The 69,683-nt window shown below is 42.4% G+C and overlaps 3 protein-coding genes across 5 annotated transcripts in view; 2 read left to right on the top strand and 1 right to left on the bottom strand.

Annotated features, from left to right (window-relative positions):
- Positions 1 to 18,709: 18,709 nt before the first annotated feature.
- On the top strand, positions 18,710 to 53,601 carry LOC308092727 (caspase recruitment domain-containing protein 8-like). Of its 2 annotated transcripts, XM_080438828.1 has the most exons (14): positions 18,710 to 18,846; positions 23,845 to 23,921; positions 24,020 to 24,373; positions 24,729 to 25,040; positions 30,348 to 30,440; positions 40,338 to 40,383; positions 41,245 to 41,281; positions 43,360 to 43,409; positions 44,934 to 45,148; positions 48,038 to 48,285; positions 48,656 to 48,766; positions 49,909 to 50,059; positions 51,462 to 51,509; positions 52,062 to 53,601. In XM_080438828.1, the coding sequence occupies exons 2-14, from the start codon at positions 23,855 to 23,857 to the stop codon at positions 52,301 to 52,303; spliced, it is 1,974 nt and encodes a 657-aa protein (XP_080294954.1). In that variant the 5' UTR covers positions 18,710 to 18,846; positions 23,845 to 23,854; the 3' UTR covers positions 52,304 to 53,601. The 2 variants fall into 2 exon arrangements, with proteins under 2 accessions (XP_080294954.1, XP_080294955.1); XM_080438829.1 differs by lacking the exon at positions 24,729 to 25,040.
- Positions 53,602 to 63,237: 9,636 nt separating this feature from the next.
- LOC308091639 (CBY1-interacting BAR domain-containing protein 1-like) lies at positions 63,238 to 64,206 on the top strand (the record flags this gene model as incomplete). Its single annotated transcript, XM_080437301.1, has 1 exon — positions 63,238 to 64,206. One exon carries the CDS (start codon positions 63,238 to 63,240, stop codon positions 64,204 to 64,206), a length of 969 nt encoding a protein of 322 aa, XP_080293427.1.
- Positions 64,207 to 68,793: 4,587 nt separating this feature from the next.
- LOC308092413 (pleckstrin homology domain-containing family A member 5-like) overlaps positions 68,794 to 69,683 on the bottom strand; it is a 150,709-nt gene continuing 149,819 nt past the window's right edge. For both annotated transcript variants that reach the window (XM_080438287.1, XM_080438288.1), the window contains one exon: positions 68,794 to 69,683. This exon is cut by the window's right edge and continues 2,456 nt beyond it. The gene's annotated coding sequence lies outside the window, so the exon portion shown is untranslated.

Below are 69,683 nucleotides of genomic sequence, written 5' to 3'. Positions count from 1 at the left end.
ACGCGCCCCCGACAGGACGCATGGACCGAAGATATTTAATCATCCTTTTTCTTCTCCTGTCGGGTGATATCCACGTTAATCCAGGCCCAGTTACCACAAGGCAATCTGCTCGGATTACGGCTGAAGCTAACAGGCTAGCGGCCAACGTTGCCATTAGCAACGGGGAAAAACAAAACCAGGCTGTAACAAAGAACTTCCAGATCACCGGAGCTAGCCCAGCCAGCGTTGCTACCGAAGCTAGCTACGTCGACAAAATCAATGGCTCCCCGTCAACTCAACTAGGCGAATCAACCCAAATGATCAACTGAAACACCCACGTTGTTTCCACCGCAGCCGTCGACGAGGACGCTTGCACCGACGTGCCACGGCGATCAACCGGGAGATTCAGCGTAGCCGAGGACACGGAACCAAGGAGTCACCTAGCTGTTTTCACCGGAGCAGAGGCCCTGATGCACCGTTTTCAACCAACGGTTCGTTCCACGGCCAGGGTCCTAGCAGAGGCCGTGCTGGGGCCCCCGCGACCCATCCCCCCCAACCCCCAACCCCCACAGCTGGTTGCTTACCTCCAAGAACCAGACGATGCCCCCACCCCCCCCCAACCCCCACAGCTGGCTGCTTACGACGGAACAAAGGCTTTGATGGACGCTTACGCCACAACACCCCCCTCCCCCCCGATACTGCTCCTCAACATGGTCACTCAGTGGACAAACATCTCTCCATTGAACAAATGATCAAATCTTTTGGTGTAGGCTTACGCATAATTCACCTCAATGTGAATTCCCTTGTAGGAGACAAGCTAACACAAATCAAGCAGATGTTTTATGATGGTAAGGTTGACATTTTAACTTTCTCTGAAACTAAACTTGATCATACGATAAAGGACTCTGAGATTGAGATTGAAAACTACAAACTCTTCAGAAATGATAGGAGCATTAATGGGAGAAATGGGGGTGGTGTATGCATGTATGTACATAATGACAATGTCTGCATCCTTCGCGAAGACCTGAAAGATGCAGACATTGAAGCTGTGTGGGTCGAGATCATTTTTAAACATGCTAAACCTGTGCTAGTCGGTACCATATACAGACCTCCTAACCAGACTGATTTCTATGATAGACTAGAGGAGTGTTTAGCTGAGGTGGACCATGCGGAGACGATACTTCTTGGTGACTTTAACACAGACATGCTCCGTAAGGAAGCGTCAGTGTATAAGTAATTCAAGGGGTTTTGTCATCGGCACTCACTCCACCAGCTGATCACTCAGCCCACAAGGCTGTGTGTTTCCACTCAAACTACCATAGATCTCATTCTAACAACGGACCAGGACAAAATCCTCAATAGTGGTGTTTCTACCTGTGGCATATCTGATCATAACATGATCTTCTGCACCAGAAAGAAACGTAAACCTAAGACCGGTTACTACAAATCAGTCACGATCAAAGACCTCAAAAATTACAAGAGTGAGGACTTAGATCGCAGACTAGAGGAACAGGATTGGTCCGACGTTCTAAACAGCACACAGGTAGACGAATCTTGGCTTGGTTTCAAAACCAAATTCATTCAAATTTTGGACAGTGTGGCTCCCATGAAAACCATCAGGGTCAAAACCCGCTCGGTTCCATGGATGAATTCGGACATCCTTACTGCCATAAAAGTCAGAAACAAAAAGTGTTCTGAGTTTCATAAAGGTAGGATCAAACTCGCCAAATGCTTTAACAAAGGTCTCGAATCCCACGTAAATAAACTCGAAAAAGAGAAAAACATGCTAAGAAACAAGGTAAATGGCATGCTCCTGTTAGCAGAAAAAAGCTACCTCGATGACAAAATTGAGGAAAATCAAAGCAAACCACGAGAGCTTTGGAAGCTACTCAACAACCAACTAGGCTGCAGCAAGAAATTGAAAACCAGGTTTGCAAACATAAGCCTCAAGGTGAATGACACTCTCACTACAACCAAACGGGAAGTGAGTAAAATCCTCAACATATTCTTTACGACCGTGGCCTCAGAACTGGTTGAAAAACTACCCCCTCGCTCTGGGAGACATGGTAAAGAGTATGTTGACTCATTTTACGAAAAACAAGGTGTACGCAAAGATGATTTTAAACTCTCCCCTGTGACAACAGATGAGGTGTTTAAAAAATTGAGTGCACTTCAACAATACAGAGCCACAGGACTCGACAACATCCCCGCCAAATTTCTAAAAGACTCAGCCGCCTCCATTGCTCCAATCATTACTCACATAATAAACCTCTCCATCATACAGGGACGGGTCCCTAACGACTTAAAAAAAGCAAGGGTGACCCCTCTGTACAAAAAAGGAAACCAATTAGACCCTGGCAACTACCGCCCTATTTCTATTCTTAGCTCCATCTCGAAAGTCATGGAAAAAATAGTCTATGAACAGGTCGATAAGTACCTTGCCGAGAACAATCTAATTTACAAATTCCAATCTGGTTTCAGAACAAACCACTCCACTGACACATGCCTTCTCTATTTGAACGACTCTATCAAACAAGATGTCGACAAGGGCAAATATTGCGGCATGGTCATGCTGGACCTCCAGAAGGCCTTTGACACCGTTAATCACCCAATTATGATCAATAAACTCAAAGCAATAGGTTTTGATGATTCGTCTGTGAGCTGGATGAGATCCTACCTGGAAGGGAGGGAGCAAGTGGTGGAAGTAAACGGCACCCAGTCCCCTCCCCTCCCAGTGACTTGTGGTGTTCCTCAAGGAAGTATACTAGGACATTTACTGTTCCTGATATATGTGAATGATATGTCTTCAGCTTGCGACTGCAGACTGTTCCTGTTCGCAGATGACTCGGCTCTGCTGGTCTCGGACAGGGACAGGCTGCAGGTTGAGAAAACTCTCAGCACTGAACTCAACAAGCTCTGCATCTGGCTCTCCGACAACAAACTTTCATTACACCTGGGTAAAACTGAATCCATCCTCTTTGGGTCCAGTCCTAACCTTAGGAAGGCTGAGAGTTTCACGATCAAAGTGGGTGATGATGTTATCACAAGAAAGGAGGAAATTACCTACCTGGGTTCCATCTTGGAGGCAAACCTCTCCGGTAACAAAAACGCCGAAAGAGTGATCAAAACGGTCAACCAAACAACACGCTATTTGTGGAGGATTGATCGTCTAGTCAGTAAGATACAGGGGCCCTCATACAAGGTCATTATGATTATGCATGCACTTCATGGTATCACAACACCTCCAAGGCCTTAAAAACAAGGCTCCAAACATCCCAAAACAAACTTGTAAGGCTACTTCTTGGCCTCAATCACAAAACCCATCTAACCCCTGCTCATTTTACTAGGATTGGATGGCTTAGGGTTCAGGACAGAGTACAGCAACTTGCTATGGGCCTGGTCTTCAAGATACACCACAACATTGGGATCCCCCTGTATTTGTCAAAATACTTCCAAAATGTTAATGAAGTCCATGATCATAACACCAGAGGCAGCTCCACAAATCATGTTCAACCCAGATTTGGCTCAACAAAGGGAATGAACTCGTTCTCATGCTATTCATCAAAAATGTGGAATGCCCTACCAAAAGGAGTAAAGGAGTGTAAAACCCTACTCACTTTCAAAACTGCCCTAAAGATACACCTTCAGGAGGCTGCAATTCAAAAATGGCCCCTGTCCAAGTCCTAACCTACCCCATGTCCTAACCTAACCTACCTACCCCCCTACCCCCCCCCCCCCCCCCTCTCTCTTTCTTCTTTTGTACATATATGTCATCATGATTTGTGTGCATGGGGTTCTCATCTTAAATAAGCTCAGTGCTTAATGAGATTTCCAGTTTAGTAGACCTTGTATTGTGAATTTGTACTTCCATGTACTGTTATGTACTGTCATGTACTGTTCTCATGTCTTACTAAATAAAGTACATCAATCAATCAATCAATCAATCAATCACTATAACCCTGTCTATGGTTTGTGGCAGCGGTGGCCTAGTGGTTAGAGGGGCGGCCTTGATACCGGAAGGTCCCTAGTTCGATTCCCCAATTCATCACATCAATCATGAATCACCGCTGAATAGCCCTTGAGCAAGGCTTCCATGCAGGGTCTGGCTGTAAATAAGTTTCGCACTTAGTCCAACACCCTGGGTAAACAACAAACTTTGCTTTGCTTTGCTTTGTTTGGTTTGGTCCAAATATGTGAGACTATAACCCTGTCTATGGTTTGGTTTGGTCCAAACATGTGAGACTATACCGCTGTCTATGGTTTGGTTTGGTCCAAACATGTGAGACTATTACCACTGTCTATGGTTTGGTTTGTTGGGGTCATTCAGAGAGTTTGCAGCGCAGACGGAGAGATGACAACACACCGCAGTGGTCTTAAACATTTCAGATTGTGATCCCCAAAATAATCCTATTTGAACTGGGGACCCCCCACCCTGACAAGCACTTGGAATTTTAGGAGCTGAGGCATTACATTTTGTTTGACTCGGTTCCACAGATACATGTTGTGAAAATAGCCGATCTATAAGCTCCCGTTGCAAGGTGTTGTGAGCATGCAGATCAGCCATTTTAAATTGTTTGCCTTTTTCATAGGTAATATTTGACAATTTGGCCAATGTTTGAAAATGTGTTAAGTATCTTGTTCATTACATTTGACACAGTAATGGTCTTATTATTGTATACAATGCGTATCATTCGCAACGTGTTGTGAGCTTGTAGATCTGCTATTTTAAAAAAAGTTAAATATTTGGAATATATTTGAAAAGAAGAAATCTGATGGGGGTCTGCAGAGAAATACACTCAATCGCTTATAATAAGCAGACATGGCCGTGTAATAGGTTAAGTGGGATAATCAAAGGTGAGCCATGGTCACCGACCGAGCAATCAGATTGGTTGAAATAGGCTCTCTACCCACGCTCAAACAAGCCTGACAAATGAAACTAATCAAAAGAGCAGAGCCGGCTAAGTGGCTGGGCTAGCAGTTTGCAAGGGACGTTTTTCTATCGAATATCTTAATTACAATGACATCGAGCTAACAGTTAAGTTTGATGTATACTTGTCAAACATAAGCGTGGTATTTGAATATAAGTAAGGATATAAGACAGCAGAACTTGCTTGAAGTAAAGACACACTAATGAATTTAAATGTTGTGTGGGGGTTTTCTCCATTTGTTCATGAAGGCTGAGGCTGAGATGCGATCAATTTGCATTCCCTAAAGTTCTGGCCATTGTGCTAGAAGCCCAGGTGAGGTGAGAAATGGAATACATAAGTGGGGGTCCGTGAAAGTACAGAGACAACACCCCTTGATTTGATTAACCAAAGAAACTTGTGTTTACATCTACAAGGGAAATCTATTGTCCTATTGTATACAGAATGTTTGAAGCTTGCTGGAGTCCAACAGAGCCATTCTTTTGTTTTGGTTTGAGCTGATTACAGTACTATTGTCTTTATGCAAGGGAGAGGGCTAAGGTGAATGCAGCTGTTCTTTCTCTCTCTCTCCAAGAAATCTCTGTTTCTAGAAAGTCATGCAGACTCAGATTGAAGTCTTGTAATTATTCTGATTTCACACTGAATGCTTATTTTGTAGTAAATACACAAGAATGAACCGTGGTGAAAAGTGGTTGGAGGAGAAACCAGCTAATTGTACGTAACTTTTCTTCTTGAATCTAAGGAATTATGTCAGGCTATTTAATCATCTCTTTCTGTCTAAATCACTCATACAAGGTGGAATAAATATATGTGTGGTCTTATATCAAAGCTAACCAGAGGTTGAACAATGATTTCATAATATGAGTTTGTGCAAAAGTAAAGTTTGATAAATAGATACAAGACAAATTTGTACACTGTAAAGACATGTAAATCAGAGTGTGGGCGGGGGGTTCGGCCACGACTCCTCAAGTATTCCTGTATTTGATGTGATAGGCCCACTGGGATTAGGGGCTGGGTTTAGCTACCTGACCCCTCCCCTTGTGAGCAGTAGGTAGACAGAGGATAAAATGACATGCTTGTATGTGATGACTGCGCGCTGCTATTCAGACCTTAAACCTGGCAGTCTGCCTGTTGGGTGGAAATAAAATGATACCTAACTGAAAACCTTGGACTGGAGCTTCCCTTCTTGAACCTTTCTCCAGGAGACTGATTACAGCCACTCTTGCGACCAGAAATATACATCACTTTCTCCATGTGTTCAGTTTGGGAAAAGTTGTCTGGTGCACAGCCATCTCAATGTTGGGTCTGGACTGGATTTCTTTTCCCAGATTGTGTTTTTGGTGAAAACGAGCTATATTCAACTGCCGTTAACTCGGTGGAAAGACGAGAGACTCAGATTTTTTTATTAATTAATTAATTAATACCTAGCAATGAATGTGTTAAAAGTCCTTAAATTGTCACTTTAGAAATGTGCAGATACCCACACTTATACTGTAGGCCTATGTTGGTTTGTTTACTGTTGAGTGAGAAAACAAAGTTGCACATTATCATCATTTGTCCAGTGACAAACATCACCCTTCCCCGCCCGGCTTCCGTCCCTTAAACACGGGCTAATTGTGTTCGTACAGAAGCTCGACAAAGCTGGACACACAGCGATGGATCCCCCAGACGCCGCGCTAGTGGGCAGGTAGGCTACTTTACCACTGCGTCACCCAAGCGTTTTTTATACCATTTTAAACGATCATGATAAACAATACGGGAAAAAAACTACGCAATTAAGTGACGCCTCCATCTGTACAGATTTTATTTGTGCTGAATAATCTACCTCGTTTCCAAAAATAAACATGTTGTATCATCGCCTCGTTATAATGGTGCTCAGTGTGCATATACTCATAACACAAGCAGTTGTTTTAATTAATATAAATAGGCTCGATGCACAGCAGCCACTCCAGAACTGGATCAGAAAACCGAAAATGCTATTGATCCCAGGCTAGTCAAACAGAGTCAGGGTGCTGATATTGTGCATGTTGGCTCAATGGAAACACTGTTTCACACCAGTGGGTCTCAAAGTGTGGTCCAGGGACCCTCATGGTTCCTTGAGGGGGTTCCAAATGGCAACTTACGGGTGTGTAACTCTGAGAGTGTACAAATGGAACCAAATGGACCTGTAAGGGTCCTTGAAATTACAATGTTCAACCACTGTGCAACACTAAATGGAACAGAGCCTTCATTAGTATCATTGGTAAGTAACAACTGTGAAGGAAGCAAGGAAGCGGCCCAACTTCTTTCCAATATGGCTGCTTTGAATTGAACCTATATTAACCACACACAAAAACAATGTCGGTGTGGAGACAGTAAATAACTGATGACTCATCGTCATGACACGTGTTTTTTAAATCCGGGCGCCCGTATCGAGGGCTCGCTTATTTTGGGGTTCCAAAATCGTGGGATAAAATTTTCCCCCAAAAAAGTTACAAAAAAAGAAATATATATAAGCATGGGGGACCCCCTGGGGGTCCGCGGACCCCCTGGGAGTCTTGGGACCCCCGCGAAACGTCGCGGACCGCTTCGACTGTTTTTTTTTTTTCTTTCATGAAGGTGGTTGCTTGTTTCTGGCGCACATCTGGCAACACTGACCTGTCTGCTTGTCCGCCCCCCCCAACGTGGCAACCCAGATGCCGACTCGGTGTTGTTGTTTCCTCCGAGGTGGAAAGACTGGTGATGAGAGGCTAGTGGTGTTGTTAGCGGCTGCGTTGAGACACTGGCGTGTTTTAATGTTTTGTGTGGGATGTACATGACATATTAGCGTGAGTGTGGTGTGATAGAGAGACATGAGCAACGGTGGGGGGTTGAAGCGAAGTGGTCGCGTCCCGTGTGTTGTTGTTGTGGGGAGATTACAAAAGCGGCTGCGTGGTGTTGGTTTAGGTTTCGCTACGTCCACGCATGCGCAGTGCGCAGTTTTTGACAAACATTTCACGTCCGCGCATGGGCAAATCTGCGGATTGTATTATAGGATACATCTTATATACGCACGCACACACACACACACACACACACACACACACACACACACACACACACACACACGTGGATTATCTTTTCTCATGAAGCTCTGAGAAAGTTCCCCTTTCATGACTTTTCCTAACTATTTGTTTCAAATCATCTCAGTTATTTTTTTTTCTGAAACGCATTATAAATATGAAATTAACATCATATAGGCCTACCATCCCAGCCGTTATATTTCGGCTAATTTGACCGCTCTCACCCTCTCTCCCCCAGGCAAGAGCAGTTGTCACCTCGAGACCCCCCGCAGAGCGGGGGGTCTCGAGGTGCGAGTCGAGGTGCGAGTCGAGGTGCGAGTCTGCTTATTATAAGCGACTTTGGGCTTGTTTTTCACGTCTTTCTATTATTATTATTATTGTAATTATATAATTACATTATAATGGTAATAATTTTCTACTCCACTACAGCTCGGAGGCAAATCTTGTACTTTTACTCCGCTACAATTATTTGAAAACTAGTTACTAGTTACTTTGCAGATATAAATATATTTTCATACTTGTTTAGATTAGAGCTTCATGCATGTCCTTTTGTAAATGATTTTTTATTAGGTAAATATTTATATAGAAAGGTCTAACCAGGGACTGGGGTTGCAAATTAGCCTCGGCTATAAACCCCATTCATGCCTCGCTGTTTTCTCAGGGCACAACGACGCATGCAGTAACATTTTCATAAACCTGACTGCTTATTTCTCTCGCAAAAAAACCCATTTACTGCAAAGCGGTGGAAAAAGATAGGATCTACAAGCATACAGCTTGTCACGCAGCAACTGTTTTATGCTTGAAGAATTTTTATGATTATTATGAATAATAATAGTATTGGTTTGTCAAGAGATATATGTGTTTTGGACAATGGAGATAGTCATGTAATTAGACAGTGGCTTCAGCGTTCATATAGGCTCCATGTTTCACTGAAGAGTTTAATGTGACGCTACAGATCGCGCTGTTTTATACGCTTTTTTTTATAAAGATTTTACGTACAGAATCTGCAGTTACTATTACAAGTTAGCCTATTTTATAATGTTTCTGCCTGCCTACAACAACATATGTGAGCTCACTGACTGAGCAGAGTGCAATTGAAATGTTAATAGCTATTTAGAAGACAATGGAACCCCCACTGTGTGGGGGAGAAGGTGTGAGCTCGTCTGGAGCACAGAGGGGAGACAGTGACCAATAGAATAGCCTGATTTGGGGATCAAAAAGACCGTTTTTGATCATCAAATCAGGCAGTGTGGGGGTTAATGAAACCCCAATCATGCTAGTGTTAAGGGATTTTATGAATAATCTCTGAAGACATATGTGTCTATGTATGTATGTATGTATGTATGTATGTATGTATGTATGTATGTATGTATGTATGTATGTATGTATGTATGTATGTATGTATGTATGTATGTATGTATGTACTGTATGTATGTATGTATGTATGTATGTATGTACACACACACACACACACACACACACACACACACACACACACACACACACACACACACACACACACACGCGCGCGCGCGCACGCGCACACACGCGCGCACACACACACACACACACACACACACACACACACACACACACACACACACACACACACACACACACACACACACACACACACACACACACACACACACACACACACACACACATATATAAGTCAGAGAGGGAACCTAACATGTTCAGAGGGGATTGTGATATTCAGTTCAGCAGTGGATTGATTATGACTGAAGCCACATTTACACAGGATCAGTATGACGGGAAATTCTCATTCTAATGTCTAAAGTGTGGAATGCCCTGTGTGTGTGCTGTGTGTGCGCGTGCGTGTGTGTGCGTGTGTGTGTGTGTGTGTGTGTGTGTGTGTGTGTGTCTGTGTGAGATAAATAGAGAATGTTAGGATGCAGTTTCCTAACGTCTCCCCTAGAGGGAGCCAGAGGATAACAGTGATGTGAACTGACCCGGCCGCTCTGTCTGTCCAAGTGCGTGCTCCTGATGTGCTGGGCCAGGTAACAGCTGGAGCTGACGCACTGCAGGCACAGGTCCCACAGGCAGGGTACGCAGAGGGTTTGGGACCCCCCAGCTGGAGGACCACAATGGAACATTTTAGATGCCATGTTATTTAGAGACCACTGGTTCTCAACCTTTTTCATGTCAAGGACCCCCAAATTGATATGTAGGTCTATTTGGGCCCAGGGGCGGACTTAAAGGGGAAATCCACCCATTTTCAATATTTAACTATGTCATTAATATAGCATAAAGGAGTTGTGTGGAAATAAGAAAAAATTTAAAAAAAAATTAACATTGCAAAAAAATTTAACATTGCAAAAAAATTAACATTGCAAATTACACCATGATGAGTCATCACAGTGTAATTTGCAATGTTAATTTTTTTGCAATGTTAAATTTTTTTGCAATGTTAGTTTTTTTTTTAATTTTTTCTTATTTCCACACAACTCCTTTATGCTATATTAATGACATAGTTAAATATTGAAAATGGGTGGATTTCCCCTTTAAGGATCTGGAGGCCCCAGGCGAACGGTAGTATGAGACCCCCTCCACAGATATTTTTTTAACAGAATAGATGTAATTTCCAGTATTCTGGTGCATTTTGGGAGTTTGATACTTTTATCAGACTTTACTAACATGGGATCCATTAAAAAGCTAAAAGTAGGGCTACAGAAATGTATTTAATTTTTTTCATGAGGCCCCCTAACTCTTGAGGCCCCAGGCGGTCGCCTAACCTTGCCTACAGTTAAGTCCGCCACTGTTTGGGCCGCGGACCCTTGCCCCCATCTGAAAATGTTTTGTGCCAGGGACCCCCAGAAGGTTACATAGCCTGTTCCACAAATACAAAAGAGGGTCTCAAATGTCAAAAATATAAATGTTTGATCAAATACTGTCAAGTATTTTTCTTATACCCAAACAAACATCTATAAGGTGTTTTATAGTACCTTGAACTTGACTCTGGGATTTATCAATTATGCCATTATGCCACGCCTGCAGGGAAAAAAAACTCATGAATATGCTAAATGCCATGTACCTGGAATCAACATCCAGAACCCCCCCCCAATTGTTTTTGTTATAATAATAATAATAATAATAATAATAATAATAATAATAATAATAATAATAATAATAATAATAATAATATATTAATACATTATTCTTATTATTGATAATAATAAAATAAAATAAAAAACGCATATAAACACATCTCGGTCACACATGGCAAAATGCAAAATTATACTAGTTATGCCCTTATCAGGGCTTAACATTTTGGATATACTTTTTAATGTATGTTTACTTATTAGAATTACAATTTCTAAGTTATAAATTAATTGCAATGTAAATATTTTAACCTAGTTTTGCCATAATGTTACAATGTAGGCAGTGCAAGAATAGTTTGTGATCTGTGCAAACTTTAATAGAATAATAACAGCGTGCGTGTGCGTCGGATGACTATTATGTTGTTCCTTTGGCCATTGACTGAGCCTAGAAGGAAAAGTCAGCTGGGTTTCTACACAATCACAGCCGGCAACTTGCCGTGTTCGCGAGCGAACACACACACACACACACACACACACACGCACACACACACACACACGCGTGAGCGAGCGAACTGCCGGCAAGATTCTTTCACATGCTTCTGTTTACTTCCTAGTACCAAGTCTGCTTCCTACATTTGCTGTCATGTGGGTCTGTTGTCCAATCAGAGGCTGAGTACACTCATGAATTATGTGTAGAGCATTGCAGTTATGTCAGCTGTTTATCAGATGACGCTAACGCAGTACCTGAATTTCATGTCACGTGCCACACAGGTGCTTTCACAGAGAGGGCGGTCTTAAGGCGGGTAAAAATCCATATTCATGCTTGAGGGAAAAGCAGAGTGCCAAAAAACACCAGGATTTTCATAAGCTGATAATCTGAGCTTGTAGCTACTATTTTAAAACACCCAACGTATAATTGGATAAAGTGGTGAAAATGATTGTGATGGATGTATTAACACATTTAGCTGGGGACCCCCTGGAACACCTTAAGGATCCCTGGGTGTCTTGGTTTACCTGGTATCCTATTGTTTCAAACGTACAGCATGCTATTTAGACAGCATGTTGTTTAGATAGATGCTAGGCTCATTGTATGGTTTCAATGTACAGATTATTATTTAGATAGTAGGCCTACTGTATATTATTTTTAGACAGATGCTAGGTTCTTGGTTTATCTGATATCCTATAGTTTCAAATGTACAGAATGTTATTTAGTTAGCATGTTGTTAAGACAGATGCTAGGTTCACTATTTATCTGGTATCCTATAGTTTCAAATATACTGAATATCTCTCCCTATTAAAAGCTCTTATTATTAATGATGTTAAATGTTAACGTCTAAATCGCCAACATGATTATTCAATAAAAAATTTTTTGAAGATTGAAGATTCGCCAAAAAATAGTAGCTTGTATTTCTGCTATTTTTGGCAAATGTTTTGATGAGAGATTTGGTGTAGATTGAAAAAGAACACACCAAGTACAGACCGCAACTCATACTTCATTAAGTATTAAGTATTAAGGCTCTAAGTTGGTTAAATTGAAATGATACATTCCAAATATCAAAGTATTCTGCGGCACCCCTGGACATTATCACAGCATGTTGTGTCCCATTTTGGGCTTCAATGTAATGTTTGTATTAGTATATATGTCACAGTACGTTTGGAGAACCAGTACGATTGAAGACAGAGCGCTCGTTTTTAGGCACGGGGCTTCGGGGCGATGCGGGGCTTTTCGAGACAGGGTTTATTAGCGAGGCTCGCGAGGAGGAGTCCTTCTCCTCCTCCGTGTGTGTGTGTGTGTGTGTGTGTGTGTGTGTGTGTGTGTGTCAGGGAGAAACTAAAACAAAAGCCAGCAGAACACAATAAAAGTATCTTAACAGTCCACCTGATTCGAATGCTATCTGCATTGAATGGGGAAATAGGCGAGTTTATTAGACCTTTGAATGGGCGAAATAGGCGACCTACTTACCTACCCACGATTTATCAGACCATTCATTGGGTGTTATCAAGACATACTAACCTACCAACTGACATGACTTAATAGTTCAGTTTAGGTTTCGCTTTTGGTTTTGGACCCTGACGGAGGCGCGCAGTCACAGGCGAACTGTCACCCCGTGAAGGACCACAGAGGGAGCTAAGGCGACCGAGTTGCCGTCCTGAACGGTGTGACGTTCGCCTGTGCCTACTCAGCGCCGTTTGAGTTATGTACCGATAGGCACAGAATCGTAAATATTGTTGTGCGGACTGCTCCGCCTCCAAGTAGGTCAGTAGCTCCTGAATGAATGGTCTGATAAATCGCGGGTAGGTAGTAGCCTATTTCGCCCATTGAAAGGTCTAATAAACTCGCCTATTTCCCCATTCAATGCATTGATAGCACTCGAAGCCGGTCACACACGCGCGCACGTGTGTGTGTGGTCGCGGCAATATATGCTTGTGCACAAGCCTGGCTTGTGGCTCCCTCTAGTGTTGCTTCTACAGAATTGCTGGGTGGGTGGTAAAAACGAGCGAGCCTTCTTCAATCGTACTGGTTCTCCAATCATACTGTAACATATATGCTATTCACACTGGTAATGTGAATCAACCTACGGCCAAACATTACAGAGGCCAACATGGGAGTTACAACTCTTAGAGTGTCTGGTATTGAAGTCATCAGCTCTGATGCCAGGGGTGGGGACAAAATCAAACGCCTCAAATTAAGAGACACATACTTCCCACAGTTTACAATCACCCAAGGAGAGTTTGAAAACTAATGCATACAAAAAGTTTCAGTTATCGGCTACTGTGTGTGTGTGTGTGTGTGTGTGTGTGTGTGTGTGTGTGTGTGTGTGTGTGTGTGTGTGTGTGTGTGTGTGTGTGTGTGTGTGGCGAAGACTGAACCAGACCAACACTCGGAGACAGTATTTGCGCAGCGAAGGCCTCACAGGGCGTTTTATTCAGTAAATGGAAACCCCTGCTGCCGTGAAGACATTTCAAATAATAATTACAACTTCTAGCCTCTCGGGCTCTGTCATTATTGTCCATATGTTTCCGTACATACACACACACACGCGCGCACGCACGCACGCACGCACGCACGCACGCACGCACGCACGCACGCACGCACGCACGCACGCACGCATAGCCACTTGGAATGGGAAAATCATAACTTTTCTAATCTTCTTAAAGAACAATCTGAATGTCAATGACAGTTTCTAATATTAATATTACACCTGTTATTCTTCTACATTCTCATTTGTTATTTCTAATTATTATTCAAATTAAAGTTACTCATAATAATAATACAAAACACTAATCCTATATTCAAATTGGCTTAAGGGAGGACAGGCGGGCGGTTGGACCACGCCATGCATCACACTCATGTCACCATGACTCAGCCATAACCATATACTAAGGAATTCCCAAAGCAGCTATGTCCAACTATGGAGTGTGTTGTCTAACATCAATGTGTCATCATGGAATCAGGCACAAAAAAAAATCACTCAGCTCAATATATGGCCACAAAGGGGGCTATGTCCATATATGGCCATATACAAATTACATCAGGGATCTCCATATATGCCCATAAAACGGACAAGGAATTACAGATAGAGATCTCCATATATGGCCATATCAGTTGGATCCCTGGTGCAACTGTAGCTGTGAGGTGGATGTGCGATGCCAGGTGGACGCTACGTCACGTTAGATGTGAGGGCCTCGAAGCGGCCCGAACTTCTAGTTATGATAATGACAGGACCACTGGACTAGGCAACACTACGACCAGGCAAGTGTTTCCAATTGGACTGCTTCGAACCCTATCCATCAGATGCAAAGTAAACTGTAATTTTGTTTGCGACCAAAAGATTATTATCTATCTAATATATTAAGTACATAATGAATGTGACCAAAGTTTCTCAGCTGCATTTAAAATAAAATGCCGTTATTGTTTCTGTACCATTTCTCTTAGTCTGAAAACGTATTGAGTAGTTCTCCTCTTTTGTTCATTTGAGATCTGACAGATTTTAAAAACAAATCCTTGTCCTCAAAATTATCTCTAACTTTTACATTTTTCATATTTGTGGTTGTTTACAGGAATCTGCAATTTCCCGAATGTCATACTGTTTTTCCTGTTGTGGCTCAACAGACCTTTGTGAGTCAGTGAAAGGACCAAACAAAGGCTGACTACAATAGTAGCTAGTGAGGCTGGCTGTCTTCAGGACAGCAGTGGTGGAAAAAAGTAATAACATTTTGTACTTAAGTAAAAGTATCAATACTGCAATATAGAAATACTCCATTACAAGTAAAAGTCCGGAATTCAGAATTTACTTGAGTAAAAGTACAAAAGTATAGGCATAGAAATGTACTTAAAGTACCAAAAGTAAAAGTACTCATTATGCAGAATGTTTTCAAAAAACTTTTGAAAATCGGCTATATGAGATCGGCTATATGAGCTTGTAGATCGGCTATTTTCAAATGGCCAAAATGTATATAGGGCTGAAGCGGTTAATGTATGTTTTATGATAATAATCAAACTAATGTAACTAAAGTTGTCAAATAATTATAGTGGAGTAAAAGTACAATATTTGCCTGAGATGTAGTGGAGTAGAAGTAAAAGTACTGAACATTGAAACTACTCCAGTAAAGTAAAAAAAATATACCTCAAAACTGTACTTGAGTACAGTAATTGAGTACATTTACTTAGTTACTTTACACCACTGCATGACAGTCATCCAGCCACTCTTCTTCTATTCCCTCCTCCTCGACTCGACCTCCTTCTCTGTACCTGTACACTCTCCCTGTTCCTCCTGTTGTATGAAAGTATCTAATTTCATTCCTTTGTTTGCCTGATAACCACTATTGCCGTTTCCTTGCTTTCTTTTGAGAGTATTGCCCTCTGCACCTACAGTATATTCTCATCTCAATTTCTCACTGTGTCTTCTGTTGTTTTAACTGTGTCCATCTGATCTGTTTCTGCAGCTTCCTCACTGTTATTCTTCCCTGATTGACATCTGCTGTACTCAGCTGTTCCCAGAGGTGGACAAAGTACTCAACCCCAGTACTTGAGTAAGAGTACAGATACTCCTGGTCAAATTTACTCCACTACAAGTAAAAGTAGCTCAGTCAAAATGTTACTCAAGTAAGAGTAAAAGAGTAATTGCTTTTAAATATACTTAAGTATTCAAAAGTACATGCTTTTAAAAAATACTTAAAGTGGTCCTTTGAAGTCCTCGACTACCTCGAGCACTGTCCCGTCGGCAGTGGCAATGATGTCCTCTGTGTTAAATACAGATACTTTTTTTTCTTGGCATAGAGCTTGAGGAAGATCTTCCTGCACTTTCTACTGCCAGTAGTAGCTCTCTTACATTCTCTGCTGTGTCTGAGACTCGGGCAATGTCATCTGCATAGTCGATGTCAGTAATCATGATGGGAGTTACTAGCTTAGTCTTCCTCGGGACCAGCGTGAACCCCAGTGCCTCAAAAGATTATTATTTTCTCATGAGGAAATAACAGGAGTCACACATGAGTGACACATCGCTGACAAAGCTGCACTCAGATCACATTAATTATATTCCAGTTCTTAATGTACTTTGGTGATAAAGAAAATCTATTTGGTACATATTCTCAGAACCAAGGCCATCAACTGTGACCTTTTTTGTCAAGATACAATAATATTCCGCTTCAAAGATTAGGACATGGAGGTAACTTTAAACTGAGGCCATCTGTTCTAAAAAAAAAATGCATAGAGTGATTACAAATATTTTTTTCACCAGATCATAAGTAACATCTGGTGATATGACACAATACCTGCATGGATGACTATTGTGTGATGCTTTGTAACGTGCACAGGATGCATGATATACCCGCTCTGACACTGTGTGTTATTGTGAACAGATTTCTGTCATTCAAACTCTCTCCCTGTAATCTGCACAGTCCTTATGCCAGTTATGGTTTCATCATCAGCCAATAATCAAATTATATGACTTGAAATGTAGTTTTTAAAAAAAGGTCCTTTTGCACATCTACTGGGACAGGTGCTTAGGAACAGGCAGGCAGCCAGTGCATGAGACAGGAAAGAATGGTGATCGTGCAGACAGTCTTCAATTACAGCAACAAAATATTTTATTGCGAGTACAATGTTTCCAACTGACTTTCATCAGGTATTTCTGATTAAGGGGTTAAAACTTGGTTGATGTGTGTGTGACTTGTTGTTTAGTACCCTACCCAACCAACATAAATTGGCATCCATGCCTGCAGAGATGGTGGTTGCAGAGAGGAAGGTGTTGTTTGCAAGGCATGTGGTTAGGTAATTTCTCAGTGCTAGACATGACATATACAGCCTTCTTTGTGACCACAGCAGAGAATGTTTCATATGTACCCACACGGACAACCGTTAACTTCACCTTGTCAAAACAAGATGACGCCGACATGCACAGCGGCGAACTTTACCCTGTCAAAACAAGATGGCACAGAGACCAGTCGACTTGCTTGGTCTGTAACAAAAGAGGCGAGCGGAGGGGGAAGCCTGCTGAAACACGGCTAGTGTGAGAGTGTAGCGATTTTCTTTCTCTAGGTCATTCAAAGTCTGGTCAGATGATGTGGATGAGAGAAGTTCATAGGAAAATACCAGGTGATGTCTCAGTTGTAGCAGCATAGAAGAAGAGCGATGCATCGGGAACACATTAAGTCTCAAACAAGTGTCCAAGGTTAACATGTTCTCATTTATTGAAAGACAGACAGTCATATATATACATACAAGTTCAATGTGGAACATCCCATTTGAGGCGGACTCAAATGGACGGTTTAAACTGGTTACAATCAAGGAAGCCTCTCTATATGTTTATTGTGATCTGGGGTGCAAAAGTTCATGGTTAGGTGGTTAGCGGAACACGCAGCATCTAAGGCCCACAGACATCCTGTCTGTTAAGGTAGCAGGATGTGCCGTGGTCATAGAAGGCCACTTCTTCTTCTTCTTCTTGCACAAGCGCATAAGCCTCTTGTGCGTTGCAGGGTGCAAATGGCCTCCCCGTCTGATTTTGCTGGAAGATGAACATCTGGTCCTTGTAGATAACTGTGTTCTTCTGCAAACATGTCAATGTTTCTAGACAAATTGCTTAACACTAATTGATTAGGCTGAGATAAGAGAGGACGCAAACTTTCTGAAGTTCCCTAAACTCAGAGGACGTGAACTTACTGAAGTTCCCTAAATTTAGTACACTACTACGTTTACGCTAAAAGAAGGTGCATGGGCTGTCAGAGACATGTTAAGGTTGACTACGGTCACACGCATGCAATATGATATATAGCATGTTTGTATGCAGGGCAGGCCCATCCATCTCATGATGGCCTGTCAGCACAGGTGTGTTACTCACACCCATTGTATAATATTCACTACAGAGAGCAAGTGTGGCCTTCCCTAAAATGAAAAAAGAAACAGCCAACCTGAAAGTACTCAGTACTTTACAGCCTTGCTAGAAATGTACTTGAGTAAAAGTAAAATATTTGTCTTTCAAATGTACTCAAGTAAGAGTAATAAGTATTTAAAAAATCTCTCTCTCTCTCTCTCTCTCTCTCTCTCTCTCTCTCTCTCTCTCTCTCTCTCTCTCTCTGTGTGTGTCACTCTCACAGAGGAAGAAAGAAGAGAGAGACAGACAGACAGACAGACAGACAGACAGACAGACAGAGGGTGTGTCTTAGACTCTTAAGGAAACAAACATCGCAGCGCAACAGAATCAGTGCAGGAAGTCTGTTGTTCTGGATACATCAGAGCAGAAATGGGACATCGGACAGCGGGAAAAAACATATGAAAAAAGTGAACAAAGAGACTTGAAGAGTGAAGAAAGAAGCAGTCATAAATTGAGGCGGATTCCGGTGAGTTGTCAAAACCGGCTGGTATAGAGCCTGAGGCTCTACACCAGCAGGTTTCATATATCATTTCATATATCATTTCCAACAGAAGTCTATGGGAGTGTCTATAATGCTCTCTCTAAGCAGCTCTGAAACAGACGGTTCATTGAACATCATGCCGTGTAGTAACCTGCACTGCATTCAGATCCTTGAGACCATTGCATTTTCTTGTCATGATTATACACAACAGGAATGCACCTAACCTCGAGGACTTTTATAACAAAGCCATACAGACATCTTTGTCCAGCGGAGCGCATGGACTTTGTCTACAAATAAAGCAAGTGCCAACATTATACTCATGCAGGGACTATTTCTAAAATCTTTAAATGGCTGAAGGTTGAACCTTCGAACCTTCCGATTCCCGGATGGCCTCCCTACATACAGTACCAAGTGGGTTAGGATTGTGGTGGTTTGGGGAGTGTCCAGTAGAGCTCTCCAACCCCCCCCCCCCCCCCCCCGATTCCGAAAATGACCAGGACCCGAGACCCGTACAGGTCTGTCTATCATTGTATGTAATACCCGAGTGGATCCGAGAAGACCCATAGTGTGTGTGTGTGTGTGTGTGTGTGTGTGTGTGTGTGTGTGTGTGTGTGTGTGTGTGTGTGTGTGTGTGAGAGCTTGCAGTCTCATTCCTGTCATTCTGTGGTTTCTTCCTGTCCCAGCAACATCTGTCTGCCACATGCAGTGTACTGCCTGAACGCGTTCATGAACTCGTTCATATTTTGGGCGAACGTGAACTGAACATACTGTATTTCCGCTAGAACGTTATTGTGAAGGCGTTCATTCTGGCGTTTGTGAATGGCACTCTCTCACAGTATAACTTTGTTCAAGAGTGTGCCATATTTCCATGGTTACATCAGTTGGTCATGTTGTATTTCATCCTATCCTGTGTTTCCGAGGCACCATCAGTCAAAAAAAAAGAAAAGTCGGAAGGTCTCTGACATTCAATCTACGTGTTGACTACAGATTAACTATGCAGCACCCGTGATTACAGAAAGCCCCTTGGGTTAAAAATGCAAGAGAAGCACCACTTAGCTTTCTAAAATCCCTGTCCGTTTATCAGTTGTGATAAACGGAACTTTGGTTCAAAATGTTGAATTATGAACTATGAACTGAACTAGTTCATTTTAAAATTTGTGAACTGAACTTTGAACTAGTTCATGTAGAAAGTGAACGTTCCCAACACTGGTCATATGTTCCACACAGCTGCACACATCTGGACTACACAGCTCTCTCTCTCTCTCTCTCTGTGTGTGTGTGTGTGTGTGTGTGTGTGTGTGTGTGTGTGTGTGTGTGTGTGTGTGTGTGTGTGTGTGTGTGTGTGTGTGTGTGTGTGTGTGTGTGTGTGAGAGCTTGCAGTCTCATTCCTGTCATTCTGTGGTTTCTTCCTGTCCCAGCAACATCTGTCTGCCACATGCAGTGTACTGCCTGAACGCGTTCATGAACTCGTTCATATTTTGGGCGAACGTGAACTGAACATACTGTATTTCCGCTAGAACGTTATTGTGAAGGCGTTCATTCTGGCGTTTGTGAATGGCACTCTCTCACAGTATAACTTTGTTCAAGAGTGTGCCATAGTGTGTGTGTGTGTGTGTGTGAGAGCTTGCAGTCTCATTCCTGTCATTCTGTGGTTTCTTCCTGTCCCAGCAACATCTGTCTGCCACATGCAGTGTACTGCCTGAACGCGTTCATGAACTCGTTCATATTTTGGGCGAACGTGAACTGAACATACTGTATTTCCGCTAGAACGTTATTGTGAAGGCGTTCATTCTGGCGTTTGTGAATGGCACTCTCTCACAGTATAACTTTGTTCAAGAGTGTGCCATATTTCCATGGTTACATCAGTTGGTCATGTTGTATTTCATCCTATCCTGTGTTTCCGAGGCACCATCAGTCAAAAAAAAAGAAAAGTCGGAAGGTCTCTGACATTCAATCTACGTGTTGACTACAGATTAACTATGCAGCACCCGTGATTACAGAAAGCCCCTTGGGTTAAAAATGCAAGAGAAGCACCACTTAGCTTTCTAAAATCCCTGTCCGTTTATCAGTTGTGATAAACGGAACTTTGGTTCAAAATGTTGAATTATGAACTATGAACTGAACTAGTTCATTTTAAAATTTGTGAACTGAACTTTGAACTAGTTCATGTAGAAAGTGAACGTTCCCAACACTGGTCATATGTTCCACACAGCTGCACACATCTGGACTACACAGCTCTCTCTCTCTCTCTCTCTCTGTGTGTGTGTGTGTGTGTGTGTGTGTGTGTGTGTGTGTGTGTGTGTGTGTGTGTGTGTGTGTGTGTGTGTGTGTGTGTGTGTGTGTGTGTGTGTGTGTGTGTGTGTGTGTGTGTGTGTGTGTGTGTGTGTGCGCGCGCGTGTGTGTGTGTGACTGTGCTGAACTGAGTCTTGTTACTTTTAAAAAAACATGTGAGTAATTTTTCCACCACTGGCGTTGGTGAATTCTGTGGTCTTATACCTACAAAAATGCACGCTGAGGATTTAGGTGCGTTCGAGTTTCTACTTTAATCATAAAATGGTAATTGGTCAATAGGTCCGCTATTATTTCATAAAGTCCACATTTATTTATAAAGACAACCTTTTGTCATGCATATTAAATTAATACCTCTGCGGCTGCGCATTTGTATTTATTTTTGTATTGTTTCATACAGTATACAGTTTTGGAACAAATTTCACTGGTACAATTAGGGTCCGGGTCTGTAAAAAAATGTAAAAAGGCAGAACGGTTCAGAATCGGACAAAATTGTCACAGGTCCACCCGGGTTTGGTTTTGTTATTTGAAAAAAAAAACAAGTGGGCGCTGCGTGGGCACAAGACGAAACTTCTAGTACTCAAATAGCATGTCATTATATTGTGATGTATCAATATAACTTATCAATACAATATTGTGATGTTTATGATACTCTTTTTTATTACATACTTTTATGAAACTATTTCCTCAAAGTTGGCAGGTCTGATGTGAACCACAACTCATAGTCTGAATGTTAATAAGGAACAGTGGTTCTCAAAGTGGGGTCCGGGGTCCCCAATGATTGATACTGTAGTTGGCAAATGGAAGCAAATGGATCCTTAAGTGTCTGTAACTCGCGGGTCCATTTGGTTCCATTTGTACGCTCTCAGAGTTACATTAACACGATACTACAGTGTAGATTGGGGGGGTCCTAGAGATCAAAATGATATCAAATTAGACCGTGGCCTAATGTATATCAAACTGAGGCGGACGCGGTCCTGTGAAATTCTCACACACGTGCTTGTTTGTGCACACGCGTGCGGGCGGCAAGAGCTGGATTGTGGTGAGCGATCACCGCTGACCCGATCGGTAACGTCCGCGTGGACCGCTTCCCGTCTGTCATGTCACTACATTTATTTGACAGTCCCAAATAATCGCCCGCCTCTCATTGAAAATGAATTACATAGGCGCGTTGGCCGCTTGCCGTGTGAAAGGACCTTTAGTTACTAATTACTTTGTAGATTTAAATCATTTTTAATCATCACCAAGTTTGACATAGGGTTTACGTAGTTAATTGTGGGATCGCTAAAGCGATCACACTAATGTTATTGGCTGCGCTGCTTCGTCCTCTATGCATGAACCCGAAGTTTACAAATTGTACTCTCACGGATGATCCGATCATCTGATAAAAATATTAAGCATATGCCAAGTTAACTAAAGGTATATAAATGATGCTGAGCTAAACATGTTTCCTTAATTTCGAAGTTTCATAGTTAAACGTTATGATGAAAGTCCCCAGTTCCTCTCACAAAGTGACAGCTGTTGGGCTCGCCATGTTTATGAATGGTTAAAAAATCATTTGAAAATAGCAGATCTACTAGCTCACAACGCCTCACAAGCTTGTAGATCTGCTATTTTCAAAAGATTTTAATACATATTAAATTTGGGAAATGGGACATTCTGCATATCTTTACTTTTGATATTTTAAGTATATTTAATTTACTTGCATAATGGGGACACTTTAGTGTTTTATTTACCTTGCAGATGTCACCTCACCGCTGTAATTTAATTCATAAATATATTATTCAAAAGTTGTATTTGGAGTGGACTGCTTCAGGACATCTGACAGTTGGCTCTGGTATTTTTATGATCCATTTCACTGTATCGCAAAGGGTGTTTAAACTGCTGTGTAGCGTAGGACAGCACTGCGTAGTTTACGTAGGCTTCGTCCAGGAGGTCTTTACGTGCATGCTGTCTCCAGAATGTAGTTTTGAACGCCGTGCGCTTGAGAACCTACTTCGATGGTGTCTCCAGAAGCCAGTTTAGATGGCACGTAGGGCACACACAGCTGCTACTAACGAAGATAGTGCGTAGCGGGGTTGCTACTGCGCAGCTGCGTGGAGGCTCTAACGCAGCTTCTAGGCTACGCACGAGCTGAAATTAGTTTGGGAAACCCGGCCCTAACAATATCAATACTCAATACAATCAACATTCTTAGCGATACCACACTGTTTCTTCAGGAACAGTACTTTCTAGTTATCAATAATTGTACTCAATATACTTTTGCTACTTTAAGTATGTTTTGATGCCAATACTTTTGTACTTTGATTTATTATTTTGAATGCAGGACTTTTACTTACGAACTTTACATTGGGTTACTGTTACCTTTCTACAAATGTCTACAAAAACGTAGGCTATGTTGGTATATCAGTGGATCTCCAAATGTCAAGGACCCCTCAAATTATGTATTTGGCTCTCAAAATATTTTGTTTCAGGGACCGCCAGAAGCAAAGATTTGAGTTAAAAATGTTCTTTTATTATATATTCAACGATTTGCACAAATGTTCACGATTTTTCAAAAATAGCAGATCTACATGCTCATAGCGTGGCACGAAGTGACTCGAGTGCATCTATGAGGATTAATTTTATGTTATTGATTATCAGACTCTATCACAAAAGAAAACAACAACATCAACCATGTTTCTTTCCCTACAGGACAAAGACCATGGCCTCTGTTGGTACATGCTTGCTGTTTTTGACCATCATCCATTTCAGTGCAGGGAATGATTGCAGTAAGAATGATCCTGACCTCCAAAATTTCAATCTGACATTTTACATTTTGACATGCTGCTGCTAATTAACTGACATTTTTTCTCATCTCATTCTGCAGCCTTTGTACGTCTGCACTGTAAATCTGAAAACTTTGGTGAATATGAACAGGATTCAATAATTGAATGTGCCGTGAAAACTACTCCAGAAGCACCAGATGCAACGATCATCAGTGTCATTTGGAAGAAAAAAGGGTCAGAACGTCCTTTAGTAGTTCAGTTTCGCAAAGGTCAACACAGAAATGAACCACGTTTTCAGTTGGCTGTGCAAAACTGGAATGAGAGACACATGAGACACATGAATGTGTCTCTGCTTGTGAGTAATACTCAGTTCACAGACGACGGAGATTATGAATGCAGCGTGATGACAGACAGTGGCATGCGATGCACATGGACAACCAGCCTCAGTGTCGAAGGTAAGAGCCCTCTATTGACCTTATTGTCTCCGCCAGGCCGGACATTGTTTTCGCCCGACTATGTTTTTGATTTTTTTTGTTGTGATCGCATGATTTCTGGGTGTACTCTTCTTTGGTGGTGCTTGGATCATTCACAAGCTGAATTGGCAGTGTGGGCGTTAGGACAACATCTCGTCAGAAGTCGTTCTTGGCATTGAATGAGTTAACATATTGAACCAATAACATGAAGACCTTCCAATGATGTAGTGAAAAACTGATTAGAAACTACACATGACCATGTTTACTCCACATTATTGTACAACTACTGAACCTGCTTTTATTCTTGTTTATTGTCCCCATGTCTTTCACTTTACAGCCAATTACAGTACACCAACTGTAAGCTCCATACCAAAGCGCATTATTCCACACAGTACAGATGTGATGCTCATCTGTAACTCTATGGGTTACCCAAAGGGTACAATTCGCTGGTTCTATCAGGATAAAAAAGAATTGACGGACAGCTCTGAACTGGAGGTTAAACAGATGAATGATGGGCACTTAAGCCTCACCAGTAAACTCACTTTGCTGAAGAACTCTATTCACCCGGGGTGCTACACATGTTCTGTGTACAATTCCAATGGAATCAAAGAAGTGGAGACGGAATTTGATCTTATCTTCAAAGATGCTAGTATGTGTTTTTTTTTTCCTGTTTACCCAGCTTGAGACTATCTTTTACAGTACTGTAAATCCCAGGATAAAATATAAGGGTTATGGTTAGGTAATCTCTAACCCTGGTCAAACTGCAGCCTTTTCTGTTTTTCCAAACCAATCTATATGTGAATTAACGTTTCCTGCTATTAAAATAGCTTATTATTTATTTGTAATCTATAGAGAACAGCAAAAAAAAAGTGTATATATTTATGAATTATTGTAAAATGAATAGTTCTTCAAATAGAATCAATAAATAATATCAATAAATAATCAACAGCACGTTAATCATAAACTCTTGAAGTAATCGTGATGTCTTAACAGTTTTGCAAACAAATTGCTACCTTACCAGGTGTTCATGTAGCATAAATATTTCTGTTCTTGAATTATTTTTCATGGTTTTCATCAATGCTCTCAATGTTAGAGAGCATTCCATGTCTGTCAGACCTTCCAAAAAAAGACAGAAAGAAAAGACAAAAATAACAGTTAATAAGAACACAGCAGATATGAAAGATAAGCAACACAAGAACGAGAATCACACCAATCGAGCGGGACGCCTTGTAGTCGATCTAGCAGTAGCATCATTGTACAGCTTCATGGCTACCAGCATGAAGGACTGACCCAGTCTTCTGTGTTGGAAGGATGAATCTGCGTTCACCGATGGTACTCAGCTGCCCTAGTATTTCCTTATGGAGGGGGTGGGAGTTCCTGGTAGTACTTACTGTACGTACAGTACGCAATGTTTATTGTTTTCGTTGTTGTATTTAGTTTTGTTTTAATCTGCTTAATTGTGCTCAATATTTGATAAGTCAAAAGTGGAAATAAATGTTTTTGGAACAATGAGTTTTGAAAAAAACGTAACAGCTATTATAACATTTTATAGTTACAGAAGGTCAAGGGTCATGGGAAATTCCAACTTAAAAAAAGACTACAGCAATACTAGCAGTACTGCTAGTGGTAGCATCGATTGTTCTTGGAACGTGTGTCTTCCTGATGAGATATACATGTAAGTGCACAACCACATCGCTCTGGCTATAGACCCCCCACACACACACACACACACACACACACACACACACACACACACACACACACACACACACACACACACACACACATTTTAATTTTTCTATAATGCATTGTAATCACACTTATAATTCATTATAATGCGCTTATATGGCATTTTAACACTCAATATAAATGTTTATAATCATGTATGACAACTTTTATAACTCATTATAAGTGCTGGTCATAATGCATTATGAGTTGAGTACAACAGCATATTACTACCTTAACTTAGTAAGTTATAAAGTGTCTTTGTTATAAGTTGTTATGCATAATTATAAACATTTATAACGAGTGTTATAAAGCATTATATGTGTGCATTGTAATCCATTATAATGCATTATAAATGTAATTATAGTGCATTATAGACCCAACCTTTAAGTCAAATGTTACCTGGTAGTTTTAATGTGCTGGTACACTGACTTTATAATGCATTATGACCAGAACTTATACATCGTCACCTTGCTAAACTAATGGCCTACGTAATTTTTTGAGGAAAACTATATTTTTGCCTAAGTCAGCTCCTCATTACACTGGCCACCTCTGGTAAAATCGCCCATCTCCTAATTGAAAAGGATCATGCTGTTTCCTCCCCTTTTAGTATAATGGCCTAACTCCCTAGTGTGACTTATTTTTGTCTCCGAGAGAGTATGTTTTTCCCCCTGTCCGTCCGTCCGTCCGTCCGTCCGTCCGTCCGTCCGTCCGTCCGTCTGTGACCAGCTAATCTCCGGCACCGTTATCTTGATCGCAGCGAAACTGTGCACACACACTCCCTGGATGCCAATTCAGAACTTCTGCCCCAAATTCTTCTCATGGGCCTTTTCTAGCGCCACCAGGAGGCTGATTTGTGCAAAACATATTTTTTGACAGTACTCCTACAGATTTTGTCCAGAAATCACGCAAATCGGTACACAGCATCTCTATAGTCATTAAACGAAACAGGTTTTTCAGATTTCTCATATTCCATCCTGATTGGCTAAAAATGTCTTCCAAAGTTTGCAGGAGTGCTCCGTTTTGAACAAAATGTCTCAAATCATGAACACAGCATGCAATTTCTGATTGCGGTGAAACTGTTGCGGTGAAAAAAGTTGAGGAAGAAATGCCACCCTTTTAACATTGGCCTGTTATAGCGCCACCAGCAGGTCAAATTTAGCAAAACACATGATACTGACCATGATACTGACCATGATACTGACATGATACTGACATGATACTGACATGATGCTGACACTGACCATGATACTGACACTGACCATGATACTGACCATGATACTGACATGATGCTAACCATGATACTGACATGATACTGAATGATGCTAACCATGATACTGACATGATACTGACCATGATACTGACATGATGCTAACCATGATACTGACCATGATACTGACCATGATACTGACATGATACTGAATGATGCTAACCATGATACTGACATGATACTGACCATGATACTGACATGATGCTAACCATGATACTGACCATAATGCTAACGATGATACTGACCATGATACTGACCATGATACTGACCATGATACTGACATGATGCTAACGATGATACTGACCATGATACTGACATGATACTGACCATGATACTGACATGATGCTAACCATGATACTGACCATGATACTGACATGATACTGACCATGATACTGACCATGATACTGACATGATGCTAACCATGATACTGACATGATACTGACCATGATACTGACCATGATGCTAACCATGATACTGACATGATACTGACATGATACTGACCATGATACTGACATGATACTGACCATGATACTGACCATGATACTTACACGATACTGACCAGATACTGACATGATACTGACCATGATACTGACCATGCTACTGACATGATACTGACCATGCTACTGACATGATGCTAACCATGATACTGACCATAATACTGACCATGATGCTGACATGATACTGATCATGATACTGATCATGATACTGACCATGATACTGACATGATACTGACCATGAGAGAAACACAGACTTTGTTTTCTGTCAATTTCAGATAACTGTGATCGCCAAATCATTATTTTATAACTAACGAAAATGTTAGTGGTTTTGACAAAATAAAGAGTTATTATAATGACTTACAACGTCATACAATGTTGAGACCATTTAGAACTAGACAATGTGTTCAGAAGCGCACAGACATCCATAAAGAATTCAGCCTGTTCACAAAATGTTGCAGGGCCATGCCCACCACCATATACCCTATTGGACAACTGAATTTGGTCAACTTTAAGTTAATTGTCTTGGCATGGCGAGAGTATGTTTTGCCCCCTGTCTTTCCGTCCGTCCGTCCGTCCGTCCGTCCGTGTGTCCGTGTGTCCGTGTGTGTCATTCTGTCTGTGTACAGCTAGCTAATCTTCGGCACCGTCGGTTTTATCGCAGCAAAACTGTGCAGACACACTCCCTGGATGCCAGAGCAGAAGCTTTGCCCCAAATTGTTCACATGGGCCTGTTATAGCGCCACCAGGAGGCCAATTTTGGCAAAACACATCAGATTTTGTCCAAATATCACGCAAATTTATACACAGTATCTCTATAGTCATAAAACAAAATGGGTCTTTCAGATTTTTCATATTCCATCCTGATTGGCTCCGTTTGGAACAAATTCTGTGTAAAACGTTGTATGCGCACTCCCTAGAGGTCAAGGAAAAACCTTTGCCCTGCATTTTTCACATCTGCCTGTTATAGCGTGTCGTATTATTTGCTATATTTTATATGACAGTGTGCAAGTAAAAACAGATTATTAGTAGAACAAATATACTAAAGCTAAAGTCAGAAGAGTAATCATGAGTGTGTGTGACTGGTGAATGCTTGGTGAATGTGCTAGTTCTAACGCAGCAACAGCTGTCACTCTAACAGCTGAGCCGAGTGGCCATTGCTATTCGTATGTGCACCTATGCTTGTGTTGCTCTTATCTATAGTACATACCTTATATGGCTATTTAGAATGGCTTCTTTGGTAAATGGTCTACTATAAGAACGGTGTGAGATGTTTGTTTGGGATGTGCTCGTGCCCAGAGGGGCTGCAGGAGAGGGCTCTGCCCTGGATTCTATGCTGAATAAATGAACATGGAGAACTTGGAAACCTGACGTCTCTCTCCTCTTCTTCATTATTACCACCAACAAGCCTGCTAACCTGCAGTTTAATGCCTCATAATACACGACAAGCGCCACCAGGAGATCGACTTATGTACAACAAATGTTTTATATTACAAAATTGTATCCACATTTCACGCAAATCAGTACACATGATCTCTTGAACACAGCATCCGACTGTGGTGAAACTTTGCACGCACATTTGCACTACGTTGAGGAAAAAATGCTACCCTTATACATTGCCATATTATAGTGCCACCAGGAGGCCGATTTTTCCAAACGAAAATGTCTATTACTCCTACAAATGTATTAAAACATCACGGAAATTGGTACACATTATCTCTATAGTCAAGTGATCAAGACGGATCGGTGCTCCAAAGACCGTGAACCATTTCTGGCCAAGTTTTTTGTGATGCAGTGTGAATTTGTTTAGAAGTTACTGATTTTGGCCTATTTGTCTTATACAATTTAATCAGTTCTTCCTTAGCCTATGACAAACTCACACAAAGTTATGCATTAATCCATCCTTATCTTTTTGAGATGTAATACATGTACTTTTTGTGAAATGCCATGCCCCCTCTAGGCAAAAACACATGGATTTTTTAGATATCTTGCTAAAAAAATTCTGATAACAGACAGACCGACTGAAGGAACATAGGGCTGAGGGAACTTGAGCATGCTCCCGTCTGCTCGTGTTTATTGTTTTGCAGGGGTGACTGACGTTTCGACTTTCGTCTTCCTCAGAGTCAAACGGAACAAAGGAGAGAGAGGAGGGTATATATATATATATATGCCCTCCCACTTGATGATGTCAAAGTCAGCCATTGACAGCCAGCAGTTTATCTCTTTCCTGGATGTAGTTATTCAGAAGTCAGACCAGTTAGAAACTCGAGTATATAAGAGATCCATGGTGGTCACTTTATTAACACCTTGTTAAGTACCTGGCAGGCTTTTGTTTAATTTACGATGCCACTTATATGCAAATGACAAATCCGTATGGAAACTCAATAAATAGCTAGATGAATCATTCGGAAAAAATAAAAATAAAAATATTGTTTTCAATATGTTTTTTTTTTTTTTCAATCAATAGATCGGAAGTGGGCTGGCAATCGGGCCGGGCATACACAAATTGACCAAGATGAAGAGATGGCGAATTTCAGTGATCACGAGAATGCAAAGGAAGGTGAGCTTTTCATGTTTTCTTATTCTGTGGTTCCAACGGTGACAATCAATTGACAGATTACTATTCAAGTATTTCTGTATTACCAATCTGGGATCCCATTTGGTTTTAGAACCTGTCTTGAGAGATTACTGTATTACTAACCCACAGGTTACTCACTTTGATTTACGCTGTGTTTACACAGGCCCTGAGTTGCCTGTTTTTTCTCAGTTTTTTTCTCACGCTTCCCATTAATTTTTTACAGAGCAGGGTGACAGCCATGAATCACCACAAAGCAACCGTTTCCGCTTGAAACTTGACACCACTTCAGATGTAAACAACAAACAATATAATCTTAAAATCAATATTAAAACAGATTTGGAGCTAGTGAAGTGATGCAAGGACTGGAGTGATCACGCTGGCCACAATGACAAATGCTATGACATTTTTACGCTGGACATACAGAAGGTGTTTGACACTATCAATCATTCTATCCTGCCAAACAAGCTGAGGGTTTGATAGTGAAATTGGTGAAATCCTACCTAGAGGGAAGAGAACAGGTAGATGACCTAAATGGAACGCTGTCCTCATCTCTCCCAGTGAGCTGTGGGGTCCCTCAGGGAAGCATTCTTGGGCCGTTACTGTTCTAAATTTACATTAATAATGTGAAATCATCATGCCACTGCAATTTGTCCCTGTTCGCAAATGACTCGGTACTCATGGTCTTGGACAGGGACAAATCACATGTCGAAAGAGCCCTCAGAATATCTGCACTTGGCTTTCCGATAACATTACACCTGGAAAAACTGAATCCATTCTTTGTTGTCCAAAAACAAAGTCAGCCAGTCCTCAGGATTTACTGTCAGAGTCTGTGACAATGTAATTACATTGTCACAGGTTCTCCTCGTTTGTCAACGAGAGTGCACTGAGGACACTAGCTAGAACCCTTTCCCAGTGTAATTGTGACTATGCTTGCACCTCATGCTTTGCAAATACCCCAATGTCACTGAAAACAAAACTTAAGACCTCTCAAAACAATCTGGTAAGACTACTACTAAACCTTAAACCCAGGACGTGCCTAACCCCAGCTCACTTTACCAGGCTGGCATGACTGAAGGTGGAAGACACAGTACAGCAACTTGCCACTTGCAGCAACTTGCAATGGGCCTGTTTAAGATACTCAAAGAACAGTAACTAGATACCTATCCATCTACTTCACTAGAGTGAGAGATGCTCATGGGCACAACACTCACCTAAATTCACCTCAAACATGCGTGAAAATTAGGCCCGTAACGATACAGTAACTGCATCGATGCATCGTTTTGAATTTTCAACGATCTACTATATCGATATGCAAACAGCTAAATATCGTATCGTTTGACTTTGAATCGTATCGAATCGTTTTGCAATGCAAATAATCGTATCGAATCGTTCTGCAATGCAAATAATCAATTATATCAATACTAAGTACTTTTAAGAAGAAGAAAAGAGAAAGAGGGGTTTATATCCAGTATCCAGGTATTTATTTTTCACACAGAATTTTTGGGTAAATAAATAGTTACTATATCGATTTTAAATCATTGAATCGAATCGTATCGTTCTAAATTAACCTGTCCTGTATCGTTCATGTATCGTATCGACTAAATCGCTGAATCGAAACGTATCGTATCGTTCTAAATTAACCTGTATCGTTCATGTATCGTATCGACAACCAAGTATCGTGATACGTATCGAATCGTTGTTAAAACGTATCGTTACACCCCTAGTGAAAATGTATTCTTGTCCAATTATTTACCTGGTCACACGTGCTGTCTTTCAAGCTCTATGTACCCAGGTAACCTACCCTTGAAAAGGGTTGTTGGCTTTCTTGAGCAGCGTGAGTAGATATTACTCAACCAGTGGCTTTGATGTTTTTTTTTATTATACTAACATTACAATAAGAACATACAACACACTTCAGTCTAGTACTAAAGTATGGAAAGTCAGTCAGTACCACAAGTCAGTACAAGACCCATGTCAGTTAGTTAGTAAAACCTAGGAAAGGAAATACAAACAACAACACAACACAACAACAAATTACATTACTGACATGAATCTACGCATCAATTATAAACATATCAGAAATGTAATCATTATTAGGCCTACATACTGTAATAGTTACATTGGCCCCGATTCACCAAGCAATTTACGACTATATTTTGTACGTACCGGCATTTAAGACAAATCCTACACCTGCAGTCAGATTCATTCATGTTTTTTGGTCTGTGTTTTGTGCGTGAGGTGCGCACGTTCTCAGGTCAGCCCTGAGGCTGTCTTACCAGGGCTGAAATGTGCGTATGTCTTTAGAATGCTTTATTCTTCATTCCAAAATCAATTACAACAGTGGCAAACCTCAAATAAAATATATATGTGCCCAACATTTGTCAATACATATATATAAAAAATTTAAAATAAATGTCAAACGATGTAGGCTATTGCTTGTAGTCTATACATAATATAGACATGATGTAGATTCCACCGCTTTTTATTTCTTTTCTAGGCTATTGCATTTAGAGCTGAATTATTAGGTCCCTCAGTGTGTTTGCCAGCGGGCCATCTGAGCCACAGTGTCACGTAATAATGAAAATAAGCTATCATGCCTTAATGAAACTGCGGAGGGACTGACGCACCTCCAGTGTCCGTGCCGCGGTATTAATTTGTAATAGCCTACTGTAGGCTACTCTACTGTATATTGATCACATGAACGCCACACACAACAGCCTAATACATTTTACCATCTGATGAGGAAACTATAGTGGATGAAAGCTGTGTGCAGAAGATCCATTCCCCATTCCGACGTAGGACAGTGATATATTAAAGACGGGGTGCCGTGATTTTCAGTGATCCCCCCCCCCCTAAAACATAATCATCAGGTATTATGGTTATACTGGGAGGAAGATTTTTTCAAAAAAGTGTACAGAAAGTGTTAAAATTATGTTTTTATGTGGGCACGCCTCCAGTTCATTAAGTATACCTGGTTCTCACCTTAGCACCTCCTCCACCACCTTAGCACCACCCACCTGTCCTAGTCCCTCCTCCTCCTCATGCCCACACCTGTTGTGTTATGATAATGAGGGGTAGGGTATATTTTTACTGTGTCATTAAATGGCTGTTTTTCTATTGGCACGTTTGACCTTTCAGGCTCCAGGAAGAAACTCAAAATAGTCAGAGAAGACATAAAACACCATAAAAACACCACCAGGGGGCTTAATGAAGTTCTATCAACCTCATAGACACATGAAAAACAGAAAAAGTGCAAAACCATGGCACCACCTCTTTAATCAAAAATTTACTTATTTAATCAATAAGTAATCAATAAGCTCTGGTCCATAATCGGATAGCAGCGTTCCACTTGTATGCCCTGGATTTATTTTCAACATCATCTTTTTACCTCGGTAAACGTGAGCAATGTTCAGTAGAAAAGGCTTATAAAATATCCTTTCCAGGTTATTAGTCTATTATTTGCTGGCGGGGTTAAACCTTGTAAACATTACACATTACGTTCAGCTGATCCATCGTGCAATAGTGGGACTCGCTTCCAGACAGATCAGAATGATGTTCAAGTTGTCAAGGCAATGCGGCCGACATCTGTAAGTTTGGACGAGAAGTTAAACTCCCAGCTCCGGTGTTGCCAGATTTTGTGAGAGAAATAAGCAACCAGGTCTATGAAAATAAGCCCAAAAGAAGCTAGCCATATGAGAACTGTAAACCTATATATATATACTGTATACTGTTGTGATGGGCACATGAGCAGTACAGCCCTGTGGCACCTGTATCTGTGAATGGGTGTAACATGGGAATCAGTTACCTATAGATTTGAGATACTGATAGTGATCGGACGTGCATTGTATTGTCACGCTGTCATTGGCTGTACCTGTGTGCTGTGCTAGTCTCCCGTTCTGTGCTAGAACGAGCTAGGACCCAAGTGATATAACACTCACCTGTTACCAACAAGTTGTATGTTAAAGTTAATGTGACGTTTATCATCATCCTGACCTGACCTGCATAATTGTAAAGAACTGTATTCGCCCAGTAAAGTCTACTAACCTGGATAAACGTTGTCGTGCCCATCCTTACCCACTCCTCAACACCCAGCAGCACGACAATACATTGAAATGATATACTGTAGTGTATACATTGGAGATAGCCGATCTACAAGCTCAAAGCGCTTTGTGATGCGTTGTGAGCTTGTAGATCTGCTATTTTCAAAAAAAATCTTGCAATAAAATGTAGAATATTTGGAAGATTTTTTTAAACATTCTAACAACACAAATCTGGTAAGGGGCTCCAGCTGGCACAGCACATTTTCAGATGGGGCTTATTGGGATAAATTAGCCTACATATTCCATGACATAAAAATATTTGAGAACCACCGGTTAAAATAATTGAACAATTGTGAAGCGAGCCCAAATAATGAACTACACTTTAGAAACAAGCCCAAAAAACCGTACCCCACAGCTACCAATATTTACAAGTAACTTTACAGAAAAATAAGCCCAAATTCGCTTATAATAAGCGGACATGGCAACACTGTTCAGTAAAGTGACAGATTTGATCAGAGACAAACTGCTGAGTCATGGCTCACGCCATTTATGGTGCAAAATGGGGCGTGGAGCAATGCAAATGAACCTCCCGGGTCATTCACGCCCAGCTGGCTGTCATTATAATATAGACCTGGTCATACGCACGTCTCTGTGATATACGAACCCCTTTGAGAATTGCATGTCAGTTTGTGAGTACCAAAAATACGACCTCCTTTACAAACTTTATTTACCCTAGGGGTGTGGTTGCTCAATTGGGATTATTTTTGCACAGATAACTAGATTAAAACTTTATTATCAAAATGTGCTACTTTCCAATACAGCAGCGAATTCTGTCAGATCTTTGCGCTCTGGTTAGTGACAGGCCCCTGGCAGTAATTAAATGTTGTCAAATTGGAATGTCTGTTGGCAGAATATGGAACTTTTTTGATGCCAGACCCAGGGGGTCGACCTACAGAAGGCTTTGTCGGTCGGTCGGTCGGTCTGTCCCTCTTTTCCTACCTGTCCCTCTTTTTGATTGGCCAAGCTTCGCGTGACGTAGTGCTCTGATCTTCAGATTTCAACCACTAGGGGTCTGGCTAGTTGATTGATTGATCAAAGTTGCAAGCAGTATGTTCGTCCTTCGCGTGCGAAGATGACCATTGACTTCACGATGTCTTGTGGGTGCGAAGATGGCTGATGAGGCCGATCCTCGCACGAAATGTCCGGTTGCAGTGAGGGCATGTGATGGCTGAAGGATGGCTGGGTGAGAGGGAGGAACTGGCTCTGGTTTTGCGGAGCTGTCGCTTCAGTTCAGCTTCATGGATGCGGCGCTTTTCAGACTCTGCTACACCATGCTTGACTGCAGAGCGCCAGTTGGAGCGGTGTTGGGCATCGGCCTCCCAGGTCTCTGGATCCAGACCACAGCTTTTGAGACTCGCCTTTAGGGTGTCCTTATAGCGTTTCCGCTGGCCGCCGCGTGAGCGCTTGCCATGGTGTAGTTCACCGTACAGCAGCCGTTTTGGTAGGCGTTCATCTGGCATGCGGCAGACATGGCCAGCCCATCTCAGCTGGGAGCGCTTGAGCATGGCATAGATGCTCTCCATTTCAGCCCTGTGGAGGACCTCAGTGTCTGGGACCTTGTCCTGCCATTTGATGCTGAGCAGCCTCCTGAGGCATCTCATATGGAAGGCATTGAGCTGCTTTGCATGCCGGCTATACACAGTCCATGTCTCACAGGCATACAGCAGGGAGGGGAGGACAACAGCACGGTAGACTTTCAGTTTAGTCTGTAGGCTGAGCCCTCTACGCTCCCAGACAGAAGTGCGAAGTCTGCCGAAGGCGGCGCTTCCATGGGCTACCCTGTGCATGACCTCCTCATCGATGTTGCCCACGCGAGATAGGGTGCTACCTAAGTAGACAAACTTTTCAGCAGCTTTAAGGTGTTCACCATTTACGCTGATGAGGGGCTCAGTGTACAGGGCTCCAGGAGCAGGTTGGTACATCACCTCGGTTTTCTTTGTGCTGATGGTAAGGCCAAAGTCTGTGCATGCTGTAGCGAGGTTATTCATGCTCAGCTGCATTTCTAGCTGGTTGGAAGCATTCAATGCGCAGTCGTCTGCAAAGAGGAAGTCGCAAACAGTGGTCGTCTGCACTTTGGTCTTTGCCTGGAGTCTTCGCAGATTGAACAGCTTGCCATCAGTGCGGTAGGGCAGGTCGATCCCCATGTCCCTAGACCGGAAGGCATCTGTCAGCATGGCTGAGAACATCATGCTGAAGAGTGTGAAGTCATGACTTGCGCAATGGTTTGGATTTAAGTGAGGGTGGGTTGCGCAGCGCCGACCTCACTCTCTCGCCCGAGTCCACCTGTATCCAGTGGCAAGACGGCGAGACGGCTGGAGATGGAGCCGGGTGCAGTGGATGACCTGGATACATGAAATCTTAACACATCCAGCCCGTAGCGCTCCACAAAGCTTGCTGGTATCGCCGTTCTGCCCGTTGAACCGCTGAGGGTTTCCTCCGCGCAGTCTACCGAAAACCAGTCTTCTATCCCAGTGTGTTGGCTAGGCTAGGCACCACGGGAAGTACCATACAGGCATGTAGGAGGACCAGGTCTATCAGTAGGGATATATATTCCTTAGCCAGAGGACCCTTGCTGAGGTAAGGGGCTACCTCTCTGCAGCCTGCGGATGCAGTTTAACGTCTTGCCCAGGACACAAGTACAAGTACAATTACGCAAGCAAGGCTTTTTGTGAAAACACCTCATGGGGGGGGGGGGGGTACCGTACTTTCTGGTGGCAAGCTAGAAGACATTACGAATTGCGGAAAGGTGCTCTTATATGGTGTTTTTTAATGAGGAAAGGGAGTCACACCGTTTGATGGCTGAATGTAGAATGCATTCATCCCCATGTGTGTGCCGATTGGGGGGCGCAAGATCATTGGAGCTCCCTCTGGTGGTGTGCCGTAGGTGTCTCTCACTGATCCCCTGAGTATCTTGAAGACAAGGTCCACTTTCACGACAAGTCTATAATCCATATTAGTAGAGCAGTTTAACTCCCGTTTTTGAGCAAATCGTGCACTTTTTGTAAGAAGCGTGAAACTTTCAGCATAGTTAGTATATGCCATAATGTTTATTTTCAGACGGGGAGGGAAGTCAGATTTGACCTCTGAGGACCGAGAGAGGTCAAATCCAAAATGGCCGCTAGTCCAACTTAAGTTTGGAACCAAACACAGTAGAAAAACATTCAAAATATAATTTCCAACTAAATAGGGGATGCCTTTTCATGTGGTAATACTTTCGAGATCACCAGATTTCAAGGAAATGCATTTAGGTCGAGGTCAAGGTAAAAATGTGCCCAAAAAAATGCAGTGATTTCCTCAGAATCAACAAATGGCAGTGCAACAATCAATGGTCTCTTATATAGGCAACACCAACAATGACTCACCTGATGTGGTTCAGACAATTAATTTATCAACATTCCTCTAGTTGAGGGCAAGGAACTTTATGCAACTAATGGGAGTGGAGTCCTCTGTTCTCCTGCTGATTCAAACTTGGCCTGCCCTGCCCCATGTTCGCAAGAGGAGGCTGACACTCGTCTGCTTCTGCATGTGGCTAATCTGATTTCCCAGAAGTTTTCGCCAGCTCTGGCAAGGAACTTCTGGGCCAGAGCCCTGGTATTTGTGGGCGGGATGTAGCTTACGCTCAGAATCTGAGCGGACACGCCTCTTACCGGTCTGAGAGCTGTGCAACTCGTCAGACGAGAGGCAAACAGCAGTACACAACAATGGCGGCCGCAATTTCTCAAGGGGAAATTGCTTCCCGTCGATCCTATTTAGATGCAACACCCACTGCATTTGGATCCCGCCCCCTTTTCTTCATTGGCTGTTGATTTGAATCACAACGCAGTGGCCGCGCCCCTGCTGTCCAAGCTCCGACGCAATGCCTCCCAGACTAGCATGTGGCAGATGCTGAGCAAAAGGGGTGTAAGAAGGTGACCATACACACTGTTGATACTGATGTGGTAGTACTGGCTGTGGCTTCATTCAGCAAGATAGGTCCTGGTGAGCTGTGGGTTGCCTTTGGTGTTGGATCAAGCTTTCGGTATATAGCTGTTCATGAAATGGTTGCCACAATGACTCCAACACAGTGTCTGACTCTTCCAGTCTTTCACGCTTTCACCGGGTGTGACACTGTATCTGCGTTTGCTGGCAGAGGAAAGAAGACTTTGGAAACTTGGAAGTCATTCCCAGAGGTGAATGAGGCTTTCAGTAAACTCCTACAGATGCCACGTGAGGTCAGTGAAGGATCAATGTTCCTGCTAGAGCGATTTGTGGTGCTCATGTATGACCGAACCAGAGAGTGCATGGAAGTGATTGATGCCAGGAAACAGCTCTTCACAAAGAAGTCAAGAACGCTAGAGAGCATTCCTCCAACCCAGGCAGCACTCAAGCAACACATCAAGCGCATTTGCTACCAGGCAAACTGTTGGAACCAGGCATTGGTACTGGAACCAGAGATGCCAGAGCCATCTGAATGGGGCTGTACTGAGTGTACAAGTGTACAAGTAAGAGTGTACTGGACGATACAAGTGTGCCAAAGCTGCACTCAAATGTACTGCACTGCCTCTGTTGTGGAGACTGTTATATTTTGATTATTACCATTATCACAACTTTCTTGTTGTGATAATCTAGTTTGTCTCTTTCCTGTACACAAGATGTGACAATAAAGAAGCCTTGAACCTTGATTATTGTCATTTACTATGAATTTAGTATTAAAATAGACTACCACTATAGGTTTAATCTGTTCATTTGTTTTGTATTATTCCCATTGTCACAAAATGTAATTGGACCTTGACCTTGATTTAATATATGTCCTGGGGTTCTGGCAATCTCCAACATATCATGAAATGAATGGGCAACCCCAACTTAGTTGGATAGAACTCCTTAAATGTTTTTTTTTAAAAAAGTATTTAGAACATTTAGACCCAGTAGACTGGCGGCCATCTTGGATTTGGCCTCTCAGAGGTCAAATCTGACTTCCCTCCCCGTCTGAAAATTTATGTTATGATATTTACTAACTATGCTGAACGTTTCAGCCTTCTTACAAAAAGTGCACAATGTTTAGTGCCAAACCCCTCTACTATATCCACTCTCCAGCTAAAGATCAGGACAGCTAAGTGGAACTCACCGGCCGAGGCCAGCCCCCGCCCAGTTCAAATGGATCAAACCATATGAGCAGGATACATGGGGGTGCGTAGAAACAAACCCTTAAAGAGGTGGTGCCATGGTTTTGCACTTTTTCTGTTTTTCATGTGTCAATGAGGTTGATAGAACTTCATTAAGCCCCCTGGTGGTGTTGTTATGGTTTATGTCTTCTCTGACTATTTTGAGTTTCTACCTGGAGGCTGAAACCTTGAGGGTCAAACGTGCCAGTAGAAAAACGGCCCTTTAGTGACATAGTAAAATTGTACCCTCCCCCTCATTATCAGGTGTGGGCATGAGGAGGAGGAGGGACTAGGACAGGTGGGTGGTGCTAAGGTGGTGGAGAATTTCTGTACACTTTTTTGAAAAAGAGTCTTCCTCCTAGTATAACCATAATACCTGATGATTATGTTTTAGGGGGGAGGGGATCACTGAGTTGGCTTCTATATAATAATGTATGTGAAATTACGTGTGAGTTGCGTGTGAGTTGATATTAAGTCCTTTGTCATTCTCGGGGGAGGGGGGGGGGTGTAGATCTGGGGGAGCCTTTCTCCCGCCAATGAAAAAGTGTGGAAGCCTGGGCTTCCCTGTGCTCTATTGGTCAGGTGCCAGTGAGCCTATATTATTTGTAACTGACAACAATGCATTGTTTTTCCTCCAGATCACTGTCCAGGTGCCGTACCGATTGGAGGAAGAGGAACAAAGAAGTAAGTTTAAAATGTTAAAACTGTTGCAGAGAACAGGACAGAGAAGAGGGTTTGCTTCCCGCCGGGGACGCTGTGTGCACTGGGGGTTCTCTCCTCCGCGTCATCAGTGCCCATACCCTAGGTGGGGTTGGTGAAAGGGCCTTTCTGTGTGGAGTTTGCATGTTCTCCCCGTGTCCCTTAGGGTAGGTACCCTCACAGAAAACATGCAGTAATCCTGGTCTCTATACTGCCTCCCCCTGGTCCGCCGGTGCGCCTGATGGAGGGGAAAGGAACTGGTTGGAATAACTTCTTCCTTCGACGCGCTACGTCCAACCGGGGAAACTCCCCCTTGTCAGGTGATAAGAAGCGGCCTGCTCCTCATGCGTTGAAGGAAGCATGAGGTCAGTTTGGGGCTCGCCCCAGGCTGGCAGAGGGAGAGTAGTGCACAGGATTACAAGCTTAGGCATTGGCACTGGGTGAAAAATGGGTTACAAAATCATGGGATTAAAAAAAAATATATATATATATTTTATGTTTATTAGCTGGAGATATGGGGAGACCTGTTTGTTGAACAGACACTCTATGGTAATGATTACTATCAGAATATAGAGCTGTTTAACACTTACTGAACAAACACTCTATAGCGATGATTACTATCACAATATAGAGCTATGTAACACTTTCACTGAACAAAAACTATATAGCAATGATTACTATCACGATATAGGGGTATTCAACATAGCTATAATAATTGCACGTAGCTAACATAGCTGTGTGTGTGTGTGTGTGTGTGTGTGTGTGTGTGTGTGTGTGTGTGTGTGTGTGTGTGTGTGTGTGTGTGTGTGTGTGTGTGTGTGTGTGTGTGTGTGTGTTTCATTCTAGACTCTCTGAAGAGGTTGATGATTCAAACATGGCCATTGTGAGTAAAATCAGCTCCTCTACAGAATAATCACATCAAGAAAGTTGCTGATTGACTACTTTCTGCATGAGATCAGTGTAGGTCATGGGATTTTTTTTTAGAGGGTGTATAGCTATGGCCGCAGTGTGGATGAGATGGCCTACAGTTGTCCAAAGTCTGCAAAACCCAACCTAGTCTACTGATCTAAAAAACACTGACCACCAGCCAAATTCTTTACACGTCTATGATAATTTGTTAGATCAGCTGACTCGTTGAGAATGTAACACTGAATGCATTTCCCACCCCCATCATTCTGAATAAACTGAGAGCAGCACAGATTCACAGTTAAAAGGGAAGTCTAATTGCATAATCATGGAAATTATATGCATTTGAAAATGGACTTCACTACAGGTAATGGATCTAAGTCAGGGGTCTTCAATGTTTTTTTCAGACCAAGGACCCCTTAACTGAGCGAGAGATGAAACAGGGACCACATTGAATTCATGTTAAATGTGTATTTTCAGACCTTTAACCACTCTTTATACTTTGTAAACTTGACCTTTGGCTCGGTACTTGGTCTGCTCTTTTTTCCATGTACACCAAACCTCTTTGCCAAAAATAGCAGATCTACAAGCTCAGGCACAGGCGTGTTGTGAGCTTGTAGATCTGCTATTTTAGGCTAATATTCCCCCCAGAATAGTGATGTGAGGGTTCAAGTGGTTAATGTAAAAATAAAAAATAAATCCCTATCACACAATGATTTGGCGGCCTGCCTGTAGTAACTCTGAGGACCCCCTCAGACACACACACACACACACACACACACACACACACACACACACACACACACACACACACACACACACACACACACACACACACACACACACACACACACACACACACATTAGAGAACATCAGGGAAACCCCATTTTCTCAATGAGTACAAATCTGAATAGAATATTGAGCCTAACCCTTTGGTGATATCACGATATCCCGAAAAACGATTTCACGTGCTGCAGGCATATCCTGTTCTTAATTTCATATATTTTCCCCCCTTAGACCCTTATCCCTGTTTAGAAAACAGAAGGCTTAGGGTGGAAGAACGAGTATCACTGATTAAATTGTGTAGGGTGCAGAAGAGAGAAGCAGAACTCATTTCCTAGGTATCTCTGTAATTATTTCACAAAGGTCAGTGATGTTCACAATCACGCCACTGGAGGGCTTCACCAACTTGGTACCTTGTAAGTTCAAACCATGAATGGGAAAAAAATACATTCCAATATTCTGCTGGAATGGTTTACCTGTAGCTAAAGTCTGTTAACTCGTATGTCACCTTTAAGTCCTCCATAAACAGCTGCCTCAGCATTAATAGAAGCTGGTTCTAGATAAGGTAATTGAGTCAGTATTTATTATTTATTTTTGGCTCAGAGTTTCATGTTTTTCTTTAAAAAAAAAACATTATGTTTGATGTTGGGAGCCCGGCAGGTCTGGGGCTCTTTCCTCTCTTCCCCCTGGCGGCAGAGTCTCTCGAGCCCAGGAGAGACTGGTAGGGACTTGGTATATTTTAGGTATTTATGTTGTAGTCTGTATCCTATGTATCTACCCCCATCCCTTTGCGCGGCAGGCACACCCACGCATCTACTCAGAGACTTGTGTAGTTTGTGTGTGCCTTTGGAGCCATAAGCACATTGTGCACTTTAATCATTCATGCAGTCACCACACTCAGAGCCGTCTGGGAGAAATGCGGGGCCCTGTGCGAAGTCGCGCGCGCGCGCGTGCGCGCCCCCATCCCCGCGCGCCCGAGTTTTTGGTGGTTATTTGCGGTTATTTCTCGGTATAACTCTTACTAAACGTGAATCTGTTCACACAGTTTTTTTGCGGGGCTCCCCCAAGCGCGGGGCCCTGTGCGGCCGCACCGTTCGCACTACCCTTGGTGCGGCCCTGACCACACTACATACACACCTCATCTAATGGCGGACCGCAAAGGAAACAAGCCGCTTTTCTCGTTACCCTTTTGATTATGGTGGCTTTGATACATAATGAGACTTGGTGTGAGCTTTTTTTGAACGAATGAATGAATCCCTTCTGTCTTTCAGACCAGTTTTACACCAATCGTGCAAACAGAACAGACAACCAATGAATACAGGTAACTCATCCTAAACAGCTTTGTTAGTAGCTTCCTATATAGATGAAGAAGCTGTGTCTTTGAGCAATTTATTTGATCACTCACCACAGCTGAGCTGTGACTGTTTCCACTGACATGTTTCTAGGGGCCCATGTTGTACGAACGTCATTGATTATGTAATTTACGTCACAGCGTTAGCTGGAGGTAAAACAAGGAACATTGTATTGGAGGCAATAGGAATCACCTCAGAATAGTAGCAAAGTTTCTGGTAGTTGGCTAGGCTTGCTGCTCACCTACTGAACATGCCATCTAGCTGTGTTGTTGGCTTCCAAAATCTAAGGAGTATGAATGAATGAGAAAGGCTCCAGCTTGAATAATGATTGCATATAAACCCATATCACCAGGGTCTCTTTGGTTTCTGTTCCAAATAAACCATTCTGATCCGGGTCTAGAGCCCACCTATAATATCATTTGCACACACACTGTGACTGTTTCCTCTACAGATCCGACCGGATCAGCAACCTGCAAAGTGAATTGATTCCAGTCTAATCACATAACAGCTTCAACTGCCAGTCAAATAAAATCGATAAACAAAAAAGGAGAGTTAAGGTCGTAACACAGGGCAAGCCAAGCGGTTCACGCGGGCGGTACCGCTCGGATCAGCGGTGATCGCACCGCGATCATTGTTGTTTTGTCCTCCTGCGCGGTGCGGAGAAAACAAAAGCTCACCACAATCCAGCTCTTGCCGCCCGCGCTCGTGTGCACAAACGAGCACGCGTGCGAAAATCAGGTGTGTGTTCAGGAAGACTTTGTCCCTCGTTTTCTTATGGATGGCAGGGTGGCAAAAAACGAACTAAATTAGCAGCGTTGGCTAGGATGTATTGACTGTCAACTGTATTCAGTTAATGTTTTGCATCCACTTATGCTACACCCACTGAAAATCGTCAGGATAAAGGAAAGTGTATTCAATCAACCACTGGCATTGTAAATTAACTTGATGCAACATGTAGCAAAATGACTCCTAATTAAAGGTTTCATGACGTTCAGTTTTACCACACATTAAAAGTCTTTGTCATGGTCCTTCAAACGTGTATAGAAAGTTTTAACAAAAAAATCCACTCCATTGATCCATGGTAGGTGTTTTTCTCTCACATTTCTAAAGCCTTTTCAATTGCAATGAAAAAATAAATCTTTGCTTGCGGGTGTCGCTGGTGAGGGATTTTGCCTGTCAATCATCGCCTCTGCTCCGCCCCCCCCAAAGGAAAGGACAGGGGAGGGAAGGGGCGAGGAGGAGAGTGGGCGGGATTAATCGGCTGTGACCTCACTGCCGAAGGGCCAAGCTCAGATTACTTTTCAGCCTAATTATTCAGAAAACCCCAGACCACAGAAAATCCACTGAATGTTCAAAGTTCAGATTTTTTGGGTGTAATTGAGGTCATAAAACCCCCCAAAAAACATAAAAAATAAAAAAAGTGAAAATGAATGTCATAGAACCTTTAAGTCAATATATTATATCAATACAATAAAACATGTTTTGTGTCACAGGTTCAAGTTCCCCGGGGCGGGGTTGTTCCAGTGCAGTGTGACAGGGTTGGTTTTTGGAACCACAGGAGAAGGAGATGTCCTCTTCAAGATTGTTCTGTGGGATGAAAGGTGGCTCCAGCCAACAGGAAGGACTCCTGCAGGGCCCCTGTTTGACATCCAGTGTCCTCAGGAGTCTATCTACCAGCTATACCTGCGACACTGTGACGTCACACCCGGTGAGGCGCTGCTCTTAACATTGTCCAAAATCATTTTACATTTCTTGTTCAAAGTGACAACATAACCGATGTTGAAATCCAAAATGGGAAGTTTATATTTTGATGGTTTAGGCATGTTGTTAAAAAGAGAATCATATGTATGTTTTGAGGTTTTGTTTTAGTGTAAAATGGAATCACACGCATCACGGAGCGGCCATGGGCTTAAATGAATGCCAATATTATTTTGCACTTGTACAAAAATACTAGTCTTGTAACTGATGGTTTCTTTGTACTTTGCAATTTTGTAGTTGCAAAAAAAGGACTTGTGTTTGTAACTTGTGGTTTGTGTTTGGACTTTGCATTTTGTACCTGTAAACATGTTGTACTTATGGATACACATTTTCTATTAACATTTGTGAACAGAAAAATTACAAATGCAAAAATGCAACACTACCCTTACAGACACTACTCTGTTTACAGAGTATAGACCCCTTAACAGACGACGTCACACTGATAAGAACCAGTATGCGCGCAACCAGTATGCGTGCAATGAAACCCATTCTGTCAGGTCTCGCTAGGACGCGCCTCACTAGCCAACACACAAGAGGGGGTTGGGGTGTGCTGAAACCAGCGCACCTCATAACATCAGGTTGGGAATTGATTGCGTGAAACAATCACCTGTGCGTCCAGTCTCAATGTTAGTAAACAAATAATTGGGCTATGGACTCTACAGGTGCTCACATGTTTGGCATGAAGTTTTCTCTTCCGGTTGAGAGCCAAACTGATTTAAGGCATTTTCAACTATCCAATCAGAGCTCTAGTGGCTCTCCATGGCAACCAGTGTTGCCACGTTGGGCAGAATTACTCGTACGCAATATAATAAACTGTATTATTCGTAATTTTTCTGTTCACAAATATACAAGTACAACATGTTTACAGGTACAACTTGCAAAGTACAAACACAAACCATAAATTACGAACACAACTTGTTTTTACAACTACAAAAATGCAGTGCAAAATAATATTGGCATTAAGTTAAGCCCATAGTGGTCGGCCTGGACGTTTTTTAAATGTTGAAGTCAATTAACTTTGATCAGGAAGCTCTCAGAAGGCTCCCCTTCCCTGACGTTTCCTAAATATGCCATACAAACACACTTGTATTTAAAAATGTTTTTCTAAAAACAAAATGGCACCTTCGATACCAATCCTTACATTAATTTACGGTTGGATCGACCGGTCCAAAGTGTGTAAAGTGTAGCGTTTTGTTCCACAATTTGAGTGGTACAGAAAGCATGGTTTGAATGCTCGTACTTGGTTTCTGCGCACTGAAAATAGCAAACTCTCTTTCTAAATACAAATGCAAACTAAAATGCTGTGTGTGAAATAATTCCAACCCGAGCACCTAAACATTAACCTCTAAATGTCTAATAAGCTTTTTTCCCACAGCATGTAGGATTTGGCAATTGGCTTCTCTGAACTGTATAAACTTAAAGGAGAATACCGGACAAATTAAGTGTTGCCTTTGATGTCTCGTTACTTACCGACCGACGTGAAAAGTGGCGTTCTTTTTTTCCATAGATTCCCGTGTCGTCATTTTTTAAACCCCCTCCGTTGTCAGAATGGGAGCGCGTGGGTCAGGGAGATTCGTCTATTATAACCGAGGCAAAGTTGTTTTTCTCTCTTCTGCTAGTTATTGTGGAGTCTCATGATAGTCAAACGTGCGTTGAAATGTCCTGCGAGGCCACCGTTAATGGCGAACGAGTTAACACTGGTTGCTTGTTTCCAGAATCTGGCAACACGAGTTGCCAGGTTCTGGAAAGAAACAAGCATCCAGTGTTAAGTAACGAGACATCAAAGGCAACACTTAATTTGTCCGGTATTCTCCTTTAACACAGTCCAGAAAGATAAAATATAAGAAAGCACTCAAGTGATCTCCAAGCGTCTCTCTCTTTCTGGCTGTCTGGTAAGGCTGTCAACGAATATTCCATATTCGAATATAAAAATATCTAGAATGTTCAACGATAAAAATTAAGGTTCGAATTAAAACAAAATTTCAAAAAAATCTGCAAGTTCTCTCGAGACTCTGGGCACATGTAACCTTAAATGGCAGCTGGTCTCGCAAGATCACAGAGTCTGAGAGACCGCAAGCAGCAGTATACTTCATCGTACGACAGTGTCGCGTGAACGCGAGCCGATCTACAAGTCCTCAATGCTTCGCTGATGCAAGTGGGCTTGTAGATTAGCTATGTTTGCCACAGGACACCGTCATTCATAAATAAATAAATCAGCTGCCTCGCTGTGTATACACACACAGACTTCTCACCGCAGACACACACAGTAACCCGACCCGCTCGTTACTAGAAAGCACACACATTTAGTCACACAATATCACTTTAATTGATTCAAAAATGATAACAGGTCAAGCTGTTATTGATCTAAACCATTACAGCTTTATTATATAATAAAAAATAAGTATGAATAATTAATTTGATCTCGCAAGAGAGCGTGTTTCTCAGCACCAACCACGGCCAGCGCAAATGGAGACAGAAAGAGACTATTGCTGCATTTTAATAAAGTTTTACTGCATACAATGTTATATTCAAATTGATCTAAGGCAATGGTATCCAAAAGACAGTGGCAAATGAAATCGTAGGAAAAAAGGGTCAAGAACAATTGTGCAGTAAGTAGGTCGACAAACTGCCGTGACGGGTGTGGTTAACATTGACATTAAACATCAAACAATGCAATTGTGAGAACATGTGAAAATCAGATAACACCTCCACAATGCCTTCTGTGTGCTGAAAATGAAAAGCATGGCTGGCCTACTCTCTGCACAAAGAACGCATTGATAGGTTTCATGTTAAATATCTGCAAAATGTAAAACATAATAATAAATAAATACATTTGCAGGTGATGACCTTTCTGTGGCCCACATCGCAGATGGAATGGTGAACTTCTTAGAGCCGATGAAAGTGACCAAGACTCATGTGGTTGTAAATGTGCCCCACCTGTCTCTCTTCGGGCTGACATGGAGTTTGAACTGTTTTAACATTAACCCTGAACCAATCTACAGCCAAGTGCTGCTGTTCCTTCGACCACCAAGCGACAGACTTGAGATGAGAGTTTTTCTGCTGCCAATCAATGTGCCTGTTGACGAGGTAAAATCTTTTAAGTAGCTAGCATCTCAGAGAGTTTGAATCTCTTTAGACTTATTGTACGTCGACATGACATTGATTCTCATTTTGAATTGACAACCAAAGGCTAGTCCACAGCAGGGCTCTAGAACGTTTATAACGTTTACCACCAACATATTTTTACGTCACCGGGACGAAGTCTCAAGCCCTGGTCCACAGTTGACAACCAATTTAAGACCCATGTTTATATTAAGCTATAAAAGAAGAGCAATATCCTGTGATTGATGGTAACAGAGACGTATGAAGTAGCCTGTGTACATAGCCTGAAAAACCTGCCCACATACCAGGCATTGAACCATCTGGTCAAGTTGTGTTGGTAATGGTATCATTGTAGGTGAAAGAAAAACATCAAGAAGATAAATACATGGTCACTACATCAGAGTGTGAGCTCATCCCAATGCAACGCTACAGTCTGCACTGTCCTCAACATGAAGTACAACCAAAGGTATCACACACTGCTGGGTTTCCACTGGCCAAACACCACACCACACCACCTACTTGTGCCGCCGTTTCCATAACAAGGACCTGGGCTTAGTGGTGTCAAAGGGGTCTGAAGTGGGTGCCTATTTTGGCACCACTCCAGGGTAGGTCTGAGCTAGGCCAAACAGTGCCAAACACTTCATAATGACTGATCACTCACTGACTTTTTATTTAGACCAGGATCATAGGTGTAATACATTATAATAATGTATATTGTATTATAATCACAGTTATAAGGGTCCATTTGGTTCTTACTGTTCGCTGGAGTACTTCTGCACAGGTGATTTGCATTATTATACAGGACAGTTGGCCACTCATCTACAGTATGAATATGAGTATATAAAAATGTTGGGCTCTTGCAGTTTGTCACATAGGCTATTCCCTCCACCTGCCGCCAACTTGTGGCCCGACACACACACACACACACACACACACACACACACACACACACACACACACACACACACACACACACACACACACACACACACACGCACACACACACACACACACACACACACACACACACTTGTGTTGCTGTCTCACTTTGTTGGAGAGAGACACATTTTCATTATGCTGTATTATAGAGATTCAGCCGATAAAGTAATTACAGATTGCTCATAGCCTAGTCATATAGCCTACATGTGAATGGACCGTAACAAGCTGCTGGCTTTATTGTGTTGTATGATATAAGCATAATACAATTATTTTATATATATATATATATATATATATATATATATATATATATATATATATAAATATATATTTATATACACACACACACACACACACACACACACACACACACACACACACACACACACACACACACACACACACACATGATGATGTCAGTATCATGGTCAGTATTTTGGTCAGTATCAATGCCAGTATCATCAGTGTGTGTGTGTGTGTGTGTGTGTGTGTGTGTGTGTGTGTGTGTGTGTGTGTGTGTGTGTGTGTGTGTGTGTGTGTGTGTGTGTGTGTGTTTTACACAGACATCTCCTGGATGAACATAATATAATCTCCTAGAAGAACATAATATAATTTATTTTTTCCAATTCATTTCCCATGGCAGTAAAACAATTGTACATTTGTCTTCAGGAATCGCTGCCATATCGTCCGAATAAGAAGTTTGGACCAAATTTCCATCCAACATTTGAGGTGTTCATGAATCAGAAGACAGAAAACATCTCATTGGAGTTGCGGGGACCTAAGGACATCATTGTGTGGGAGCGACCACTGAGAGTTAAAGGTACAGTTATTCATTTGGTGATGCACGATTAACCGGTCATTGGTTATCGGGCGATTTTTACTTAGAAATGCTAAAGTTTCACTTCTCCAACAGACCAATATAGAATTGAAGACAGTGATGATATTAACTAACCAAACATCTTACAAGCAGATGCTGATTTCATGGAGTTCTGCACTATGCAGTAGTGCAGAACTGAGGGACTGTGCTCACCAACCTGAAAGTGAAATCACAGCAGCATTTGTATTACACCTCTGCATTCTGAGAGAGGGTTAGATTAATTGTGCATACATTGTTTTGTTTTGATTCACCGTTGCTTTGGCAATGTAAATGTATGGTTTCAATAAAGCCCCTTTGATTTGAATTGAATTGAATTGAATTGGGTGAGGTTCTATGCATTCTCCATGGCAAGGAGCGAGCCCACCGTGGCAGGAAGAGCCAACACAAAGTGGTCTGGCAATGTGCCAACTGACTAAACCTTCTGCAATCAGCAGGAGGGGAAATAGTGACATCTTCTAGGCCAGGCCATTAATAAGAACTGCAGCATTTGCATTATTTCCGCACTGGCTTCAGTTTCATTATCGAAAGCTTGCCACCTGCATTTAACCCATCCTAAGTATCAGGATCAGTGGGTGTTACAGGGGCAGTGCCTCAGGGAGCAATTAGGGGTTAAGTGTCTTGCTCAGAGGCACTTCCACACATAGACCGGGGCCGGGACGCAAACCGGGGACCTTCCTTTTCCCAGGCAGCCTTGATTGATTGATTGATTGATTGATTGAATATTTTATTAGGCAAAAATGTAAAACAGCTAAGTACAGTTAAAACACTTTGTTTAAAAGGTCTGTATTCAATTCATAAACACATAAAATAGCACTAAATAATGATAAAATACAGAAAAAATAACTACTATACTATATGTACAGAGTTGGAAAAAAAACGTAGCACAAAAATACAGAAAGAATAACACTATATGTTAAGAGTCGGAAAAAACAATGGGTGGGGGGTGAGAGTCAAAGGGGGGGGGTCTTCTGTCTAAGGGAGATATGGTACTACCTCCCCTTTTGGCCTCCTGAAAGATGAATTTTCAAGGCTGTTTTAAATGAGCCCAGCGAACTGCATTTTTTGAGGGATGGGGTTAGACTATTCCACACCTGGGTGGCAGTGCTGTAGAAGGAGAATTTACCCATGTTTGTTTTATTGGTACCAGATTGTTGTTTACGCTCCCTCTAGTATTGTGGCTGTGGGTGTCACTAACTTTTGGGAGGTATTTAGTCAGATATGCGGGTATTAAGGGCATTGAGGGCACATTTGCATTGACTATTTTGAATACCTTTCTACCCATGACTAAGCTATGGCCACCCCTTGTGTACACTGCGGTAAAGGCTTTCACTGCTGTCATCCACAGGACCATCTGAACCAAAGAGAACGGACAGAACAAGGCTTTCTGTTACAGGTACGGAACAATTCTCTCTTCACAGTTCCTTCACAATCCCTTTAAATATCACCTTGTTTTTGTTCAGATAAGCGTTAAATAACTATATTATTCTGAGAGTAATCATTGCTAAAGAGTGTTTGTTCAGTAACAGGGGTCTCCATGTCTCTCCAGCTCTTAAATAAACAGAAAAGGCATTTTCAGATCGGAATACCAATTGTATCCAATCAGGAGAGAGAACTCATACAGGACACAGGACAAACAAGTGAAATTGGAAGTGATGACACAAAGAAATGAGCAGACACAAGTGGAACTGGACCACTATAAAGAATAAAACTGATACGTGGGTACTCTCTCCTGATTGGCTGAAAATGTACAGCCGACCGCAAAATATATGTTCTGTTCATCAAAGAGCAGGAGAGACAGGGGAGACTCCTGTTACTGTACAAACACTCTATAGCAATGAGTACAGAATCAGAATATAGAGCATATTTATTGTTTGACCAAAACATATCACTTACCCTACCTTTAAGACATTTTATTACAGTATGTTATCCTTTAATTTACACACAGACAAACACGTTTTCTTCACCAAGAATCGTGGGGATTTAGTGAGAAAAGTCAAGAACGTGGAGGCCATCGTTGATGAGCTGCGAAGCGGAGGTCTCCATGAAGAAATAGCCACCAACGTCCAGGCTGAGAACAGTGTGAACACAACTGTGTTAGAGGGGGCCCTCTTCAATGCTCTTCTACAACATGAGGAGACACTTATGTTGGAGTTAGTGGGAGAAGACTACCTTTTTTCTTCAGTTTGAAATCTCGTCCTTCACTTGTGCCTTAGTCCGAGCGAGGAGGTGTGGATCTGTCAACTACTTCTAAGTTAGTCTCTCTACTTCCTGTAAGTAGACTTAAAAAATAAAACCAGTGCTGACTTATCCTATTAGTCAACATTATTACTTGGCCTTTGTTTGAAGTTTCCCCCCGTTTTAGAGGAAGTCTGATTTCTGTTCATGACGCACGCTGGTGTTAGCCTCAGTATCCAGGCTTCAGCATTGGACCCCTGCAAAATGCCCTCTGCGCCCCTGTGTGTGTGTGTGTGTGTGTGTGTTTATTCTTTATTAATGTGAAAACAATAGCTTCTATTTCAGAATCCTAACTTTCCAGGAATAGAGGAAGGCTGTAGTTTCTATTAGCTTGGATTCCCCATCGATGATGTCACTAGTAGGCCTTACCCCTTATGCCTAAACTTTGTTTTTTTTACCCCACTTTTTTTTTCTTTATTTTTAAATTGTTCAAATAGCTACATCGACACGTTGTGACCTTGTAGATCGTCTATTTGAATTATTTAAACATTTTCTTTCAAATAAAAAAAATGCCTAAAAGGTTTAGGCATGGCCCTGAGTAGACAGAAATGGTACCATCTTATGAGCATGAGTGAGGACCAATTATATGACGATATTGAAAATGGGCGTGTGTGTGTGTGTGTGTGTGTGTGTGTGTGTGTGTGTGTGTGTGTGTGTGTGTGTGTGTGTGTGTGTGTGTGTGTGTGTGTGTGTGTGTGTGTGTGTGTGTGCAGGGCCGAACTTACCGTTGGGCTAGGGTGGGCTGCAGCCCAGGGGCCTAAAAAAAAAAAGAAGAAAAAAAAAATCCTACCAAATTAATCGAATTAAAGTAACAAAAACCCGAAATAAAAGGAAAAAAGCCAGCAAAAAAAGCGCAAAATTACTCTAGCCCACGGGCCTCAACTCCTATAAATCCGGCCCTGTGTGTGTGTGTGTGTGTGTGTGTGTGTGTGTGTGTGTGTGTGTGTGTGTGTGTGTGTGTGTGTCTGTGTCTGTGTCTGTCTGTCTGTCTGTCTGTGAGTGTGTTTTAATAGAGGGTTTGTTCCATAAAATTCAAGCTGATACATTTGCTTAGTGCAGTTCTCTCTCCTGATTAGATCAAATTGGTATCCCACCTGAAAAAGTATGTGTGCTAACCATGTGGCTATGAGGTTGCCCCACATACTGTATTTGTAATGCCTGATATAATATCATGTTTTTGTATTTGTATCATTGTTGGGTTAACTCTTTTGTGTTTTTAAGTGAAACGATGTACATCCTATGACGCAAGACATATTTCAGAAGAATATTTTTATATTAAAAACGACAGTTGCTAAAACAAAACCTGAACTGTTAGTTATTACGGGGCCAGAGCTCAGCTCTGGACCTGTTTTAATATTGCCTGTATTCTTCTGTTTCCGCCACTTTTAGCAGTTCTGGGTGAACCGTGCTGTCGCTTTTTACGAAACTCGGCCATATGGTAGATGGTCATGAAAAACTATCAAGAAATAAATCTCACAATCTTTCGTCAAAAGGTGGCGCTATAGCACTCAATTGAAAATGCCAACTTTGAACAGGTACAACTCATGCCCTGTTTGACCTACAGCCATAAAACTTCAATACACACATGCGTCTACTCATGATGAACAACTTTAACCCTCTGACTTTTGACCTCTGACCTTTAGATCTCCCACCATTTTGAATTATATGAAAAGAAGCTAAAATCTATCTCCTCCTGGGATTTTTGAGCAATCTGCACGAAACGTTTTACACATGAACTTTGGACCTATGCCGACAAACCTGTGCAAAAGATTTTCCATAAGTGAAAAAATGAAGCTTTAATGAGCCAATGAATATTGCAGTTTTATGACAATTATTCATCTGCCCCTAACACATACATGCAGACTCACATTTCTTTGAAACTTTGCGTTAATGTTGAGGGTCATTCCAAATATTACTGAAACCAATCTTACTCCAATTGGTCAAAGGGGGGCGCTATAGCGATTTTTTGAAAGTTCAAACTTTAAACAGGCAAAAGTCATGCCTCGTTTGGCCGACAGCCATTAAACCTGCTTACACATGTGCCTTGACTCATGAGGAACACATGTATCACGTTGACCAGTAAGCTCCGCCCTTAGATTGTCCGCAATTTTGAGCAGTTTGAAAAACACTTAAACCCAGGATTTTTCAGCTATTTGCGTGAAACTGTATCATCTGTGTGATCTCCTTTTTCACAGGTTCTTGTCTGTTGCTCCAATGGCTTCTCCCTTAAACGTGTGCCTCACGACCGCAAGGTTGCCGGTTCAAGCCTCACTTGATGCAGACTCATTTAAGTTGAATTGCAAAAAACATGACTGTATCATTGAATACATGTGCAAACGGTAAAGATAACATGAAATGCTTATTTGAGAGTATGTTTTTTCAATGTATGACGTACTTCATTGTGAAAATAGCCGATCTTCAATCTCACCACTTTTCAGATAGCAACGTTTTGTGAGCTTGTAGATCAGCTACTTTCACCAGTTTCAGCCAGGGGCTTGGTTCATGACAGAAGGCAAAAATGTATGATCTTCAACAGACAACTTCAGCCTGGACGAAGCTGTAGCACTACAGGTCGTGTCTCAGCCTGTGAGTCCGAAGGTCGAGCGTTCGATTCCTGTCAATAGCAATAGGTTGAGGTGTCCATGTGTGAGGTTCTTAACCTGGGATTGCCCCCCTGCGTCCTATGTATGTCCACCTCAGCTGGGTCGAGCTTAAAAGTAATTTCACCTGTTGGAATCATTTGCTTTGTCTCAATTTCAATCTATTCCGTTTCCATGTCTTATTGTGCTATTATTGCACTTAGCTTTTTGTCTGTCTGTCTCTCTGTCTCTGTGTCTCTCACTCTGTGTCTCTGTGTCTCTCTGTCTCTGTGTCTCTCTGTCTCTCTGTCTCTGTGTCTCTCTGTCTCTGTGTCTCTCTGTCTCTCTGTCTCTGTGTCTCTCTGTCTCTGTGTCTCTCTGTCTCTGTGTCTCTCTGTCTCTGTGTGTCTGTGTCTCTGTCTGTCTGTCTGTCTCTCACTCTGTGTCTCACTCTGTCTGTCTGTCTGTCTGTCTGTGTCTCACTCTTTCTGTCTGTCTGTCTGTCTCTCACTCTGTCTGTCTGTCTGTCTGTCTGTCTGTCTGTCTGTCTGTCTGTCTGTCTCTCTGTGTCTCTGTCTGTCTGTCTCTCTGTCTCTCTGTCTCTCTGTCTCTCTGTCTGTCTCTCTGTCTCTGTCTCTGTGTCTCTGTCTCTCTCACTCTGTGTCTCTGTCTGTCTCTCACTCTGTGTCTCTGTCTGTCTCTCACTCTGTGTCTCTGTCTGTCTCTCACTATGTGTCTCTGTCTGTCTCTCACTCTGTGTCTCTGTCTGTCTCTCACTCTGTGTCTCTGTCTGTCTCTCACTCTGTGTCTCTGTCTGTCTCTCACTCTGTGTCTCTGTGTCTCTGTCTGTCTCTCACTCTGTGTCTCTGTGTCTCTGTCTGTCTGTCTGTCTCTCACTCTGTGTCTCAATCTGTCTCTCACTCTGTGTCTCTGTGTCTCTCTGTCTCTCTGTCTCTCTGTCTCTGTGTCTCTGTGTCTCTGTGTCTCTGTGTCTCTCTGTCTCTGTGTCTCTGTCTGTCTGTCTGTCTCTCACTCTGTGTCTCTGTCTGTCTCTCACTCTGTGTCTCACTCTGTCTGTCTGTCTGTCTGTCTGTCTGTCTGTCTGTCTGTCTCTCACTCTGTTTCTCTGTCTGTCTGTCTCTCTGTCTCTGTGTCTCTGTCTGTCTCTCACTCTGTGTCTCTGTCTGTCTGTCTCTCTGTCTCTGTGTCTCTGTCTGTCTCTCACTCTGTGTCTCTGTCTGTCTGTCTGTCTCTCACTCTGTGTCTCTGTCTGTCTGTCTGTCTGTCTGTCTGTCTGTCTGTCTGTCTGTCTCTCACTCTGTCTCTGTGTCTCTCTGTCTCTCTGTCTCTGTGTCTCTCTGTCTCTGTGTCTCTGTGTCTCTCTGTCTCTGTGTCTCTGTGTCTCTCTGTCTCTGTGTCTCTGTGTCTCTGTGTCTCTCTGTCTCTGTGTCTCTGTGTCTCTGTTTCTCTCTGTCTCTGTGTCTCTCTGTCTCTCTGTCTCTGTGTCTCCGTGTCTCTGTCTGTCTCTCACTCTGTGTCTCTGTCTGTCTGTCTGTCTCTCACTCTGTGTCTCACTCTGTCTGTCTGTCTGTCTGTCTGTCTGTCTGTCTGTCTGTCTGTCTGTCTGTCTCTCACTCTGTCTGTCTCTCACTCTGTCTGTCTGTCTGTCTGTCTGTCTGTCTCTCACTCTGTCTTTCTGTCTGTCTGTCTCTCACTCTGTGTCTCTGTCTGTCTGTCTGTCTCTCTGTGTCTCTGTCTGTCTCTCACGCTGTGTGTCTCTGTCTGTCTGTCTGTCTCTCACTCTGTCTGTCTGTCTGTCTGTCTGTCTGTCTGTCTGTCTGTCTGTCTGTCTGTCTGTCTGTCTGTCTGTCTGTCTGTCTGTCTGTCTGTCTGTCTGTCTCTGTGTCTCTCTGTCTCTGTGTCTCTGTGTCTCTCTGTCTCTGTGTCTCTGTGTCTCTCTGTCTCTGTGTCTCTCTGTCTCTGTGTCTCTGTGTCTCTGTGTCTCTGTGTCTCTCTGTCTCTGTGTCTCTCTGTCTCTGTGTCTCTGTGTCTCTCTGTCTCTCTGTCTCTCTGTCTCTGTGTCTCTGTCTGTCTCTCACTCTGTGTCTCTGTCTGTCTCTCACTATGTGTCTCTGTCTGTCTGTCTGTCTCTCACTCTGTGTCTCACTCTGTCTCTCACTCTGTGTCTCTGTGTCTCTGTCTGTCTCTCACTCTGTGTCTCTGCGTCTCTGTCTGTCTCTCACTCTGTGTCTCTGTCTGTCTCTCACTCTGTGTCTCTGTGTCTCTGTCTGTCTCTCACTTTGTGTCTCTGTCTGTCTCTCACTCTGTGTCTCTGTCTGTCTCTCACTCTGTGTCTCTGTCTGTCTCTCACTCTGTGTCTCTGTGTCTCTGTCTGTCTCTCACTCTGTGTCTCTGTGTCTCTGTCTGTCTCTCACTCTGTGTCTCTGTCTCTGTGTCTGTCTCTCACTCTGTGTCTCTGTCTGTCTGTCTGTCTCTCACTCTGTGTCTCTGTCTGTCTGTCTGTCTCTCACTCTGTGTCTCTGTCTGTCTGTCTGTCTCTCACTCTGTGTCTCTGTCTGTCTGTCTGTCTCTCACTCTGTGTCTCTGTCTGTCTGTCTGTCTGTCTGTCTGTCTGTCTGTCTCTCACTCTGTGTCTCTGTCTGTCTGTCTGTCTCTCACTCTGTGTCTCTGTCTGTCTGTCTCTCACTCTGTGTCTCTGTCTGTCTGTCTGTCTGTCTCTCACTCTGTGTCTCTGTCTGTCTGTCTGTCTCTCACTCTGTGTCTCTGTCTGTCTGTCTGTCTGTCTGTCTGTCTCTCACTCTGTGTCTCTGTCTGTCTGTCTGTCTGTCTCTCACTCTGTCTCTGTGTCTCTCTGTCTCTCTGTCTCTGTGTCTCTCTGTCTCTGTGTCTCTGTGTCTCTGTGTCTCTCTGTCTCTGTGTCTCTGTGTCTCTCTGTCTCTCTGTCTCTCTGTCTCTCTGTCCCTCTGTCTCTGTGTCTCTGTGTCTCTGTGTCTCCGTGTCTCCGTGTCTCTGTTTCTCTCTGTCTCTGTGTCTCTCTATCTCTCTGTCTCTGTGTCTCTCTGTCTCTCTGTCTGTCTCTCACTCTGTGTCTCACTCTGTCTGTCTGTCTGTCTGTCTGTCTGTCTGTCTGTCTGTCTGTCTCTCACTCTGTCTGTCTGTCTGTCTGTCTGTCTGTCTGTCTGTCTGTCTGTCTGTCTGTCTGTCTGTCTGTCTGTCTGTCTGTCTGTCTGTCTCTCACTCTGTCTGTCTGTCTGTCTGTCTGTCTGTCTGTCTCTCACTCTAACTGTCTGTCTGTCTGTCTGTCTGTCTCTCACTCTGTGTCTCTGTCTGTCTCTCTGTCTCTGTCTCTGTCTCTGTCTCTGTGTCTCTGTCTGTCTCTCACTCTGTGTCTCTGTCTGTCTGTCTGTCTCTCACTCTGTGTCTCTGTCTGTCTGTCTGTCTGTCTGTCTGTCTGTCTGTCTGTCTCTCACTCTGTCTCTGTGTCTCTCTGTCTCTGTGTCTCTCTATCTCTGTGTCTCTGTGTCTCTCTGTCTCTGTGTCTCTCTGTCTCTCTGTCTCTCTGTCTCTGTGTCTCTGTGTCTCTCTGTCTCTGTGTCTCTGTGTCTGTGTCTGTCTCTCACTCTGTGTCTCTGCGTCTCTGTCTGTCTCTCACTCTGTGTCTCTGTCTGTCTCTCACTCTGTGTCTCTGTGTCTCTGTCTGTCTCTCACTCTGTGTCTCTGTCTCTCTCTGTCTCTGCAAAACCTGGCCCCGCTTATCGCTGCTTGCAGCTATATTTTTAGTTGTATTTGTAGCATGGATCAGATGGATCAGAAAAGACCAAAGGTTACTGGACATTCAACACGTTCACAAACACACATTAGATATACCAGTCCACGTAAGTGCAGTGAACAAGGAAAGACTGCTTTCATTTATTGCTCCACACAAATGGAACAAACTTCAGGACTCTCTGTGATTGGTGTGTGTCTCAATAGAGACGTTTAGATTGCTAATATGATTCAAATATTTGTTATTGTTTTTAATTATGTATGTGTTTTATGCTGTTATCAGGGCGTCCTTGAAACAAGAGAGCTTGCTCTCAATGGGCTTCCCTGAATAAATAAAGGAAAAAGAAAGAAAGAAGGTTCTCGACTGCCTACCAAAGGCAAAACTAACCTAAACAAATGTCTGTTCTCAAAATACAAGTGAACATAATTGAACTGCTTGGACACCTTTGTTATCCTTTTAGCATAACCTTTGACTGTACAACCTGTACTCTTAATAATCTTGTTAACAAAGTATTAAATCAAGCCAATCAATCAATCAATCAATCAATCAATCAATCAATCAATCAATCAATCAATCAATCAATCAATCAACCAATCAATCAATCAATCAATCAATCAATCAATGTTTCCAGCCAGTGTTCAACCTCTGCACTGGCAGACAAAGTACTCAACTCCAGTACTTGAGTCAAATGACTTGCTTTTAAAAATACTCAAGTATTCAAAACTACAAATTACAAAGATGTTTTGACAGATTTTCCAGAAATGTTGTCCATACTAGTTGTAAGAGCCATATTTAAAATAAATCTGTATTAGAGTATTTTTGAGTACTTTGAGTATTTGGATTACATTGCATGATTGCTATTATTTTTACATGCTTGTGAGTTTACAGCTAATTAAGTTCATTGAGCCAGTTGCTAGAACAGCCATTGATTAGAAGCTTTCTGTATTAGCAGCAGCTGTGTCTAGAAAAGTTTGTCAGTCTAGAGCTGGAAGCCTAGAGCAAAGACAGTTTTTTTACCCTACAAACCTGTTAAGTTAGAACCACCTTTTTGAACACTTTGGATGTCATGTTTGTTTTTTCTGTGCACTTTTTTCTTCACTAAAAAGTTAAACTCATCAAGGTGTGATTTTTTGGAGTCAAGCTTATTGTTTTTTCCGGCTTTCACTGGAATTAAGAATTGGGACCAACACTAGTGAAAAAATAAGTACAAATACTCAAGTAAAGTACAGATACTCACAAAATATTACTTCCCAAGCCAAATGTTTAGTTTTTGACCTTCTAATTTGCATAACAAAATGGCTGCCGAATTGCCAATTTTGAACTCTTTCATCAAAAACTAACAAGGCAAGTTAAACTGACAAATAAAGCGTCTATATCTATGTTCTAAGGGTCAGACAATGTGATTAAGGCATTTTTAGTGTAATAAGTGGTAAGTCTACTCCTAAATATGCAAATTAGTGGCCACCATTACAGAAAACTGTTAAGTACTCAGAGGGGTCCAGACACCCCCCTTATTTTTTTCTTTTCTACATATCTGTATAGTTGGAATCCCTAGCACATAAATACAAATGTATTTGGCCCCTGAAAATACATTGAAGTCAATGGAGTGACATTCCATACATTGTGTTACAGTATGTGGATTTCTGCCTTGTATAACCCACCCCAATCCAATCCAATCCACTTTATTTATAAAGCACATTTAAAGCAACAGTGTTGAACCAAACTGCTGTACACTCAGTAACAAAAGATATACTAAAATAGTTTTCAAATGTGATTTAAACACAGGCAGGGTTTGAGACGCTCTAACATATGGGGTGGAAGAACATTCCACATTCCACAAAATTATCTATCCCCCGGCTCTTCAGCCTTGTTGGTGGGACCTTAAGAAGTGACAAGACCCTTGTAGAGTCATTGGGAGGTAAAAGCTCTGATATGTACATTGGTGCCAAACCATTTAAAGACTTAAAAACAAACATTAAAATCTTAAACTGAATCCGGATGGAACAGAGAGCCAGTGGAAGGAGGCAAGAATCGGAGAGATGTGATCCTACTTCTGTTTCCCTGTTGAGAGGTGATTGGTCGCGTTTTGGACTAACTGTTGGCGTGACAAGCAGGCTTGGCTAATGCCAACATAAAGTGCATTACAGTAGTCAAGTCGGGTTGAGATAGAAGCATGGATAAGATGTTCAAAATCAAAAAGCGTTACAGCAAACTTGCCTTTGGCTGAAAGCCTAAGCTGGATTTAACAACAGAGTTAATTTGTTGACAAGCTTAAAATCACTGTCCAATTTGACACCACGGTTAGTGACTACCGGTTTTAAAAATGGCTGCAGGGAGCCCAGATCCAGAGAGAAAATGTCACAGGCAGTGCTGGGTCAACACCATGACCTCTATTTTACTTTCATTAAAACTTAGAAAGTTTAGGGCCATCCATGTTTTTATGTCCTTCAGACAATCCAGCAGTGTGTTCAGGGAGCTGGTGTAAGTTTTCTTCAGGGGCATGTATATTTGCGAGTCATCTGCATAGAAGTGGTAGGGAATGCTATGCTTTTTAAAAATCAAACCCAGTGGGAGGAGGTACAGGGAAAAAAGGATGGGGCCAAGAATTGAACCCTGCGGGACGCCACATGGGGCAGAGGACGATCTGGAGTCACCAAGGGCTACAGCAAAAATATGTCTGTCAAGTGTGACCTGAACCAATTTAAAGCTGTGTCTCCTATACCCACACTTCACTCTAAATGAGAGATGAGAATGTTGTGGTCGAAAGTGTCAAATGCAGCTGTGAGGTCCAAAAGCACAAGGATCGCAGGATCACCAGAGTCAGTGGTTCTTAGAAGGTCATTAACTACTCTTAAAAGTGCGGACTCTGTACTGTGAAAAGCTTTAAAACCAGATTGGAAAACCTCAAGGAGACTATGTGCAATTAAAAAGGACTGAAGCTGTACAAGTACAACTTTTTCCAACATTTTGGAAATAGGAAGTTTTGAGATGGGCCTAAAATTAGAAAAGGTTAGGTTTTTATGATCAAGAAACCACTGGCATAAATAATAAAACAGAGAGAGAGGGGAAGGTAAGACAAGACTTATGGACATAGTATGGGACTGGATAGCTCTGCTGCTGTTATTTTGTTCTCAATTGAGGATCCGACAGGATGGAAAAAAAGACGAGAGGGTAGGCCTACCTGCACTTCTCATATTGAGTCATTGCTTGTCAGTCACTCAAGGCATGCCATTATGGCACCTTTCCCTTTGTTGCTGACATCAATCATGTCGTTACACATACACACAGTGCAAAATGCATGAAATTCGTCAATGAACTCCAGTTCCTTGCTCCAATGCTCACTAAAATATGTTTTTCTTTTCGACATCTTTGGTTGATTATCTGCGTGTCACAAACAGTAAGCCTTCTAGCGAGTGAGCACAGTTTCATCCACAACACCGGCTCCCACGGCAGTCACATGAAAAACAAGCATGCAAGGCGTTCTCAGTGTGAACCCCAAAAAACAGTCACCCCGGGGCAAATCCGGCGGTATTCACCTGGTATTCCTAAACGTTACCCCAGTAAACTATACCTAAACCTAACCTTATTCCTAGACATAACCTCAGTAAAACTGTGCCAAAACGTAATCTTATTCCTAACCTTATCCTCAGTAAAACAAATTGAAGAATACATCCGCTGGTCCGCGAAAGAAATGGGGGCGAGCGTGTTTTGGGGTGAGCCTTCCGGACAAAACTGAGCTGAGCATATACACAGTACACTGTAATCACTCACAAAGAAACTGACAATTATGCGTCCGGCCAGAGGTTGAGTTGGAAGAAGGACAGTTGGGTCAAAAGACCACTGTAACTATTAGACCCTTGACCTCACTGTGAGAACCACTACAATAATATGTATGCAATATTGTATGTATGATTCAATTTCTGTGTGTATAAAAAATTATATTTAAGGTCAAAACCATTAAGGAATCGGACCATTAAGAGGGAATCCTTAAGGAACCGGAAACCATAGGATCCTCACCCTAATCGTCATCATGACATCGCTGCAGCCATTTCAGCCTCTGAACGATGATGTCACCACGGTGACATCACGCTGCAGTACAACAGACCACATGTCCTACTGCTCTCTGATTGGACACGCCTGAGTAAGAGGCGGGGACTTCATGATGTCGTAAACGTTTAAACCAATCAACATGTTTAAAAGGAATAGTAATATTCAATACATCTACATTCAGTAAATATACTCTGTCTACTGTACCGTGTTACCGTTGCAGCATTCAAAGTAAATGCCTCAAACGTGAATTGATATTCAGTTTATCTACTGTAGGTAATATGATATTTAGTACATCTACTATAATATTCAGTAAAATTCTACTCCATCCCTTTTAAGACATCTGGACTTAAGTTACAACTACCGGGATGATTACTCTGTTTAAGTTTCATACTCGGTAAATCCACTCTGTGTAACATTATTCAGCACATCTACTGTGTAACGTTAATACTCAGTAAATCCACTGCGTCGTCATGTACTACACAGACTTCAGAGCTCCGAACCTCAAGACCATCGACCTGCAGATCCGTCGTCTGAAGGACCAGGTGGACCACCTTGACCTCCACCTGGGCCAGATGTGCAAGCTCTTCTCCAGCTACGTCCGCAAGACGCGTGCCATCGGCAACAAAGCCGACCAGCTGGTGCGCGAGATCGGCCTGTACGCCGACACCCAGACCCCGCTGAGCCTCCAGCACCAAATCAAGCAGTTCACCCAGCACCTGGCCAAGGTGCAGGACTGCCGGCACGCGGCAGTCGACCGTCTGGACCTCTGCGTGGTGGAGCCGCTGAAAAGATACGGCATGTTCATGAGACGCAACCGCGACGCGCTGACTGCCACCCGCTACGCCCGGGAGAGGGTGGCCAAGCACGAGGCCCGGCTCCGGCTCAACCACATGGAACACAGGAAGGTGGAGCTGAAGGCGGCCACCGTGGAGGTGGCCCGCAGCGCCCGGGAGCTGAAGGAGACCATCGAGGAGGTGCGCGTCAAAGACGTCAAGAAGATCCTGTGTGACTTCGCCATGTCGGAGATGACCTTCCACGCCAAGGCGCTGGAGCTGTACACGCTGGCCTACCGCAGGCTGCAGGGCGTGGACGGGGAGGACGACGACAACGACCTGGAGATGTTCCGTGGCTTCCTGAACCCCCAGAGATACTCGCCGTCCCGTCTCCCTCATCAGCGACCCGGCTCCTCCTACCTGAGGAAGACCGCCGGTGGGGGTGGGGCCTTCCTGCCACACAGCTGGCAGGAGGCCGAGCAAAGCGACGAGGAAGACGGCGATTCGGGAACGAGCGAACACTGTACCGCCTCCTACCTGATGAAGTCAAGGAACTGGTTCGCCAGACAAAAGCAGGAGGAGGAGGGAGAGGAGGAAGAGGAGGATGATAAACGTGTTAAGGACAAATACAAAGGGGTAGAAGGAGACATTGAAGATGAGGATTAAGTTGTTATGTAGCCTTGGGAACCAACGTTTCCTGAGCCATGTGGCCCACAGGACAGGGGCCCATCTCCTGTTTCTGTAGCGTGAGGCGGCTTTATGTACAAGTACACCCCCTGGACCTGATGATAGTATGTCAAATTATGTACATGTACACCCCCATGGACCCCCCCAATCCAACCCTTGATGCTGAGTGCCAAGCAGGGGGCATTGGGTCCCATTTTATAGTCTTTGGCTTGACTCGGCCGAGGGATTGAACCCTGACCTCCCAATCTCAGGGCGGAGTATAATTTAAGTTCCTATTTGTCAGCATCACAGTGACTTTGACCTCTTTAGTGATAATAAACATAATGTACAATATAGGCTACCCATTGTCACACTATTATCAAATAATGGCTTTCCTGATAAGAAGCAAGAAAGCCAGCGGCTTATTTCCATTGTGGTCCTTTCACATCTATGTGAAAATTATGTGGTGATTAGTGTGTGTGTGTGTGTGTGTGTGTGTGTGTGTGTGGACGGACGGACGGACGGACGCGTGTGTCAGTCCAAGCACACATTGGTGCAAGAAAGTGTCCTTGGGGGCCTGAAGAATACAGGTGGGGGGAGGGGTTATACCTAAGACAATACAAATACAACCCAAATGTAGGAGTGGTTGGCACCACTCAATAAATATATAACAACTGTACAACTTGAATAAATAAATTAAAACACCAGGCTGTATCAAAGAAAGTAAAACAGGTATTTCAATTCACTTAGACCATATCTAGACCCAGCCTCTGCTTCCCCAACCAGGAAGATTTAAAAGAAACATACGGGAACTGTTACTCTTAACACATTTAGACCGGGAACGCATCTGTGTCATTTTAGATTTCTTTGGCTATTCAAAAATAGCAGATCTACAAGCTCATAGCACGGCACTATGAGCTTGTAGATCTGCTATTTATTGTTTAGATTTTTTTTTCTAGCAAACATATTTAACTCAAATCTTTGCTTCTGGAGGGGTCCCTGGAACAAAATATTTTCATTCTACATATGTCCGACCCCCATCAAAATATGCTGTTCCAGGGACCCCCAGACGTAAAGATTTGAGTAAAAATGTTGTTTAAAAAAATTCAAAGATTTGTACAAATGTTCAAGATTTTTCAAAACTAGCAGATCTACAAGCTCGTAGCGCGGCACCGAGTGCCGCGCTACGAGCTTGTAGATCTGATATTTTTGAATAGCCAAAGTATATAATAATGGTTATAGCTCAAATCTAAAATGACACAGATGCGTTCCCGGATTGAATGGGTTAAGGTCTACAGGTAACCCCATTCCATGCCACAGTTGCTGTGTACATGAATGTATATTGTTCTATGTTTCTCTTCAATCTGACAGGAGCCAGGTCAGCGGATCTCCCCTTTGTAGCTTGGTCGTGAACATGACTGTCATTAGTTAAATAATGACGTAGATACTTAGGAGCTACATTATTCAAAATCCTATGCACCATGGACATCTTGATTTGGGTCACTCTCATCTACTCAGCCACTTCAGGCAGTCCAAAATGTGCTGGGAGGAGGTGAGTTAATCCTGGGGTTGCTGGTGTACCAAGAAGAACAGGCGTAGTCAAAATGGCATTGAACCAGAGCCCCCAACAAAATCTCCAACTCGTTTCTGTTCTGAAATGTGGACATCGTACCGAGGAATCAGACTCTCTGATTGACCTTAGAGAGAAACTTTTGTGCCATACTTTCTCCGGATAAGCTGATCTAATATACAGCCCGAGTAGGTAACCTCCTCCTTAGCTGTGATCTCGCAGTACTCCACCACAACCCTGACACCCGGGGATCTCCTCAGTCTGATGCCTGAGCCAAAGTGAAGCAATTGTTTTTTAATGTGTAGGGATAACCTGTTGTAAATCAGCCATGAGCTGACCTTGTTAAGCTCTTGACAAAGTGATTATTATATTTTCTTTTGTCTTGATGAGAGACTAAAAGAGACAAATAGAGCCAGTAGAGACCAATAGAGACTACAAGAGACCAGTAGAGACTAGAATACACTAATGGAGGCCAGTAGAAAACAGTAGAGACTAGAATAGACTAGTAGAGAGAACAGTAGAACCGAGAATAGACCAGTAGAGCTGCATCATCGGCAGAAAGTCATTTAGATCCCAGTTACAGGCTGATTTCATATCATTGACATGAATTAAGAAAAAGAGTAGACCCAAGATGCTCTCTTGGAATGAAAACATTTTTTCAAGATTTTTAAGAAAATAAAAATACCATGACTCTTGTGTTTTTTTTTTTTTACATCATTTATTTATATTAATGTTGTGTTATCAATAAAGTCTCAAGTATTATGCCAATTAACTGGTGGTCCACTTGCAAGATCCTCACAGCCCACCAGGGGGCCCTGGCTCACAGATTGGGAATGGCTGCAATTGTATACCTTCAGAGCTACAAACTCATAAAGAGTCCATTTGGTTCTTTATTATCATTTTACATTACAAGGCATTAAGCAGACGCTCTTATAAATAGCGACTTACACAATTACAATACTAGCCACTGCTATGCCCTATATCCTTTACAAGACATTGGACTGTGATGGTAACAGAATGACATTTAAATGTCATTCTTTGAATCCAAATCTTTGAAACTTTAATATCGTTAACCACTTAACCCTTTATGGTTGACCGGCGTCCCTCAGGGCTCCATCCTAGTATCTTTTCTGTCTTCTGTTATTGTGGGTAAAGCTTTCGCAAAATAAATAGCTGATCGACAAGCTTGTCGATCTGCAAAAGCTTTCCCCACAATACGGACACTAGGGTTAAACAATGTGTTGCTGTAGTGCAGGGGTCGGTAAGTAAGTTTGGCCTAGAGCTCATTTCATTCTAAGGCATTACCTGGCGGGTCAAAACATAATCAAAGTCTAATTTATGGCGAAGGGGCCTTTCTGTGTGGAGTTTGCATGTTCTCCCCGTGTTCCTGTTCCCACAAAAACATGCAGTAATCCTGGTCACTATACTGCCTCCCCCTGGCCAGCCGGGGTGCCTGATGGAGGGGAAGGGAACTGGTTGGAATAACGTGTTCCTTCCACGCGCTACGTCCAACCAGGGAAACTCTCCCCTGTCAGGTGACAAGAAGGTCAGTTGGCTCTCATGCATTGAAGGAGGCATGAGCTCGGCCCTGGCCTCCCTAGGTTGGCAGAGGGAAGGTAGTGCCCAGGATTACATAGACAATTGGCACTGGGTGTAAAAAATGGGGTTACAAAATCGTGGGATAAAAATGTAGGTAAAAAAAAAAAAGTCTAATTTAAGAAACTGATAGTTTATTTTGTTTTTACTGAAACTCAGACAGACTGCCTTTAAACATACATTTGTGATGAAGATAATTAATCAAAATAAAGGAGCTGTGGTGGCCTGATAAACTAAACAAGCAGTTTTCCCCCGTTTTCCCATTAGTGTGAATACATTTATGGACTGACAAGGAGGGGTTGAACTCATTCTAATTTTAATGATAATAATTGACATAGGCTACTTTTATTCTCATAATTATTAATCCACCTCCTCCCAGATATGCAACACATCTCATTATTAAGCATAATTTATCGTACAACAGCGTCCGTGGTACATATATACAAGCTCACAACGCGTTGATATAACTTGATGACCGGCGGAGACTCTTAAGAGATTCCATTGAGTCCCTTATACCGGAGACTACGCCAGTCATCAAATGATTGGCTTAGGAATGCGTCAAAAACAAACAAATATCTCCATGAATTCAAGGCTGCATGGGGTGAATAATCGCTAGATATTTTTTTGGGGGGGGGGGGGGGGGGGGTGAACTATCCCTTTATTGCCCTCAAGCTTACAACGCGTTGCATTACGACCCATTGCAAGCTTGTAGATCTGCTATTTAAAAAAAAAATTAAATGGTGTTTTTAAGATAACTACACTTTAAGCCGTTACAATGCACTAGACCTCTGGGAGATGGATTGCTGAGGTGGAGCGCCACACCCAAGCCGTGCTATTCATGCACTGAGTTGGCAGTGCCTGGGATCGAAACCCATGACCTTGTTGTCCAAAAGGCGAGTGCTCTACCGACTGAGCTACCCAGACAAACATAATATAAACATTATATCTATAGATGGGTTTCCGCGCGACGTCATCACAGAGCAGAGTGTGCATTCTGCGCATGCGGGAGGTAGAACGACCCGGAAGTGCCATTCACTCTATTGTTATTTTCGGGATTTAGATAGGCATAATGCTGCTATTATAGGCAGAATAGGCATAATGCTGCTATTATATACAGACAGATCCAACTTCTGACAAATCATTTTTATTGAGTAAAGAAGATATTACAAACTGCATCATTTAATCTACTTTCATTAAACCCGGTGAAGACCATTTATTTTATCAATGTACAGTGGCCAGAGATGCTGCGGGTAATAGCGCCCTCTACAGGCTCTTCCCTCCACTGCGCGCGCATCATCCTCAATGTTTACAAACGGGAAACCCATCTATAGGTTTGCATTATAGCACCTTAAAAACATAAACACTACGTCTATATATTTGCATTATAACTCATTATAACATAAAGAACGTAAAGACCAGAGTAAGAACAGCCACATTTTATTCAACATGGTATAAAACAGGAAGGACATGAACATTTGCATATCAAGTGTAGTTTAGTCGTATATTTGGCTCCGTCCTCCGTTCTGCTTCACCATGTACAGAATATAAACAATAAACCTGGCATAATTACAACTTTATACACAAAAATACAACTGAATAAAAACCTCAAAACAAAAAACAGTCCTGGTTCAATAAACGTCCTTATTGCTTTTTACATGTGCTGTTCCAGGGTCAGATCCACCATCTCAAAACGTAGCAAATGAAAACAAAATTAAAAACAAATTAAAAACCAAATAAAAACCAAAAATCTAACGCTGAACGCGTTTCCTTCACTATTTAAATAAAACTCTGCAATAAAAACAAAACGTCTCTGAATCCAAAACATTCACACTGACGCAGAGATTATTTACAACTCAGATATATTTAACAATTATAAATCTAATTTGCAGAGATAAAAGTGGCAACTCTCCATCAATTATAAATCAACTTCTTTCATATAGTAACCTGCTTTCTTTGACAGAGGAAATAATTCATAACTGAACATGAACTGTGAAAAACCACTTAAACCTGGGGTCCCACAGGGTTCTGTATTAGGCCCCATCCAGTTTTATTTTTCTTCCTTTTTATCGAGACTAAATCTATTTTCCGAAAATATCTACAAAGCTTGTATGATGATAGCCGAAGCTATTTAGTAGCTTCGGCTATCATCTACTATTGATCTACAAGCATGTCAACATGCAGATCAAAAATTGTCAATCTACAAGTTGTGAGCTTGTAGATGTTTGCACCAGAAAAGGGACGCTAGGATTAAAGTGTTTAAGCTTAATTTCCGCAGTATTAAGCTTGACAATATTTTCAAGTGTGGAAATCT

Source organism: Gymnoscopelus braueri (assembly GCF_963280865.1).
Source record: "Gymnoscopelus braueri genome assembly, chromosome: 9".
NCBI classification, from domain to species: Eukaryota; Metazoa; Chordata; class Actinopteri; order Myctophiformes; family Myctophidae; genus Gymnoscopelus; species Gymnoscopelus braueri.
The sequence above is the reverse complement of the archived record's forward strand: the minus strand, read 5'-3'. Positions and strand labels throughout refer to the sequence as shown.

Coding starts and splice junctions, on each gene's coding strand:
- LOC308092727 (XM_080438828.1), top strand. CDS start 23,855: ATGGCCTCTGTTGGTACATGCTTGCTGTTTTTGACCATCATCCATTTC. Junction 23,922..24,019: donor CAGTGCAGGGAATGATTGCA/GTAAGAATGATC, acceptor CTCATTCTGCAG/CCTTTGTACGTCTGCACTGT. Junction 51,510..52,061: donor AACAAGGCTTTCTGTTACAG/GTACGGAACAAT, acceptor ATTTACACACAG/ACAAACACGTTTTCTTCACC.